General features: G+C 41.0%; 3 protein-coding genes and 1 long non-coding RNA gene across 5 annotated transcripts in view; 1 reads left to right on the top strand and 3 right to left on the bottom strand.

The window, feature by feature from the left end:
• Positions 1-25,165, top strand: part of mbd2 (methyl-CpG binding domain protein 2) — a 29,602-nt gene extending 4,437 nt beyond the window's left edge. The window contains exons 2-7 of one of the 2 annotated variants that reach the window (XM_039999976.1): positions 3,358-3,517; positions 6,208-6,348; positions 8,564-8,654; positions 8,742-8,919; positions 16,782-16,910; positions 24,460-24,572. In XM_039999976.1, the coding sequence (XP_039855910.1) occupies positions 3,358-3,517; positions 6,208-6,348; positions 8,564-8,654; positions 8,742-8,919; positions 16,782-16,899 (688 nt within the window). In that variant the 3' untranslated portion in view covers positions 16,900-16,910; positions 24,460-24,572. Of the gene's footprint in view, positions 1-3,357; positions 3,518-6,207; positions 6,349-8,563; positions 8,655-8,741; positions 8,920-16,781; positions 16,911-24,459 lie in introns of both variants that reach the window. The other variant, XM_039999977.1, reaches the window with a different exon arrangement.
• Positions 8,317-18,792, bottom strand: LOC120713995. The gene is made up of 4 exons (XR_005691341.1): positions 18,670-18,792; positions 14,769-14,771; positions 13,100-13,110; positions 8,317-8,326 (listed from the first exon to the last, which is right to left on the bottom strand). It is a non-coding gene; the product is annotated as an uncharacterized LOC120713995 (long non-coding RNA).
• Positions 25,166-33,650: 8,485 nt separating the features above from the next.
• On the bottom strand, positions 33,651-36,278 carry LOC120714560 (lysozyme C-like). The gene is made up of 4 exons (XM_040000826.1): positions 36,061-36,278; positions 34,390-34,548; positions 33,958-34,036; positions 33,651-33,862 (listed from the first exon to the last, which is right to left on the bottom strand). Exons 1-4 carry the CDS (start codon positions 36,188-36,190, stop codon positions 33,796-33,798), a joined length of 435 nt encoding a protein of 144 aa, XP_039856760.1. The 5' UTR covers positions 36,191-36,278; the 3' UTR covers positions 33,651-33,795.
• A 6,404-nt stretch (positions 36,279-42,682) lies between these two features.
• On the bottom strand, positions 42,683-45,845 carry LOC120714532 (lysozyme C-like). The gene is made up of 4 exons (XM_040000796.1): positions 45,677-45,845; positions 45,204-45,362; positions 42,934-43,012; positions 42,683-42,850 (listed from the first exon to the last, which is right to left on the bottom strand). The coding sequence occupies exons 1-4, from the start codon at positions 45,801-45,803 to the stop codon at positions 42,784-42,786; spliced, it is 432 nt and encodes a 143-aa protein (XP_039856730.1). The 5' UTR covers positions 45,804-45,845; the 3' UTR covers positions 42,683-42,783.
• Between the last annotated feature and the right edge of the window lie 26,244 nt (positions 45,846-72,089).

Below are 72,089 nucleotides of genomic sequence, written 5' to 3'. Positions count from 1 at the left end.
TATTGGGCTAATATTGATCCAATATCAATACCAGCATATGTATTGATGTTATGAATATTTGGTGGCAGTTTCTTTAAATTCTAGTGATATCCTTTGAGAATTTTTGGATCTTTAGAATGATTTTGAACATAGCTAAAGGTCATGTTAGCTGGAATCATATGGTCACAAAACACACAAATCAGCCATCATTTTGCAAATGCATGTGATTGACATATGAAGGAGGACATGTCCATGCACCCTAATCACAACATCTCCGTGTTGTAGTAAATTATGAAAAAAAATTGAGTGAGATGCAGGGTCACTTCTATTTCACTGTTTCTGCACTTTTCTTGCCCCCTGCGCTTCTTTTATCCAGTAATGTGCATTCAGGCAGGAAAACCTCAGCGTCTGTCTCTCTCTGCCTCAGAAATACTCCTGCCTCAGCTCTTCTCCAGATCAGATTAAAGTTGAGTTTGGAGCGCTGCTTGTTACGTTTTTCCTTTTTGCTCAGCATTCTGCGTCAGATCGCAGAGGAAGTTGCTCCTGGTGCAGCTCTGCGGCATCGTAGCCTTGCCACAGAGCCGGTGGCTGTTCTTTACTTCCTGTTGATCTGCACAGCTTGGGCCTGTCACTGTAGCAGCTCAGAGACGTCTGAGCTCCGTCACATCCTGAAGGCTCACTTTCAGTTTGGTTTGAAGTGACTCATCACTTCCAGTAAGAAAACCAGTCACAACAGGTCAGTTTACTGGAAGAGCAGCAACGCCCTGCTGAGGCCTCTACCGGTTTCACAAACTCATGTTTATCAGGACCCTTTTTTTACCCTCCACACCCACACGGAATAATTTCAGGCCATAAGGAAACACAGAGTCTTTCAGTTATAGACCGTATAATATTATCCTGACTAACACTAGAGACACTCGGTGAAATGCTGGAAGAAGAGTAAAACTAACTCTCGCTTCTGTTGCTGCTGCCTATGTAGACACTAAAGCTGGTACCATCTCGTACCCAGGGTACGAGATGGTACAGGTATAATCAGAAAAGGTTTATTCCTAGGCAGACGAGGAGACGCCTCCTGTCCCTGTCTCTTCCCTCCACTGGGTTCGTCACGTCCCAGCCCAGCTTACACTGTGCACTGGAGTCTGTCGCTCGATGCCACCACTTTTATCCCATGGCCAGCCAGTCCATAGTGGATTAAACAATGTTTCCCCAATGTTTCACTGGCTCCCAGTGAAATTCCAGATAAAAACAAACTTCTTCTGCTCACCGTCAAGGCCATAATCTTGCTCCTCACATTTCTAATCTGTTAAGCACTACCTCTTCTGCCCGCTCACTTCGATCCTCTTTTTCTATCCAGCTTGCTGTGCCTCCTTTCCGCCTCAGCACCATGGGAAGCAGAGCTTTTAGCTGCTCTGCTCCCAGGCTATGGAACTCTACCCCCAGATATAAGAAACATTGGTTCTCTCCTCCAGTTTAAATCTCAACTCAAAACCCATCAGTTCAAAGCTGCATATTCATACCAACCCACTGTTTGTTCATTTTATCCTGTGCTTTTGTTTTTACTGTTCTTTATTTTGTCATTGTCCTATTATGTGTTCTATTCTATAGTTAAGTGCCCTTGGGTGTCTTGACAGGGGCTTTATAAATAAAATGTATTATTATTATTGTTGTTATTAGAAAACCACTAAAACATGCAATACAAACATTAGAATAAAATCATGCAAATAAAAACTACACTCACAAATAAACACTAAAATCAAAACATTATTATAAATTAATTATAAAAGACAAATACAAATTTCCACTGTGTGACACCTAAATGAATGTGTCTGTGCTGTTACGCACTGGACCTCTACACCTTTGAATACCCTGAGGACACACTCACATGCGTATATGAGGTTTGCTGGCATTCATTGATGCACGGCTCTCTTAAAGTCCTCTATTAAAGCATGTAAGTCAGGTTGAGTTCAGGACTTTCCCTGGACCATTGCAGCACCTCTATTTCTTTCTTTTTAGTCATTCAGTTATAGATTAGCTGCTGTTCTTGGGATCATTGCCTGTTGCATGACCCAGTTTGGGGCCAAGCTGTAGCCGCAGGATAGATGGACACATTTGACTCTAGATTCCCTTTGTATAGAGAGGAGTTCATGGTCCACTCAGTGACTGTAAGGTGCCCAAATCCTCAGCACTCCGCCGCCGTCCTGACAGTTGGTCTGAGGTGTTTGTACTGATATGCTGTGTTTGCTTTTCTCCAAATATGGTGTTGTGCGCTATGGCCAACCAGCTCCCCTTTGGTCTCGTCTGGTGGTTTGTTCAGATGCAGCTTTGCAAAGCTTAACTGTGCTGCTGTGTTCTTTTAGAGAGAAGAGCCTTCTCCCCTGGCAACCCATCCCAAACAAGTCCTACTCGTTCTCTTTTTTTCTGATTGTGCTGTTATGAACTTTAACATTTAACATGCTGACTGAGGCCTGCAGAGTCTGAGATGTAGCTCTTGGGGTTTTTTTTTGCACTTTCAGTTTGACTTTCAGGTGAATTTGCTGGGATGTCCACTCAATACTGGCGACTGTCTTGAATGTTTTCCACTTGTGAATAAGCTTTCTCACGGTAGAATGAAGGACTTCAGATTGTTTGGAAATGGGATTATAACCAAAGGAACAGGGTTTTTCACTCAGCTACAAACAAAAAGTTCTGTTTAGTATCGCTTTGCATGATTTACAGCTCATAATAATCCATATTTATGTTACAGCCTCTCATCTCCAAAAGGCTGATTCTGTTCATCTGGACGTAGCGTTTTCAGTGGGAGAAACGTTTCGTCACTCATCCAAGTGACTTCTTCAGTCTCAGCTGACTGCAGGTTTCCCCAATCTTATAAACAGTACATTTGCATAATGACTGAAGAAGTCACTTGGATGAGTGACGAAATGTTTCTCCCACTGAAAACGCTACGTCCAGATGAACAGAATCAACTTTTGGAGATTTACTTACCTGGATAATTGAGCATGCATCAAGATGTTTACAGCCTCTCAGTTCATGTTCTGTCTGAATTTTTTTTATCCCTTTAATTCAGCTTTCCTTTCATTGACTCTACCTTACAAACAAACAAACAAACAAACAATAAATAAATACTCCGCAGGTGGGAGGGGCGTTTGTACTCACTTTCTGAGATGACTATATTACGTATATCCCCTCTATTTGACATAATACTGAGCGAATAGTGGAATAAGGAATAAGTCTTAGCTTCCAGCTCACAGGGATTACCTGTACACACACTGACCCCAGGCCATGTTAGGCACTCATCATTGGTAATGTAGTATAGGTTCTCTTTATGATGTTATAAGTATGACTTTTTAATGATAGCGTCCTTTCCATTTTATCCTCCAGTCCTTCAGGAAAGAAGTTCCGGAGTAAGCCCCAGCTGTCCCGTTACCTTGGAAATACAGTGGATCTGGCATGTTTTGACTTTCGCACGGGCAAGATGATGCCCGGAAAACTGCAGAAAAACAAACAGAGATTCCGACATGACCCGCTGAGCATGGCCAAGGTAACCCAGATGGATCACACCTGTGTGGGAGTGACTGTGTGTGTATTGTGCTTTAACAGATTATCAGATTAACAAAACTCTTCCGGCAACAGGTCGAAAGGTCACAGGGTCAGCTAACAAGAACTTTGTGCTTGTTTATCCATCGTGTGAATATACCTGAGTCACACAGACTTATTTGCATAGATAAAAACCCAGCAGCTGAACCTCATGTTATTGGAGAGTCAGAGAGAGTGAGAGCGGATTGAGATGATATTCTGTTTGATAGCAGGGTGATTTTGTGTCCTCTGTTTGAGGAAGTAACCTGGTCACATGTGCATAACAAACATCCGATTCCTGATTAAGCTCAGACCTGTTTCTCCACATGCTCAAATACATGATTTCTATGTATTGGGGGAGAATAGGGCCTGCATCCTTTCTGAAATATACACCGGTGGGGTACTTGGATGATGACTTAGACCTCATAGGCTTCATTTACGCTCCAAATTATCCATGTCGACTCAAAAGCTGACTGTGTGCACGTCCACATGGAAGTGTAATCCCAGCAGTCCTGTTATCAGGGACAGCCCCGTCTCCTGGTTTGCTCACTGTTGTCACTTTATTTTTCCCTTTTGCGTATTTTAAGTCTTTTTTACCTCCATCTCATGGATATTTAGACTCAGATCTTAACCCTGGGAGGGCTAAATTTAAAGTCAGGTAAGGATTTTTAGTTCTGGAAATGTAGAACAAGCCTAATGTTCATACTGAAAAAGCTGGTCATAACCCCTTTATTCATAAATTACTGTCTTTGAGCCTTCTCCTTATTTTGCCTGAGATTTGTTTGGGCATTGTGAAAGTGGGAGAAGTGGATGATTAGTTAAAATAGTTAGTCAGTAGTTAAGGATGAAGTAAGTGGGGTACAGTTAAACGGACGCTTCTTAAACCATGATGTAAAAATAAAAGAAGAAAATCAAGAGGAGGGAAACCCAAACAGAGTGAAATGACATCATAAATCAACCAACCAGCTGTCTCACATGCAGTTTGGACTCACAGATTTCCATCTGGATATGTCAAATGGGTGAAAATTCCAAATAAAAGGAGTTGTTAGATGTTATAAGAGGTTAAAACTTGGTTTATAGCCCCATAAATAACAACATAATGATAACAATGAAGACAACTGGGAGCACGTTGGTGGCTTTAGATGAAAGCACAAAACCTAGTAATGGCTTCTTCAAAAGTCCATAAACAGACAAACGTTACAAGCAAACACATAAATTATGAATCCTAATGAATTTATGGGCTACAGGGATTCTAGAGCTTTGAGGAAACATCGGACTCCCTCAGTGGATCTTTTTAAAGTTGATTTTCTTCTAATACTTTGAAAACACAAAAAGGAGATATGTATTCAAAGTCTACTTGTCTGCTTCCACTCTGGTGTCTTAATTAACACTCGTCCTAGTTCAGGATAATCTGAATGGTAGTTTGCGCTGGGCCCGGCCCGAGCTTGTCTCAACCTTCAGGGTGTTTTCGCCCAGAATTGACATGCTGCTTTTGATTTGTTTTGCTCTGGATGACTTCTCTTCTTCAAGACCAATCTGCATCGTCATTTTGGCTCTGACTGGTGTTGGTTGTTTGTCTCATTTATTTCTTGTCTCGTTGATCTTGTCAGTGTTATGATCTAAAATGTGCCATGGTCATCTGCGTTTTAAATTGTGGGCGTTAGATCTGCTCTCTTTGCCTTTTCTCTGCGGCACACAAATAGGGGAACCACTTAGGTGATCCTGACTACAGACCTGGTAAGCTCACATGTAAACTGTGGAGAAGTTAAGGAGAATTAGGGTGGGATTTTTTCCCACAGTTGTCCTTTCATACATGAAGCACAGCAGGAAATAGTCAGCTTTCTAACTGCTGGAAATGACTACTGCTGGAAATGACTGGGAGATGACGCCTACTCGCTGGCGGTGAATGTCTGGTTTTGGCTAGAAGATTTCAGAGCTGCAGTGCATGTATGAAACAGCTTCAGACTAGATAAATCCTCCAGATCGGCCTCTGTAGAGACTGTAGATTGAAGGTGTGAAATGTATTTTAAATGTGTCTGGGCAAAAACACATTGTGCTCAGTTAGAGTAAAAAGTGCTTTATAAGTATCAATCCATTCAACATTTACTGTGATCACTGACTGTAATCAAACATAGACTGTGTATGGTTGTTTAAGTGGATAAAGTGTGGACCAATCAGAGGTGGAGTAGGGTGAGCTAAAATGGGAAAAAATAGCGCCTGCAGAGAGAGGCGAGCCTTAGCAAAATTTACCCGCTAAACGGATAATCTACACATCCTCAGTGTTAATTTCAGCATGTATGTGTTTGTGTGTGTGCTGTATTGACACGGTTCGCAACCCTGTACTGCTGCTCTTCACACTTCATTACTTATGGGCACAGAGACACACAAACATGCACTTCCTGTTGTTGTCTCAGCTTAGAGTTAACCCTTTAAGCTTACATCAAACACTCACAGAAACAACCACAGGTTTAATATTTCTGTCTCATGTATAGGAAGGTAAATGTGACCTGTAAGGAAGAAAAGAACAGGAGAAAGCTAAAGTAAAAGAAGGATAAAAGGGAGGAAGGACAAGAAGGTGGGAAGGAAGGAACGTAGGAAGTCAGGGAGCAAAAGAAACCAAACACCAACATTCAGATTTGTGTCTGTCTTATGCAGGGAGGGAAACCAGACCTGAACACAGCTCTGCCCATCAGACAGACGGCCTCCATCTTTAAACAGCCCGTTACCAAGGTTACGAGTCACCCCGGAAACAAGGTGAAGACAGACCTGCAGCGAGCGATCGAGCAGCCCAAACAGGTGAGACACTGAAACACACACACACAAATACACATACAGGTAATTCAGGAGGGCGAGGTCAGGCTCTTACATAAGAGACGGCTGTGAGGAGGAGAAGAGTGTAATGACAGCTGGAACCACTAGAGGGTGCTGAAGCATCATGGGAAAAGCAGCACACGGAGGACTGAATGATGATTGGAGGGAGAGAAATATGTTGGGTAGAATGATACTGTTAATGAAAGGTGATAAAATATGCATTTAAGCCCCACAGTTCTTCTATTCTAAGACATTCATTTGGGTTCACAGACTAGATGAAAATGAGCTCTTTTTCTGCCACTGAACAGTAAGAGGTTAGCATCCATCAGACTGCCTGCAACATCTTTAGAGCTAGAGTCCAACTTACCCCTCAGTATCGAATTTTTTCCTTGTTGGAACTCTTCACTATAAAAGTTTTTAACAACAGTACTGTTGTCTTCTAACTCTGTCCAGTTAAAGCAGAGCAGCAGGAAAGGAACCTGGTTCCATTATCCTGTTAACATCCTCCAGGTCCCTGCTGACCCATCTACATCCAGCCCTGTTTAAAACCTTAAACAGAAACAAACCATGCGGCTAACATTAATGTGTGAGTGATGGTTTGAAAGAGGAGTGAAAGAAGCCATCTATGTCCACTGTGAACGACCATCTTTGAACAGAGGTGGTGGCTTACGACACCAACTGTCTGCCATCTATAATCCAGTTTTGAGATCCATTTCCAGATGCCTTAATGCCCACTCACATCCTGGACCATTTTGACCTCAGGAAATCACATGATAGGGTGGGGCCAGGTTTCACAGTGAGTTCACCCGAAACATCGGCTGAATGTGACCCACACCCGCTTTCACACCTTAAGAAATGTGATTAGATAGAGGATCAACAGGGGTTCATGACCCTCTAGGGGGACACTCCCATACGGCTTAAATCGGGGACTTTCCACAATTTGACCTTAGAACTAAAGAAGCTTCTCGGATGAGAGGTGAAACTTCTTCAAGTAACTTAAAGAAATTATCTATGTCCACTGTGAACGACCATCTTTGAACAGAGGTGGTGGCTTACGACACCAACTGTCTGCCATCTATAATCCAGTTTTGAGATCCATTTCCAGACGCCTTAATGCCCACTCACATCCTGGACCATTTTGACCTCAGGAAATCACATGATAGGGTGGGGCCAGGTTTCACAGTGAGTTCACCCGAAACATCGGCTGAATGTGACCCACACCCGCTTTCACACCTTAAGAAATGTGATTAGATAGAGGATCAACAGGGGTTCATGACCCTCTAGGGGGACACTCCCATACGGCTTAAATCGGGGACTTTCCACAATTTGACCTTAGAACTAAAGAAGCTTCTCGGATGAGAGGTGAAACTTCTTCAAGTAACTTAAAGAAATCCAGACACTTTTCTTTCCAAGCTCAATATACTTAGTCTCTGAATGAATGTGCAGCATTAATGCTTTTGGGCTGGCTTGAGTTTTTAGATGTGAATAAACAGATCTGGTAAGCAGGATGGTCTGTGGAGTTTAGGCTATATTTCTCAGATTTCTTTCCTTCTATGCACTTGTCATTGACTCAGGTGTGCAGATTTTCTTAAATTTGTTATTTGAATAAACTGATCTGGCCACTCAGATCTTTGCATTTGTGCTTGTAGCTCAAAATATGCAGCATTACTGAATATACAGTGATATGTAAATAGTAAATAATACTATTTTACCTCTGCCACACAGTTAGATTCTGCTCTGGGTCAGTCGGCTTACTGGAACGATCTCTCTGCCTCATCAGATATGATCCCCACTCTGCCAACAACAGCTCAAACGATCCCACTGACATCCAAAAATGTGCTGTCATGCAGCTTCGACTCCTGGATCAAACCAGGAAATTCTCTTGATAATTGAATGAATTCAGCGCCACTTTTTCACAACCTGCCCAGCGTGCGATGGCCTTTAGGGTTAGGTTGGAGTTCAGCTGCATGCTGAGTCAAATATACAGAATCTAGAAGATCTTTTAAAGATTTACCTTTGCTTAGTTCATCTAAGATTTCCATTTGAGCATTTCAAACAGGAATTTCTGATTCTAACCCTTACCCTGAACAATTTACTGAGGCCTGATGGACATTGAAAATGTCTTGAAAATGAACAAGCAAAACTAATCAAAAACCAGTGAGATGATCAGATAAACAGCTGTCTGTCTGTCTGTCTGCAGCTGTTTTGGGAGAAGAGGTTGAAAGGTCTGCGGTCATCAGACGTCACAGAGCAGGTCCTGCGTACCATGGACCTGCCCAAAGGATTGCAGAGTAGGTCTCCAACAACAGCTTGAATCCAGTCCTTCAGCCTGTCTTGACCTCTGACCCATCTCTTGATCTCGTTCTCTCATTGGACAGGTGTCGGTCCAGATGCGAGTGACGACACCCTGCTGTCGGCCATCGCCAGCGCTCTGCACATGAGCTCAGCTCCGATTACGGGACAGACGTCTGTAGCGGCTGAGAAGAATCCGGCAATCTGGCTCAACACGTCCCAGCCGCTCTGCAAGGCCTTCACCGTCACCGACGAGCACATCCGGTAAGACCCGCAGTCCTCAAACAGTCTTTGTCCCCCCTCAGCTCTCAGTCACTACAAGGCATTCGGCTGATTGTAACCAAAGAGGGAGAAGTGCATGCTTCTCCCTCTGACATGAGCACTTGAAGCCGTGCTAAAATGCTAATGTTTGTGCCAGCTCTCTGTGAACCCAGCTCCAAAGATTAATTTGGAACAGGGATTTTCATATTGAGAGGTGAAAGATACAATCAACACACACACACACACAGATACACACAGCTTAAGAAGGCAATTTTGGTACTTTAAAGCTTTGAGTGTCCTGTTGCTGCATTTTTAGTTGTAATTAGTGCTTCTTGTGAGTCACAACTAATCAGAGTACAAAGACATGATACACAGTGTGACTTACACTTTCCAAGGAGATCATTATCTTTGAAGTCCACTGCAAACAAACATACACAAACATGCTAAGAGCTCCGGGGCTTGTTTAAAAGTTTTCTTCAGTATCAAAGTAATGCGGTGGTAGCTGTCTGTGCTTCGGTGGGAATACTGCAAGCCAGACCTTTTAACAAATAGTAAATTTGGCATGCTTCTTGTATCGTCCGTTCATTTTCTTTTCTTATGTCGGCTTTCAGAAGAATATTCCAGACATGCTTCTCCAGCAGAGCTTTTCAGTTCCCATTTGGGGAGATGAGGTGCTCCCCGGCCAGATTAGTTATTTAAACCCTTTCCAGCAAGTTCAGGTTCTGTCCCTGGGGGGGCTCTACTCTCATCTGGGTATGCCCAGAAAACCTCCAAAGGCAGATATCTAGGAGGCATTGTGATCAGTTGCCTGAACCATCTGTGTTGGCTCTTTTCAACACCTAGGAGCAGTGTCTCTACTCCGAATGTTCAAGCTCCTTTCTCATATCTCTTGAGCAACCTGTTGAAAAGATGTTAAAGACATCTCATCGAGACAACTAAACAATGCTGAGATTTGTTTAAAATTGAAAGGAGAAAAGCTGAATTCGCAGTTAATTCAACAGATAAACTAACCTCGAAGCAGCAAATATCCATGGACCCTGTTTTCTGGGCTTAATCTGACGTGCCAGTCATTTGCTTTTAACCCTCTGAAGTGTAAATCCTCACATCCAAATCTGAACTCAACCTTAGATTTTGTTGGGAAAACTGACCTTTTTGGGAAAAAGTGAGGAGTTTTTGATGTGTGTCAGGGAGAATCATGATCTTTCCTGATTGGTATGAGTTGGGAGAACAATAGAAAAAAGACATACATGTTGGAGAAACAGAGGATTTATGCTTCAGTGGAAATTCTGTGCCACAGCTACGTTGTAACCGCAAAGTCCTCTGAAGCCCTGTGACCTAACCCACGGTCTAACCTGACGTACACTTCAGTAGAACAACTGCGGTGATTAACCTGTTCGGTACCAGCAATTGCTCCTGTGTATTTCTGCCTATTTTTTTGCTGCACTTTATGGATTCATCAGTGAGACAATAAAAATCATATCCTCAATGTATAAGCATAAATGTTTTCCATGATGACTTAGATCTGAGGGGGTTAAATCAAATCATCCATTTACATATAAAGTTGGTTTAAAAGCAAAAGGACATCTGAGCAGCTTGGTGAACTTCTCAGACAACCAGCAGATTTAAATCCAGACCTTCTTTTACTGCTGTACCAACGAGTTCCTCCACATGGTTCACAAAGCATCTCTTTAATTGACATCAAATGCAAAATGTCTCCACCTGTCTCCTTTTTATCACATTCAGGGTGAAACAGGGATCCTGGCAGTTAGCTTAACTTGTCAGCGGGTGGATCAAATGGGTGCGTCTAACATTCCTGCACAAGCAGATTACTTCTGATTGGATCACTTCCAAACTCGTGCCGCTTTTCTGCACAACTTAATTAGTTCTGAGTGGATCTCGTCATCTGTCCAGAATATTTTCACGTTGTTATTATTTCATACATCATAGTTTTTGTCCTCGTGAATTAGTTTTTATTTATCGTCTCGTGGTCATCAGTACAAAAAGGCCATTGACACAAATGCTGGTGTAAACATTAAGCACTGACTATCCTGAGGCTTGTGCAAGTCCGTGCACCATGACACAGTAACATAAATGATATAAACATGTTTTTTTTAAAAACATATTTAAAAAGTTGTCAGCTGATAGGGTAGTCTGTGCGCTTGAGTGATCAGACGGTTTCACAACCAAATAAAATGTCAGATGTTGTGTGAAAGCAAGGCAAAGAGACGTGTTTGCATATTTAACGCAGCGCTGAGGTGTAACTGGGACACCGCGTCTAACACGATTTTAGATTTGATGGCTGTGTACAGTTCAGACCTCAGATCAACAGAAAATAGCTGAGTGGGTAAACATGAATTGGAGAATGGCTGAGCCGAGTAAAGGTCTTCGTAATAGACTCAAAAGAAAGACTTTCACCTTTAACTCTTTCACTGCATTTAAATGTAAAGGTGATGTTTCTTTAGCTGGTTAACATCCAAGAAGACATTGGTGACCTGGTTCTGTTCATCTGGTCCAAAATAAGTGATCTTTATTATTGCGTTTAAGAATCAGGAGTCCTGCTTTTCTTGTTTTTGTCACTCAGTGACTCAGAGAAGTTGTATTCATCTTCACCTTCAGTGTGTTTGAGCAGGTTTTCCTCCTGAATGATGAAGCTGTTTTTAGTGGCGATTTATTCTGCACTTCTATTTACTAAAACTTGAAAAAAAAAACTGTTATCCTTGAACCTTTGTACTTGTGTGAATATTTGCAGAAATTTTAATTGCTGCAAGTGCTCTTAAAAATTCTCTAGTAACTTTTGTGCTGATTTATGTGATTCACTCTTTTTATTACTATGTTTCCCCTCTTACAAATGGAAAAGCTGTAATTTAAAAAAAGGTTTTTTTTCTTCTTTTTTCTATTTAGTGCAGTCAGATTTTTCGCTTCGCTCTCATTCGGCTCAGCATGACCTCAGCTTATTGTGGCTGCATAACTGACATTTATGACTCTTTAGACCGTCTTTTATCATTTATCAGTATTTCAAATGCTAATTGTGCCCTCAGTTGAATCACACACAGAAGTGACAAATCACACACAGCTCAGCAGAAAGCTCAGAATAAAATATTTCAAAATATGACAGTAGCTACAGATCCTTATTGTAGGATAAAGATGCAGACTATAAGCTTCTAAAGTTAACTCCATGTGAGTTCCAACCTAAGAGCCTATGAGCAACAGTCATGGACTCATGCTAGCCTTACTGAAACCTCGTTAATTCTTGGTTTTACCCCTAATGGATTGTCACTTTTTCTCACTGGAGCCTCAAAGTGGGCTTTCCTGCATCTGCAGCTAAATTTGTCTTAAGAGATGTTGTCATCACCAGTTTTAAACAGATTGCGTCCATTCAGCTTGTAAGCATCGTCCTTTGATGGACATAAGGCGTTGACGTTCTGTGGGTTTTGTAGATTTAGAAACTCCTCTTTACTTTTTGCACACTTTAAGGGATAGCGTAACAAAGAGAAAACGGGATTTGTTTGTAGTTACAGCTTTGTGTCTCTTCAGGCAAGCTCTGGAAACCTGAATTTGTCAGTTTTTTCCAATTTGTCCTGACATAACTATTCAAGCTCCAGTGGAACTGGAGCAACCTCAGATCTCACTCCGGTAGTTCTGAGGTTTGTCCGAGCCTCCCAAGGTCACCAGACTTGTTCTTCAGTTGTTCATGTGCTGTTTTGACTGTTTTCCTGGACCTGTCGACTGTGTTTGTGCTGTTATGTTTTGAAGCATTTTTAAGGGAATTAGTAGGTCTTATAAGTACGTGTTTCAGACTATCTAAGAAGTTTGTGTTCCAGTTTTGGTGAGTGAAATTCTAGTATTGTATGAGTCTATTACTAATACTGAACAAATAAACAGATGTCTGTGACTTTGTGTCTGCTAGTGTTAGCTAACAGCTAATCTCCTGTCCAAATATCCCAACTTTCAGCACATGTGGTGGAGATGTCCACAAACCAGTTTAAGCAGGTTTAAGCTCCAGTGTATTAATATTAGTGTACTTATAATTTTATTTAAGCCAGGACAACAAAGATTCCGATTTATTTATTTAGTCTCTATTGTTTTTTAATGATTTTAAATGCTCGTGGGCTTGACGTTGTTTATCTGGAACGTGAAGTGGATGTTTATCCCAGTTTACTTTTAATGCTCTTTGAGAAGATACAGGTGTGCTCTCTCTACAGTATAGGCCTGATCAATGTTTTTGGCAGATTCTCCAGGTGTTCAGTCAGTTATGGACACATCTGAAGAGTTATTAAAGTGAAAAGCAGCTGTTTCCACTTAATGTCTTATTAATTGTAGATTGCTTGAAAAGCATATCATTTTTCTAGAATATTTTCTGGATCCACTGTATCAGTACAGTAATGCTTGGTGAGTAGGCTAATACTGTATGAGCTAACCAGTGAGATTGAATACAATTATGTGATGCGTTTTCTCTGTTAGACAGTGATGGCGTTTGATGAGCATAGCTGCGTTTTGTGTGTTAGACATGGAAAAATGTAAATTCTCATTCCTTCTAGCCTCTGATAAAACGCAAAACGATTTCTGTCGCCTTCCAGGATGAGACAGATGAGGGTTGATGACTGATGCATGCTGGGTAGGGGGAGTAATCAGTTGTAGTGAGAGGGGAGGATGAGAAGGTGATGAGATAGGAGACAGACAAGGAGAGATGAGGAGAAATGAAGCATGAAGGGAGTCGAAGGGGTGTGGGGGGGGAGGCCACATTGGGAAATTAACATGAAACATATGATTCAATTTAATATCAAACTGCTAAATAAGTCTTGAGCCAAAAATGTTCACAGCCTGTTCTTATCTGCTCTGAATGACCTGCATATGAGAGGTTGAAGACATTAGCATTTTAGCTACAGGTCATGATTACCTCCATTATTACTATGATTCCCAGGAAGTATGTGGTTCTTCCTCTACGTGCCAAAAGCTACAGCCTGTTTAATGGCCACTTCAGGTTGACTCCAAAGATGTAGGTAGAAGCTTACAGCCTGATACGAAAAGTGGTTTGATCTCTACAGCTTTGTTTGTACTCCCACAACTATATACATGGTGGTGTTTAGAAATTCATTAGTCTGGATAAGTTAGCAACACAGGCGGCTGTAGCTGTCAGCTAGCTGTTTGCTAGGTGTCTGTCAACTCAGCTATTTTGAGGCGCTGAGCTGGATTTCTGAACGGTGTGATATCCCTGTGCTGGGTTTGTTGCTCATCATCATAATAATGTTGGTCCAAGATCAACAACAACAACTGACCAGTCATGTAGTTGTGATGTCACAGCTTTGTAATATGGGAGAAAAAAGTGTTTTTGTTTATATAAAACACTCTTCTGGATGTGTTTTCTTTCTAGTTAGCTTCTTGGCTAATGCTAACTGAGTGCTCAGTACATATTTATCCTACACAAAACCATAGATAGGACACCAGGATTTCTTGATTTATAAGGACATCAGGGCTCCTATTTCCTATTTGCTTTGAATGCCTGTGGGCTTGATATAGTCTAATTTATCTGAAAAGTGAAGCAGCTGATTCTCCAGTATCATCCTGTTGCTCCTGCTGTCTGTGTTGCCAGACCAGGGTCCCTATAAAGCACGAATGCAATTAATACATGCTGACAGCAGGAGGCACTGTGGGGACACACATCTGGCTGTGTGTATATATATGTATATATATATATATATATGTGTGTGTGTGTGTGTGTCCAGTGGAAAACACTGGGGAGAACAGCTGGCCAAAGCCATTACAGCAGAATCACTTGAATACCTCACGAGATCCTTCCCTCCCATCTTCTCTCCTCCCCCTTTTTCTTCCTATTTTCTTCTCACCTCTTTTACTCCCTTTCCCTTCGTTCTTTTCCATTCATTCATTCCTTCCTAATCTTATTTTGTTTTCATTTATTTTTTTCTGTGCTCCTTTCCTTTTCCCCTTGTAATCCTTTCTTATATTTCTTGATGTTTTTCTTCCATCCACTTCTCCTTTCTTTACTGTTTCATTCTTCCTTACTTTATCGGCTTCATCCTTCCCATGTTTCATCCCCCTCTTCCTTTGTTTTCCCACCTTCATCTTTCATCCCATTTCCATTTCCACCCCTCCTCCTCCTGTTTTCCTCCATCCCTCCTCCTCGTATTCCTTTCCTTATCTCTCCCCTCCATTAATTTCCCATTCTCTCCCTCTTACCTCCTCTTTCTCTCTTTCCTTCTCCCTCTCTCTCGCTCTCTCTCTCTCTCTCTCTCTCTCTCTCTCCAGTTGAATGTGCTTAAATTGCTCTCATTCCTTTCCTCTCCCTCCTCTTCCTCATCTTTCCACCACCTCTTCCTCCCGTGGCACATCAGGCCAACACAGCTCTGTTTTTGAAATCTCACGTTTTCATTTTGGTCAGCTTATTCATAGTTTTCTTCCGCTGTTTGACACAATTTCTATTTTTTTTTTATCTCCGTTTTTAATTAAGAGTCTTATTTATCCCACGAAAAGCATCTTTCGATTGACTTGACTGTGTTTTCTTTCTTGATCCAGATTCAGTCTCAGATGTACACATGAGGCTGAGTCTGTGTTCTGTAAAGGATGGTTCAGCACAGAGAGAAAAGCTTACACGTTTGCTTTAAAGTAACTTTGAATTTTAAACTCAGTCTGATTAATGGCTCAATCAAGAGTAGAATTCATCTGCAAAAGTATGTGGACAGCCAGAAATTCATCACCGTGACCATGTGCGACATAATGTCTTCATTTTGATTACATCAGAATGGGTTTTACAGTCTGGTGTTTACATGCACAAATACATTTAATTACAACAGTATTTTTTATATAAAAGTGATAAATATGTCCTCAGTTTGTCTTCTTCAGTGAAGATCATTGGACAATAACACAACAACCAGTGAGTATTCTGGATAAGTGTCCTGGATAATTCTTGTTTTTGAACCAGAATGATCAAAATGTAGAAAGTGGATAAAGCATTTTATTCAGTATGAATAATGCATAACCAAGCACATAAACTTAGAAGCACGTTGCATCTTTTAAATATCCGACAACTGGAACAGACTTACTTTCAGTTTTTCACTAGAAGTCCTACAGTTTTCTGCATAGACTTTGAGTGTAACTGCTTCGTGTTTAATGTGAGAACACCACACCAGGGACCACAATTTACAAAATGAACCTGGTGTCATGTTCAGTAAGACTTGACCTAGCGACTGAGACCATAAACTCAGCAGGAAAGTGCTTGCAGTACTCATAAATCAAGTGAACCTGTAGCCATTTTCTCACAGACTTCTACACAGCTGCAGCTCTGTGAGTCGCCCCCTGCTGGCTGATAAAAAGGATGCATATTTGAGGCAAAATAATTCGAGTTTCCATACCCAAAAGCTATGTGCATCTGTAATATCCAGTCATGACACAAAATACAAGGTTAAGATGAAACTATTGAAATAGCAAAAAAATGAAAAAACAAAACAAAAACAAAAACACTGTGATGGATGCGACCAATTCTTGTAGGCTGATACATGCATCCAATCAGCCAGTAGGACTGGACACACAAAATCAGAACTGTGTACTCTAATTTTATTCATTTTTAATGTAGGTGTCACTTTCTATGATTTATGTTTTCTGTTCATCATTGTTGTATTAAGATTTAGTGCTTGAGGTGCAGGACTAGTCTGCAGGCTTTGATACATTTGCTCTGATTAATAAAGTTGCTTAAGGTTTGTATTTTATAAAAATGGTCTTTATATGAAATTAAAACTGTCAGGAGAAACCAGCAGACTGTGGACTACGAGTAATAGTAAAGACATCTTAATAGAAAAAGACGTGTGTGTGTGTGTGTGTGTGTGTGTGTGTGTGTGTGTGCGTGCGTGCAGGGAGCAGGAAATGAAAGTGTACCAGGCCAGGAGGAGTCTGGAGGAAGCACTGATGGCTGACAGTTTGGCGCGGGCCGCCGAAAACACCCGAGAGCTGCTCGAGGGGAAGAAGGCCTGAAGACAAGACAGGTGAGATGTGGGGGAAATGAGTATGAACAGGTTAAAGACGTCGTCTCCAATGTGCACATGAGCTGCCGATAGGACTGGACAGATGACGTTAACCGGTAGTCATGGTAACTCAACGTGCTTTCCAGAATAGGAGAGCCGGAGGTGAAATATCTGTGAAAGACAGGAAATAAAGTTTCTGTGGAGTGATTTTTAAGCAGTGTCACAGGTCACTGCTGTGAGCAGCTTGTTACAGTGTGTAGTTAAGTTTTAATAACCTCTGGTGGCCACGTGAAGAAGTGCTAGAGACTTTTTAAAGTTATCTCACTCTGTGATGCAAGATAGGCAAATAAAAGTCACATGATCTGCCTGGCCCGAGGATCAAAAAGCAAACAAAGCAAACAACATGAATCAAACAGGAACAAGGAATAAATAGAATAATATATAACCTTTAAATGTCTTGAATGATGCAGAACCTTATGTGTGTGTGTGTGTGTGTGTGTGTGTGTGTGTGTGTGTGTGTGTGTGTGTGTGTGTGTGTTTGGTGAGACTTGTTGTGAATGCTGATGAGATTCTCAGCGTCTGATTGAAACTCAGCTATGTAGCAGCGCAGCAGTGTGTGTGTGTGTGTGATTGATGGGCCGTGGGGTTGTGTGCGTGTGTGTGTGTTTCGGTGGTTAATGTGTGTGTTGTATTACAGTTTGTTTGGTTATTGCCTATGTTTCACTCTGCGGAGCCCGTAAACAAATCCAGATTAAAAAACATTTACTTTCAGAAGTTCACACAGCCATCCATCATCTTGCCCATTTTCCGGCTGCTTATCCAGGTCAAGGTCGCCGTGGCAACGGGATGGCGCAGCAGACCAGAGGCTGTTTTCAGAATGAAAAGGTTTTTGCTGCAGAGTTTCAGACCTCGAAGGGGTTTTACCCACAAAGAAAACTCGAGGAGAACAGACCTGGCTGGTTAAACGTTGGTGTGATTTCTTGAGTCAGTCAGTAAAACTCAAGTGCAGTTTGTCCTGAGGGTGGTGCTAAAGAGCAAATGAGTTAAACTAGTTGATCATGTGGGGTGCAACCTCTGGAGCATAAAAATGAACCTGCAGTTCCTCTCATGTCCACTTGAGGCTGGCTACAGATGTGAGGTGTCAATGTTTACAGCCTGTTTGAGTCTCTGTGTCATATTTCTGCTCTGTACATCAAATGGACCGGTACTTATACAGTGCCTTTCTACTCAGTTTGAGCCCTCGGCATCAGTATCTTACTGATACCAAGGATGCTTCAACACAAGGACTGCATGAGCGGGAATCATTCCATCAACCTTCTGATTGGTCGATGGCCCCCTCTGCCACCTGAACCACTACTTAAAGTTTGGGATGTTTCCACTTTGATTAAATGTTGGTTGCTGGTGTTGGAGGCAGGTGTCACCTCAGTTAGTTTGGACTAATGAACATGTTTGAACTGTTGGTGCCTGCTGGCCTTGTAAAACATATTCAAAATACAGACAGTCTTGCTTTATGCTGTTTATCTCAAGATTATGCTTTGAGTATATCTGATCTCACATTTGACCTCTAAACACTTTCCTGGTGGGTTTATGGACTCAGTCATTCTGGGTCATAAACACATGAGGAGGATATGACCACAACTCATCCGTTATATTAGTTTATATTAGTTTTAAAGCACAAATGTGGCGACAGTGAAAACGCTCAACTCGTGGCTTCAGAGCCATACTTCAGAGGCCAGTGGGTGATGACAGGGCATCTACATTCATGTTTTAAACCATCCACGATCCCTGCAGACTGTTCTTAACTGGATTATTATTGCACTGGTGCAGTCCAACATCACACGTTTGTGCGAGGGAGCTGCAGGTTAAAGACTGGCTAAAGTCCAACCTGACACCATGTTTTCACCTGCACCTCTAGAAAAGTCCAGTACTGCAGTCCATGTGTCTAAACTGTAAATGTCACCTTACTAACCAAAGGTTCCTAGCATCTTCCATTAACGTAGCACTTGACCTTCTAACGGCTCCTCTGGCTCCAGAAAACAAACCAACATGGCGAAGGGCGTAAAGCTGGAGTGGAGTTCCCGTGGCCGTATGCATGTTTCCTGTACGGTCTGTGGGAGGATTCAGCAGCTGAAGCATCAGCATCATGGCGTTCTTCTGTCCGGCACTCGTGTTATATTGCTTTTGTAAGCGTGTCATGATATGTCTGTTGGGTTTTATCTGTTGTTAATAGAGGCTGCAGTTACGTATATGTGTGTGTGTCTTTGTGTGAGTGTGTGTGCTGATGCTTCCTCTAAAGGCTGACAGATAAGGAGGCTTTTTTTTAAAGCACATTTGTTTTCTGTGGAGGGAAAATTGTCCATTAATGCAGATTTATGCAGATTGGCTGGATGGAAGTCGTTTGGGCGAAAAGAGCCACTGAGAGTCGAGGAGTGATTACTAATGGGTTTTTATAGCTGGACCAGAGAGAGGGGGCAGTGGGCAGCTTCTCTCTCTCTCTTTGTGTGCATGTGTGTGTATATGTGTGTGTTTCTGCTTCGGAGCTGTTGAAACAACCCTTTTAAATCTTTGTCGAATTCTCACACTGTTTGCTTTGCTTCCTGCTGCTCTGACTCTTATTTGTAGCGTCCTGCTAATTTATTTATGTTGGTTTTCTGGCTGAGTTGGCTTCTGCCATTCTCTGTCTTTTATGCGACCCTTTATATTCTGCGCTTACTCAGAAACATGCTACACTAGGTGGCAATAACACATTACAATACTGCTGCCATGAACGATGGGGGCAAACACGTCTAACGGTGCTGTATTCTTTTCTTTGAATGCATCAGTTTTCATTACCAGAAGTGTTGATGTGAGTTATGTTAGTACTGGTACCACACAAAATCATTTATGTGCAGGAAAAACATTATTGTGTGGTTTAATCTATTGTAATGTGAATGATTTAGGTGGAGATGTATATTTTATATGAATAATTGAAATTGACAAAAAACCTTAAAAAGCCTTAAAAAGTAATTATAGTAAATACAGGTGGGAAGAGGCCCACTTTAGACCCTCTCCTGCATTCTGGCATCTCTGCTATGAAGAGAGAAAGAGGGTGTCTGCTGTTAGTCTGCATGAAATTTAAAGATGGTGACAAAATAAAGAAGCAGTTTTTGTGCAAACAGATGGGTTTAGGTTTAACTCACTCTTTATTCTACAATCCTTTTAAAGCTAATAAACCTTTGGTCAGTGGTCATAGCTTCTTGCTTCTATGCTTAAGCTCAATGATCAGCTGTTAGCCAAATTTGGCCAAATATTAACAGGTCAGTCTCATTGCATTAGGAGCTATTGTCCATAGCCTGAAAAGACTGAAAAGCGGCGCTGGTTTTTCATGCCTTGTGGGCTTTTTGTGTACTGCTTTTAAGAGTGTAAGCGTTTCTGTGTGAGGTGAAACATTTCTCATTGGCATTTCTGCACTTGTCGGGGTTTGAATTAGGCCTGGGTCCATTTTAGCTACATGCTGGCACATTTTTAGGCATTAGAAAATGTTACCTTTAAAATGTCATAGATTTGTTTTGGCTTTACAGTTTTTTTCTGTTAAAAACTTTTTCATTTGGGTGTTTAAAAAAAAGTAAACAGTGGCTGAAACACCTACCAATGATGCAGTCTGTCAACTGCCTTGATTTTGAGTTTTGATGTAGGACTGTAATCAAAGTTTTACATAACTGCAGAACCATGCATGTTCATCGGCTGTTATATTTATATTTAATTTTTTAAAAATGTATTTTAAGCTGAAGTGTAATTTGTCAAATTGTGTTATTAATGTGCGATTATCATCCTCATTTTGACCTTTCGATCCCATTTCTGAGCAAATATGAGCCAAAAAGAGCTTCCTTTTCAGCACCACCTTTCTCCACTCAGAGGTCTTCCACAGACATAAAGCTGATATCCATCTCCTCGTGTGACTGTGGGGAAGACACGAAGGAAGAGGATTTCTCTAAACATTGAACTGTTCCTTTAAAATGAGCAGACTGCCGTTTTTATCTGATCGAGACTAAAGATTCACTCTGCTGACTGAGGAAAGACTGTGACTGATACAAACACACACCAGCATCTCTCTCTCTCTCTCTCTCTCTCTCTCTCTCTCTCTCTCTCTCTCTCTCTCTCTCTGTGTGTGTGTGTGTGTGTGTGTGTGTGTGTGTGTGTGTGTGTGTGTGTGAATATTAGCTGTGTATCTTGTAATTTCCAGAGGAGCTGATTCAGACTCCTGCAGCATTTTTCAGCTGCTGGTAATTAGTGCATGTTGAGACACAGAGAATTATCTGCTTCAAAGTCATTCATGAGGCTGATAACTGCTGAGTGTGTGTGCCCGTGTGCTGTCAGTTAGCTGAATTGCCTCGATTAAGCAGCAGATTATCAGGATTTTCTAATTATTAGGGAGTAATTAAGAGTGAGCTGAGGATTATCAGACCGAAACATGGAAACAGTGAAGGAAGAAAACATTCACATGCATTAATACTGAAACAGTAAAACAAAGAAACACTAACACAGCACAACAAAGAGTTCATCATTAAGTCTGGATTTGGCAAACACTAGCAAATCTGAAGGATGCACAATAGCACAGGAAGGGTCTAAAAATAAATGTTTAACTGTGGGGTTGTAGGTTCAGTTACAGGTAAAGTGAACCAAAATCAGAATTAAGGAGGCAGTCTGAATGAGTTGCTAGGTGATTCAACGGATTTGTCATCATGTAATCAATGATTCAAAAGTAGAAACTGGGGATGAAAAAAAGACTAAAAAGATAAATGACAATAAAAAAACAACAACAAAATAATGCAGCTTTAATGCAGATGAGATTTTGTATATTCAGTACTACAGCAACATGGATAACAGTTTTAAGGAGGGATTCTAAATGGTATAATGACAGATTTAAAGCAAGCCAATTTCATCTTGGAATACCCATCGATTCAAAAACTATTTAGATGCTAGTGATTCAGAAAGAAAGATTAAAAAATGGAAGGAAGGGGAAGGTGAAATAACAAAATTATTAAAAATTTAAAGATGTTGGGATTCAGTATGGTTCAGTAAACGAATAGAAATAAAAATGCCTACTGGACTGCATAGGTTAATAGTACAGTTTGAATTTAAATTAGGCTAACGAAGGATAAAAAAGGATAGTTAAGAATAAAAAAAATGGTGTAATCAAAAAATTAAAAACATAAAATTAGAGATGGGATTGTTTAAAATTTAAAACCATTTAAAGGAGGAGGTTAGATGCAGTAAGAGACTACAGGTTACAGACTCAGTTACAGTTACAGGAGTCAAACTGAGGAGTTAAAACGAGTGCAGTAAGAGAGTACAGTTTGCAAATTCAGTACTACACGTATCAAAAAAGAGGTGAGGGGATTATAAATGTCATGACGAGACATTCAAAGTAAGCTAATGAAGGATTCGTCAACATATAAACTAGTGTTGAAAAGAAATACAAAGTAGGGATTCAAAACAGCACAATAAAAATACAAATACAGAGGTTGAGTACTTCAGATGGATTGACTCAAAGTGAGATGAAGGAAGGATTCTGAATGGCACAATTAACCTTTTTAAGTAGGCTCATCATAAAACAGCTGATTCAAAATCGTTAGAAACCAAAGATTGTAAATTGCACAGTGAAAAGAAAATACCAACTGGAGAAAGAAATTGGATTCAATACAATAGAAACATCTAAAATGGGAAGAAGGTGGGATTCCAAATGGCATATTATGAGTTCAAATAGAGAAAAATGTAATCATCTGTAATCAAATTAATCATTAGTAAGTTTAAATGGAATAGTGAGACCAGCATAGGGCTGAGAACTGAAAGAACGGGGTGATTCCGTATATAAACAAGGGAGGACTCAAACAGTCCTCAATGAATGACAAATTGCATGAAGGAGGGAATCAAATGGCACAATTAAATATTTAAAACAGAAGGTACAGAGGGCGACTACAATGGCAAATAAATAATTCAGGATGGTAATTAACAGGGATGACTAAAGTTAGAGCTCAAAGTGGCAAAGTGAAAGCATCAATAGAGGTTCAAAGCGGCAGGATGATTGATTCAAAAGAGATTCATGATGGAAAATGGAAATGAAATGAAGGAGGAAGGATTTGAAAATGCCACAATGATGGATTAACAATGGCTTAATTAGACATTTGAAAGCTCAAGCATGAGAATAAAAATGGATTTTGTTCTGTATTAGAAAAATGGGGATTCACAATGGCACATTGGGAAAATTGGAAACTTAGTGGTCAGCAGTGTGGTCAAACGTCTTTGTTAGGCTGAGGAAGACGGGGAGGCTGAGGAGGAGGAGCAGGAGTAGAACATATGATGTGTGTGATATCACCTTTTCTCTCCTGCTGAGCGAATGCTTCACTCTGATGTTTTATATATAATTAAAATGTTTTCTGTACAGGCAAAAGGGTCCTAGTTGTCCTAATTGTAGCTCCACCCTCCTCGTTATTGTACCAGGGAGGAGGAGGAGAAGGTGGGGTGGGGTTAATGGAGGAGTTAATGATTAACATGGAAGCTCAGTGCTTTAATTGGATATTTCAATGTGTACAGAGGCGAATGTTTATTATTCTGCAGGAGGAGCGAGAAACACGGCAGTTAGTTTGGGGGATTTTATTAAGATGAACTTAATGAGTCAATTTGGGGTTTATAGAGAAGGAAGTGGGAGGCAGAGTTTTATTCAGAGGTCTCCACAGAGCCTCACAATCTATTTGTTGGGAAGATATCAGTGCTTGCTTGCACTTCATTAATGCCTACACACAAGTGGCAGCTTTTTAAATATTTTTTAGGACAGTTTTTCTAAATAATCCCTACCAAACTCAAACATTAATTCCAAGATTTAAAATATCTTCACTTTTCCCAAGAGCATTGTCTTGTCATGCAAAAAGATGGACAAAGGAGGCCTGATTATCATAAAAACTAAAATAGGCTTATCTCATGTAACCACAAGTAAAAATGTAGGTTAAGAAACACACGATCCAAAGGTTTTAATCTCAGGATCAGTGAGTGTGCTGAGCAACACGTTCAACAAAGCTGGGTTTTCTTTGTGTTAGCTGAACAAACATTAAAGCCCCAGTCACAGAAAAGGGCTAGTACAATGGTGGTAACTTTTTTTTCATGTAATCCAGGCTTCTGGTCTCTGTTCACTCTCACATAAACATTTAATGAGGCACATCGGTCAGTCCACTGATTGAGCGTTGCTCACTACAGGTTATAAAATGTGTGATTTAAAAGAAAGATATTAGACATATAACATGACATATAGACTAATGATCTAATCATCTCTATTTCAGGCAGAAAAGCACCTAACAGAAAGGGCCTGGCCCACTTAAGGTCAAGCATGCTGTAGGGCTGGGGTAGAGTTAATTTGAACCCAAATGCTTCTTGAATTTATGAAGTGCTAATTTTTTTTTGGTTTTTACAGTTTAATTTAAGGAAATAGGAACTGAACTCGAAGGTTGTTTTACAGAACAGCCCATCTTTTAAAGATCTTTCAAACTCAGACGTGAAGTGTCATAGTAACTCCTCTTCTTTCTTTGTGTCTCTCTAGAGTTCCTCTGTTTACCAGCCTCAGGGTTATCACCGCCTTCATCTTAATCCAGACAACAAACCAAAAACCAGACCTCCCACAGCCCAAACGTCACCCGTTCTGATCCATTGTTTCCGTGGATGATTGCTTCAACCTTCCTGTTGTGGAGCCTTTTTTTGCACTTGACATTTCTAAACATCTGGAAACAATTTTTTTTTCCAGAGTCACAGTAGCAACAGTGGGAGCAACAACCACAGCAATAATGACACAATACCAGCAACAATGCCTCTGACATCGGAGGCTACAGTAGCAATAAGTGGAGCCTGAACCAGCTTGAAGCAACCAAAGCCTTTAATCCTCTCTCTGTGCAAACTTTACAACAAGCATTTCTTTTATTGCAGTTTTTCTTTTTAATATAAAGTAGATAAAAAAATAATAATAAAAAAAAACAGAATGTACTTAAGAGCAAGTCCTTCATAAAGACCCAAAGTCAGGTTGCAAACTGCTGGACGGCTTTTGCTAACTCTACTAACTTTCATTTTTTGCTCTTTTATGATTTTGGTTCCTTTGTGGTGTCATATGTCAGCTTCAGGGGTTTTAATGAAATAATGAGAATTTACAATTATATGAAATAGAACAATTACTTATTTAAAGACAAATTTTATACCTTCTGAGAACATATGTGTACATTTTCTGGACTGGACTGGAATAAATAATTATATTCAGAGTCATGTTTGTCTTTTTGTTTTTCTCTGAGCATGGAGGCTGTTTCCCCAAACTGAGGCTAAATAGGTCAGATATCTGGAATTGAAGGGAGCTGAAGAAGGTTTACAGTTAATAACACTGTGCAGACCTCCCCCTTCTTGATATGTAGTGGTATTTTCGCCTAGCATCTAAACATTTGTTTTGCCTGAATGGTCACACACCTGGTCTCACATGAAAATCTCCTTCTCTGAAAGGATCTGCAAAGAAGGATGGGATAAACCTCTGTAAATCCCGCTGTGCAAAGCCAGCAGAGACGTTCCCAAGAAGACTGAAAGCTGTAATTGCTGCCAAAGGGATTTATATCAACTACTGAATTAACAATGTGGAATCTGATTTTTGAATCATCTGAAGTTTTATTTCACTTTAGCTGTATGCGGTTTTCAGTGTATACCGACGGCGTAAACCTATACAAGTAGATTTTAGTGCCATCCCTCTAATTTCACAGTAAGGAGTTAGCAGATCTGGGGCCTTTATCTCTTGGTGCTTATTGCTGTGGCAGGTAAATCAAGGTACAGCCGCCAGGAGGCTCCTGGAAATAAATTATGAGGAAAAACCTGGGATGAGAAGTCATTGTTGGAGCTCAAAGAAAAGTTAAGTAATCAGCGGGTAGTTTGTTCTGTCAGACATTTGGCACAAACTGCTCCCAGTCCAGATGTTGGAGTCTGTGTGTGATTGTATTGGTGTTCGTGGTGTTTGTGTGTTAAAGACAGAGTGAGACAAACCAGCCTGCCAGTTCTGCCCTCATTTGCATCTGCTAATGGCTCCATGATGCCGGTTTCTGATCACTGCAACCACACATTTAAAATCCTGCTTCGGTGCCAGATGCTCCTCTCTCCCTCTGCCTCGTTCAGGGATTCCTGCTTCCATCCTGTAACAGCAGCTCCGTCCGTGCTCCGCATGAGAAAACAGCAGCTGAGGTTTGACTGGAGGCAGGAAGCAGCACCAGTAATGATGATTTCAGGTGATAAATCTGGATTTATGCTCAAACTTTACAACCGTGAGCATGCCACTTTAAAACCATGAGCATTACTGTGCTGCTGCTGTGAAAGCTTCCTGCATGTGTAGGAAGCTAGCTGCAGACTTTTGCTTCTATTCAGGCACAAGAACACTTCAGTCAGAGATGCTTACAGCACAGTGAGAGGTTGTGAAAAGTCTCTGTCTTTGAGGGGGCTCCTGAAGAATATGAGAGCATGAAAACTTCATATCATAAATAGAAAAAGCTTAACACATCCAAAGAGGATGTGTTAAGCTTTTTCTATGTTTTATGTTTGAGAGGGAAATGCTGTGTGCTGTAAATGTCCAGTCTCATGTTCATACCTACAGCACATCCTAGTAGTATAAATATCTGTTCCATAAAGGTACTCTGGTCTCTGGTGAGAGCCTCAAAATGATTCAAACCATCACTGACCTTTCCAGATATCAAATATGAAATTTTTAACTCTTTAAAAGTGGAAAATCTTCACTTTGAATACATGGAATCAATGTAGAGCAAATATTTTTAATGTGGATTTAAAGGAGGTGAAAGTCAGAATACCTCTGATATTCACTGGAAATGTTTGTACTCTATAGTAAATGCTGCTGCTGCATGTCTGGGAACCATAACCCTTTTACCTTATAACCTGAGAGGCTGGAGGAGGGTTCACACAATGAAAAAGAAACGTTTTGGATTTTAGCCATTTGGAAATTTATAGACGCGAGTCCAGACTTCTAACTTTTTCCTCTGAAAAAACTCAAAGTTGGTGCAGAGACCAGAGAACTAATGTGATGTTGCACTCACCTTTGTCTTTGTCAGGACTCCGTTAAAACTGTTAAAACACTGAAGTATCTCCAAATGGTTAGAGTCTCCAGTTTGCTGTGCTTTCAAACTTAAACTTTCTTTGTTTGTACTTTACCCGCCTCAACAGCCAACACCAGATACATTTCCTGACACAACCATCAAGGAATTTGATCTCCTTCCAAGCTCAAACAAGGGACCTCTTGCTTGTTGGTCACATATGGCAAACATGTAAACCACTACAACCCCACGCCCTTCAAGAAACAAACAAATAAAGAAATGCCCATGCGGGCAAACAATAGATCAGTGTGGGTAAACTGTGGGGCTGTGTGGGCAGGGCAAACCCCCACATATCCCATATCACTTAACCATAATTTGGGCCCACAGGACTAAGCTTACTGTGGGGCCTGTATGGGCTAATCCATGGGGTGTGAATGAGTGGTCCTAAAGTGCCCCAAAGGGCAAAACTGCTACAGGCCCTGTGTGGACACACTCAACTGGGGCACTTGTTGGATAAACGTGGGTTTGCCCCATCTACAGAGCCCCACAGTTCACACGCAGCTACCTACTGTGGGCCTGTGTCGGCACGTTTGGGGTTGGGTGCAATATATGCCAGGCGGCGGCTACTTAATGATGAACTCTTTGCCCTTGGTGAGAGGTGGCGGGTGGGTATCCTAGTATTCCCTCGGCTTGCTGCCTGTTGGGGGTTTTCCTGGTGGACGAGAGTTTTGTTCCCTGCGCCTTTGGGTTGGGGAACGGGTCCTGACTGTCGTCTGCGCTTATGCATCAAGTGGTGGCTCAGAGTACCCAGTCTTCTTGGAGTCCCTGGGTGGAGTGCTTGAGAGTGCTCCACCTGGACACTCTGTTATCCTACTGGGAGACTTCTATGCTTATGTGGGCAACGACAGTGAGACCTGGAGGGGCGTGATTGGGAGGAACGTCCTCCAGGATCTGAAGTCCACAGTGTTTTGTTGTTGGACTTCTGTGCAAACCACAGTTTGTCCATAACAAATACCATGTTTGAACATAAGAGAATCCATAAGTGCACGTGGCACTAGGACATTCCTGGCCGCAGGTCAGTGATCAATTTTCTAATCGTATCGCCAGACCTGCGGCCATATCTTCTGGACACTTGTGTAAAGAGAGCGACTGAGCTGTCAGGATCAGGTAGCGGGGGAAGATGCAGGACAGACTTGGAAAGTGACTGTGCACTGGGAACGCCTGGCAGAGGCCCTGGTTCACGAGATCTTCAATGCAGACCTTCGGCAGAGCTTTAACACCATTCCGAGGGAGACTGGGGCCATTGAGTCTGAATGGACCATGTTCAGCACCTCCATTGCCAAAGCCATTGCACTGAGCTGCAGCCGCAAGGTGGTTGGTGCCTGTTGTGGTGATAACCCCTGAACCAAATGGTGGACACCAAAGTTGAAGGGAGCTACCAGGTTGAAGAAGGAGCCCTATCGGGCTTGGTTAGCCTGTGGGACTTCGGAGGCAGCTGATAGGTACTGACAGACCAAGCGGAACACGGCTCAGGCAGTGGCTGACGGAAAAACCCTGGTGTTGGAGGAGTTCGGAGTTTGGAGTTACCTTTGTCATCGATTCTGTTGGTAATTTTTATGGACAGAATTTCTAGGCGTAGCCAGGTGGCAGAAGGCTGTCACTTTTCTTGTCTCAGAATCTCATCTCATCTTTTTGTGGAAGTTGTGGTTCTGTTGGCTTCATCAGGTAATGGCCTCCAGCTTGCACTGGAGCAGTTTATAGCCGAGTGTGAAGCGATAGGAATGAGAATTAGCACTTCCAAATCTGAGGCCATGGTCCTCAGCCGGAAAAAGGGTGGAGTGCACACTTCAGGTCAGGAACGAATTCCTGCCCCAAGTGGAGAAGTTCAACTATCTCAGGGTCTTGTTTATGAGTGATGGGAGAAGGGAGCGGGAAATCAACAGATTGATGCTGCGGCTGCAGTGATGCGGACGCTATACCGGTCCATCGCGTTGAAGAGAGAGCTGAGTGTATAAGCAAAGCTCTCAATTTATTGGTCATTCTGCATCCCTACCCTCACCTGTGGTCATGAGCTGTGGGTAGTGACTGAAAGAACGAGATTGTGGATACAAGTGGTGGAAATGGGCTTCTTTCAAATAGCGAGGAGTTTGGCCAGAAAAGAGCTGCTGCTCCTCCACACTGAAAGGAGCCAGTTGAGGTGGTTCAGGCATCTGATAACAATGCCTCTGGGTGAGGTGTTCCAGGCATGTCCCGGTGGGAGGAGACCCCGGAGCAGATCCAGGACATGCTGGAGAGATTATATCTCTCGGCCGGCCTGGGAACACCTTGTTGTTCTCCCGGACAAGCTGGAGGAAGTTGCCGGGGAGAGAGAGGTCTGGGCTTCCCTGGTTAGGCTGCTGCTCCCGCAACCCAGCCCCGGATAAGTGGAAGAAAATACATGGATGGATGTATGGAAAAAAAAACATTCTGCACAGTTTGTGGATAAAAGTACTCTATTGTGTCCTGTTTTTAAAATGTCACCCTCCTCCTCTTGCATGTTAACAGTCAGAAGTGTAAGATAAACAGGAGAGAAGTTGCAGCTTTCATGTTGCATATTTCATGAATCTGAACATAAAACTGAATCTATGAGCGTGCAGTGGGTTCATCAGCATTTTCAGTCTTTAACCAGCTGTTTCCTCTGGAATTAAAGCAACAAAAAGATAAAATTAATAACAAGCAGAAGAAAAAGGCTCCAGCGCCGAGGAGAGCTGCAGAGCATAATTATCAGGGTATTTGTCACCACGAGCGACCCCTTTCACATACACAAATTAATTGTTTGTGTTTTTAATGTATGAATATTCATGAGAGCGGCTTTAAGGATATAGGGTTAGGGGTTAGAGAATCCATTATATCAATACAAACACAAGCTTGTGTGTGCGTGTTTGTGCAGTCGTCGTTTGTTCTGGTTATTTCTGGATGTCACATCTGATTGTTTCCATCACAACACACACAGCCTAAGTGTACTTTATGGGAAAGAAAATGAGCAGCAGCAGAGTGCATTAAAAAAATTTCAAAAGTCTTTTGGCCTATTATGGTTTTTAATTATCCATCCATTCCAATTCAGTTCAATTCAGTTTTGTTTGCATAGTGCCCAATCACAACACTATAGTCTTCTCAAGGTGCCTAAATCTCCTTCCACTACAGAGCTTTGACATAAACAACATGATAAATTCAGTGTCATGTGTATTTGTTAGCCAAGCATTTCTGAAATGAGTGAAGCCAATGTGTTTTCAATACATGCTAACTGGCTGTCACATGTTTAAAATACTCTGGGTTTATTCTTCAGCACTGTGAAACTGCTATTTTCTTGTTAGGGATTCATCTTTTCAATGACTTTTACTGCAACTTTAAAAAAACTTGAAAAGCAGATTGATTGAAATGGCAAGACTGCATCCAGTGGCGGTCTCCTAGCCTGTTTGGCGCCCTGGGTGAACAGTCCCTCTGATCCCTTTACCCCTGGTCCTAAAGTGTATATTTATTTTCTTACTCTTCTTATATTTATTGTTTGTTTACTTGCACTGCTGTAACTGGAGCCTCGTCGTCTCGTCTCTCTATATAGGGCTTTGGAGTTGACGTCACGCCGTAGTGCATTGTGGGATGGGATGTGCCATGTCAGAAGGCAACAAATCAAAACAAACACACTGTGTTGGAAGCGTTACTGCCAAAACCATGCTTAAAGTCAGCGCAAAAGACAAAGGGCTGTATCGTGACCGATTGCGCCCAGACGCCAAGAGACGGTACTTGGAAAAAATAGCGTGCATCGGTAATGTGGACCCGTATGAAATAAGGCAGTGGAGTAGAAACCCAGACAGCCTACCACCGTTGTCCTATCCCTGTATCTTCGCGTACCTTGTCTGTGGAGTCAGCACATAGGGGAAATCATTTTTGTAATTATAAATCCCTGGAGGGGCACATCTGATTCACAAACTGTTGGGTACAAGATTTGGCCGTTTTTACGCCTCCACGTTGTGAGTACGTTGACCATATGACCAAGATACAGCCAGAGGTTGCACATAACATTGACTTCTCCTCAGCAGCTGCCCCAAAATTTGCTCTAGATGAACGATTCATGATTGATGCCAGCTGTGTGTTGCCATGTAAATAGTTTGCATTTCATGTGTATGTACATGTGAACAGATCTTGAATTTAAAAAAAATAAACATACTTTTCTTTCTGTTTCATTGAAACCACTTTACAGAAAGTACAATTATTTACAATGAACTGTACATGCAACACAGCAGTTTTATGAATATTCAACAAGAGCAAGTTTCATTTGGCCCTGGTTTGACAACCACACTGTGCACATATTCACCAAAACACAGCACACCTTAACAATCTTATCAATCAGTGCTGTCTTCACCCTCACATGATATGAGTAATTGGATTGGCATTGTAGTGTGTAGCATTTTGAACTTGTTATGCAAACTACCTATTACTCGCTCAACATGAATTCTCAGGTGGGCAATTGATCTCGTTTGGGGATGGCAGAGAACTTGATATCCGCTCATCTGACCGCTGCAATCCAAGCCTGACGTCTACGTTTAGTATTATCGGATACATGAGATCCCTCCCGTTGCCTCCAGGAGGGGAAACAATGAAAAGAGAGCCCATTTTCCAGCTTCTTGCCTTCCCTATCGTGTGATCTACCGTTGCAACCGACAACACAGTGTGTACGAACCATAGCTGATGCTTCCGTGTGCTTTGTCTGGCCTACTGTCATGGCGAGAGGGGGCGTGGCCCCCCTCCCGTGACATCACGCTCCAAAGCCCTATACTGGACTGTATGTAGCAAAGATGAGAATAAAGTTTACTTTGACTTCAGCAGCAAGCAGGCGCACTGAGGGCTCTCGCGCTCACTTTTCACGTATAAAATTTCGAAAAAACAGCGGTGCAAATTATAAGTCTGTATCATAATGTCTGGTGTTTTCGTGTTTGTTGTTTTGTTTTTATTTTGTTTTATTTTGCGAGTTGGTTATTAGACGCTGCTCCAGCCAGCCGGAGAATCCCCCGCCGCCCCGCCCTCTCCTCCCTGTGCCGCAAGCAGCAGGCGCACCTCGCAAACTAGGGCACCCTTACTCCCAGCAAATGGGCGATAGAAAACTGATCGGTGCCTATGCCATCCCTAGTATGCGCTGGCATGACGTCGGGGCAGCATGAGTACGAGCAATTTTTTTTCCCTGCCGATGCCCGTGATGCCGCCCCCCACCACGATGCCGCCCCGGGCAACCGCCCGTGTCGCCCGTATCAAAAATCGCTACTGACTGCATCTGCAGACTGTAGACGGAAAAGAAGAAAGTATTACACTATAGGTTTGTGAAATCTGATTTTGAACCATCATATTGAGCAAGGTCCAAATAATCAAATCCACTAATTGTTTCCTATATGGAAAAGAAATAGAAAAAACTTATCAGATGCATCAGATGTGGCCTACTTCATATAGTGAATCATATAAGGCTTATATGATTTACTCATGAAAGTGCCCACTTTCATATATTGTTTTAGTAAGTATCCAAAACATACAAGTTTCATTTGTATGATTTTTCTAGGGATCTTATATCTGTTTTCACTCTTGTAGTTTCACACAAGACAGATACAAACTTTACAAGATTTATATATATCTTTTCCATATGGGAAACATCTTTAAATTTACTTTAAAAACTGTTGTTGTTTATTAAAGATTTTAGCTGATAGGTGCTGCTTAAGCACATGCTCTGCTACAGTCCGCCAACCCATCCAGGGTGCAACTGCTTCTCACCCAACAGTGTGTGAAATAGTCTCAACAGTTAATCTAACGATTTATGTTTCTGGACACAAATTTCACAGAATTTCCCAACATGCTTTGTGGCCTTGAACAAGACTCTTGTGAGCACCTCTGTCAAAGCAAAAGTTTTTGCACATTGCTGGTCTGTAGCATCCCCAGTACTAGACATCCCACTAAATTCATCCCAAGGTCAGACAGTGCAAAAAGCCCATTCTCTCTAAAAAGAACATGGCAGCACTACTTAGGCTTGCCAAGCTGCATGTGAACCATCTATGAGACTTTTGGAACAATGCTCTTTCGACAGATTAGATGTGGAGATGTTTGGCCATATTGCATAATACCACATTTGATGAAAACCAAACACAGCACATCGGCGCAAACACTTAATACAAAGCGTGAATTAAGGTGATACAAGAGTAACGATTTGGGGTTGTTTTGCAGCCACAGTACAAGGGCAACTTACAGCCATTGAATTAACCAGGAACTCTTCTGACCCAGTCTATAACAGAATGACTGAAAAAGAAAAGAATTGACATGTTACACTGCCCAGGATAAAGTCTGACCTGATTCAAAGGCGGGACCTTAAGTGCATAAACGAATACCCACAAACTAAATAAACTGAAGCAATGTTGTGAAGAAGAGAGGGCCAAAATTTCTCCACAACAATGCGAGAGACTGAGACTCAGAGAATGATTAATGATTCAAGCTACTGAAGCTACTGTACTTAAGTTTTCATAAGGCTAATTTTCCAGTCTGTGTTACTAGCCTAGAAATAAGACAACCTAATTGTAAAGAGTTAGGAGAACAATAAAATGTAAAAAACAAAACAAAACATAGTTCTAATCTTCTAATGGTAAGCCACACAAACTGAAAGTCAAGATTTAAACTGAATTTATTGGTTTTAGTAACTAAGTATATTTTACTTCTTTAAAATCAAATATGGAAACAGTTTGAATGTTTTAGAAGATAATGGGGACATTTTATTATGCCGATGACACCCTCCTGTTTCTATGTGTTGATTAAAGACCGCATCCATCCAAATAGGGTGTGAGATCACGACCTTGACAGTGATTACGCCATCCATACCTGAAACCAGACACACAGTTAATCCTTTCACAAATGACTGTCTATCCAGAAAAAGCAGGACCATCAGTTTTTAGAATCACATCATTCATTCTTACCAGGCTGCGATACCTTGGGGGTCTGTAACAACACGTTTGGCGCAGTTGATTGCCACGGTGACATCATCACTTAAAAGGTCTGTGATTAAAAAAAGTAAATACATGATGGCAATTAAGATGTGGTGATTGAGGTAAAACAAGTACAACACAGGAGAAAGGGTATTAATCCATCCACTTTGACACACGTTTTATTGTATAAGCTTGGAAAACAGTAAAGTACAAAGAAAAACTTTAATTTTATCTCTAGTGGGCTGGACCAGTATAACCTTTGCATAATAACTGATAGAAGATGTGATTTTCTCAGTAATAATGCTTTTTATGCAGATCTTTAGGTTCTTTGCTTGGATGAAGTTCTAACAACCCCTCATGCCATGAACCAATCTTAAACCTTGGTATCATTCAGATTACAACAAGACCTGGCTCATCACTGACCCTTGCAATTGATTTGGCATCCATTCCTGAAAGACATGATTTTGTCATTGCACCACCAGCGATTATTAATCTGAAAGATGCCAAAATCAGTGGATCCATCGTTGTTGTGGTGCGTCTTCATGGTGTCGTAGCCTGACTCCCATTTGGTCAGGCAAACCCCTGCAGACAAAACAGGAGACATGGACTCCTGAAATCTAAACGTCAGGTATTAAAACCAACACTTTCTCATTTATCCACTTTTCTCATCAGAATCACATTTTTAGCATATTTGAAGACCAAACTAATAGTGTTCGACTGTGTTTTTTTCTAACTAGGTACACTTTCAGTGCAATGGCAGTGTTTTTTGGGATTATTATCATGCTGAAAACTGAAGCCTTAATAATGGATTGGATTAATATAGCACTTTTCAAGGCACCCAAAGCACTTTACAATGCCATTATTCATTCGCTCTCACATTCACACACTGGTGGAGGCAAGCTACGGTTGGAGCTACAGCTGCCCTGGGGCAGACTGACAGAAGTGAGGCTGCCATTTCGCGCCATCGGCCCCTCTGGCCAACAGGGTAAAGTGTCTTGCCCAAGGACACAACGACCAGGACAGAGAGCCCGGGGATCGAACCGGCAACCTTCCGGTTACAGATACGCTTCCCAACCCACTGAGCCACAGTCGCCCCTTACAAATCAGAGTTCTTCCAGATGGTATTTAATGGCATATTAAACTCTGAGGACAGTGGTGTTGGAGAGTTTGTCAACATGGATGGAATCATGAATGCAGAAAAGTACCATCAAACATGACAAAGCCTCTGTTTTACGGATGCCCGTTCCAAACCTGCTCCATTTCCAGGGGCAGCTCAATCGTTCACGTCTAACCCAACGAATATACTTTTAAACTGTCACTGGTCTAACCTTGCTGCACAAGGAAATAGCTTCTGATTGGATCACTTCCAAGCTTGTCCCGCACTTCTATGCAACTTAATTTGTTCTGCTTAATATCTCCAAGATTTAACATCTCCAAGATTTTTTTTAATCTCATTTTCATTCGTTGACAAAAGTGTCAGTACATTTCATCACAGTTTTTGTCCTCCTTCGATTGTTTATATTTAGTTATTGTTTTATTTATTTTTTTAGGAAAAAAGTTTGTTGAGGAAAACTGTGATGGAAATTAATGGTCAGCTACATTAACACTGATCCATAAGACCTGTTTTCACTTCTTTTCAGGCCAGTTATAATTTGGCATATATTTGCCTTTTCCCCTGCTTTTCTTTCTTGGCAGCAACCCTTCCACTGAGACCAATTCTGATAGGTCGTCAGCAAATGTTAGATGATACAACTAAGTTCAATTTTATGCCTGTCTAATTGGGTCATTTCTGACATTTTTGTAAATTCGACCAAAGAAATGGGAACAAATGATGTGTTTTTGCAACAGACTGAACGTAACGTAAAGTAACAAGGTGTGACAAGTATGGTAAAAATGGCCTGTATTTGTATAGCCCTTTACTAGTCCCTAAGGACCCCAAAACGCTTTACACATCCAGTCATCCACCCATTCGCACACACATAGTGTGTGTGTGTATCATAACAAGCTGATCGTAAAGTGCCTAACATGGGATTCACATGTGAAGTCATTTAGCTCTTGTGTGTGAGACCAGGCAGTCTGACAGGTCATACTCACAGTCAGCCAGACTGACATCGCGGTAGCCGTCCATTCCACTATCCTTCAACTTGTGGGCCCATTCACAGCGCTGGAAGCGTTTAGCGTTCGCTACAGCCACCAAGAGCAAAAAGAAAAGACTTTTCATCATGGTGTCTCTGCTGGTCTGAATTTGTCCAGAGCTGTTGCTGAGTTTTCTGAGATGTAACTGTCTAGGTTCAGATAAGAGGACCTGAGCATGAGTCACGCAAAAGCAAATAGCAAGCAATGGTGGGTTCATGGTTACAAATTCCAGACAGACAAACAAAGCAGATCAATCAGAGTGAGACAAACTGATGTTTGAGGAAGGTTTTTTTTTTTTTAAAGCAGTTCTAATTAATGGCAGAAACAAAGCATACAAAGCTTTATTATTGATTTTACACCACAGGACCATATGAATCATACCATGAATATAATATTGCACTAAAAAAAGACTAAAATATAAAATGCTTTTAAAATTGAACACAATAATGGATACAACTTGAAGTTGCCACATTTCAGTCCAAATGTAAGTCAAATTTTATTCTAATTTCCAGATATTTCTCAAAAAATAACAAGCATTTATGTAGTTACCCAGTTATAGCTCAAACAGTGAAAAATAATGTAAAGAATTAAAAAAGAAATCATTAAGTCATCACTGGAAGCCCGTTTAAGCCACTAGAAAAAAAAAGTATCCATAACTTGAAATTTCAACTTATTAACTCGAAATTTTGAGAAAAGTAACTCGAAATTTCGAGTTAGCTCTGCCAATCAGTAATCTATGTGAATGACATCATTTTCTTGTTAGGAAGGATATGGCGCAGAGGAACACTCACTGAAAACCGCATCGCAACAAATTGGAGATTTCGAGAGTACGTTTGCTGATAGTAACACCATGTGATTCAGCTAATAACACAAGGATTTCAGCATTTGTGAAGCCATGTTGAAATTATTCAGCAATTTGTGCGTTCATGACTGGCTGTAATACCGGTAGCTTAGCTGTAGCATTTGTAGCTGAGGGCTTCAGCTTCGGGGTAACAAGGAAATGACGTCGTCATTCACGTAGATTACTGATTGGCAGCGCTAACTCGAAATTTCAAAATTCTTTTTTTTTTTTAAGTGGTGGAAACAGGCTTTCATACTGGTGATAACCCAAAGTGTTTGGAGAAAAGGAAAATTAACTTTTTGAAAAAAAATTCAGTTGAAGGATTATTTTCTTGGAACTCTGACTCTAAAGACTTGGATAATTTAATACAACAAAAATTACATACACAGGGTGGTTAGCACTGTCACCTCATAACAAGAAGGTTCTTGTCAAGGATTGCTGTGTGGCAGGCAGGAGATTGGACCTAAAATGCAGGACTCACAACACACGGGAATAAACTCAAAATACAGCTTTATTTACTGACTCAAGGAAATTATACAAAACTAAACTAGACTGGGAAAATATAAATTAAACATCACAGAGCAGCACACAAGGGAACACACAGCATGAGGGAGAACACAACACTGACAAAGAGAAACACAGGGCTTAAATACACTGAGGGATAACAAGGGCAATGAGACACAAAAGGAGAGCACAGCTGGGAGTAATTAGGCAGGATGAGACAAGGGAAGCAAACTAGAAACACTGACATGAGACACAGACCTTCAAAGTAAAACAGGAAACACCGACTGAACTCTAGACATGTAAACTTAACAGAGACTCGGGAGACAGAATATAGAGACCTGAAATGTGGGACAGAAAGACACAGAGTTAACAACAAGAAGCCAAATAAAAAAACTTAAGAACTAGAACTCAGGAAGTACTACAGAAGGGAGCTAGAAATACTAGGACAGAAACCAAAACAAAAACAGTCATAAACCATGATAAAATCAAATGTAAAAGTACAAAACTCAAAACACTAGGTCACCGACCCATGACCGAGACAGTTCTAGGTTCAGATCCACTCTGTGGCTATTCTTTGTGCAGTTTGCATACTCTCTCTGTGTCTGTGTGGCTTCTCTCTTACCCACAGAGGTGAATGGTCTCTCTGTATTAGCACTGCAACAGATTGGAGAACTGTCCAGGGTGTACTCTGCCCTTTGGGAGGTGGGATAGACCCCAGCCCCACTGTCACCCTGAACTGGATAAATGTCAAAGATGGATGGATGAAAAATGACATATTTTAATTGATGATGAATTAATGATGACATCGAGGGTTATATTATAGAAACGATAAATCACACAAACTGAAAATCAAGATTTTAATTCAGTTTATTAGTTTGAGTATCTCAGTGTGTTTCACTCCAGTTAGCTCAAAAACACAGAAACAGCCCAAATGCTTCAGAGGAAGACAGGGGCATTTTATTATGTTGATGACACCCTCCTGTTTCTATGTGCTGGTTAAAGACCACATCCAGCCAAATACTTTGTGAGATCATGACCCTCAAAGTTATCACGTCATCCAACCTGGAACCAGACACAAGGATCATCAGTCTGGTGAAGCAGCACCATCACATCACATCAGATGATCATATGATCCATTCTTACCAGGCTCTGATGCCTAGAAGATCCCTAACAACTTGCTTGGCACAGTTTATTGCCATGTTGACATCTCTCAAAAGCACTTTGTCCAAACAAAGAAAAAAATGAAGGGAATTATGGCGGGGGCGTGGTCTGTGGCCTGCTGCAGAGGAAGGGTGACACAGTGCGTTGAGTTGTGTTTGATGTTGACAGTGAGGAGCAGAGACACAGAAGGAAGCAACAAGCCACCAGGGGAGTGTCTGTGTCCCAGGCTGAACAAGCAAAACCTCAGTGTGTTTGTGTGGGGCAAATAAAAGGGCTGCTGCCCAAATCGAACATCATGTGTGGTGTATGCTTTGGGGAAGAGTTAAGTGTGACAGGAATTTCAAAAGTACAGATGAGAGAACAACAAGTATAAAAATAAGGGAAGATGCTGTAAATGAATCCATATAAACTGCTAATGGTGAGCTGAACTTAATTTGATAACTGTCCATTTACAGGTTGAGCTATATTCCTACCCTTACCTGGACACTGGGGAAATAACAGAGGTCAACATCTGATTTTTATGCAGAAACCAAGATATTTGAGATAAGATAAAATGAATCAAGAACACTAACACACATATTTATGTCCCCAGTACAGGACATGAAGTTTTGGTAAACAGTAGTCATTCAGTAATTAATAATTAGAATGAAGTTACATAGCTTAAGCTAGTACAACAGGAAACATGAGCTCAGTTAACTGTGGTGATAACCCTCTGTTCTCTCTGTTATGAGAAGTCTTGGCAATCAGAGGCAAACTAATAATGATCACATGACCTGCATTTTTTATTATCAAAAAATCCCAACTCTAACTCCAGTTACATATTTCTCCAAAAACATAGGGTTAGAAATGGTGTCATCACTGTTGCCGCACAGCAAGAAGGTCCTGAGTTCAATTTCCAGGCCGGGGTCTTTCTGTGTGGGTTCCCTCCGGGTACTCCGGCTTCCTCCCACTGTCCAAAGACATGCAGTTTGTGGGGATAGGTTAATCGATAGGTGTGAATGCGGGAGTGAATGTGAGCGCGAATGGTTGTCTGTCTCTGTGTGTTAGCCCTACGACAGACTGGCGACCTGTCCAGGGTGTACCCCGCCTCTCGCCCTATGACAGCTGGGATAGGCTCCAGCACCCCCCGCGACCCTGAAAAGGATAAGCAGAAGTGAATGAATGAATGGATAGATAGAATTGGTGTCATCACCAGTGATGGCTTCACAGAGTTCACAGGGTTAACACTGCTCAACTAGCCAAGATTAGACGGCTAAGACACTCTGTATGGCAGAAAAATGAAATTCATTTTACTTCATCGGCCAGATAAATCCTATTGTATTCACCAGTGGATTGGATCAGTATAAGTTAAGACCTATCAGTAAAAATGCTTTTAATACTGATTACACTTCAGGCTTTATTTTTGGGTGAAATTTTAACAACCTCTGTTAATGACACAATCCTGTCTTAACCAGGTCATCGGCAAAACTTTCAGGATGAAAAATTTCACCTCGTCCTCATTTTAGGTTTGACAGCGTTTTAGTAGGTAAAGGTGAATGCTTGGACATGAATTGAGCTGCGGTTTGGGGAAGGCCTCGAAGGGGTACTAAATAGGAGTGAAGAAGTTAAAGAATTGAGAACAAGGAGGGAGGGAGGGCGGGGCACGTAAAGAGAATGAACAGCTTGCAGAAGTGGGGGAACCTATATAGATGACAACCGGAAGGAGCATGTTTGGAGGCGTGGTGTCATGGTCCTGGGTCTGTGACCCAGTGTTTTTGGTTGTGTACTTTTACTTTTAATAGTTTTATGTATTATGACTGTTGTTTTGGGTTTCCCAGGGTTTAGTTGTGTTCCCTCTGTTTGGTGTCATCCCTGCTTGTGTATCCCCTTTAGTGTAGTAAGGTCTCTGTGTTTAGTCCGCGTCTCTGAGTCTGTGTCATTATGTGTATGCGTTTCCTGTTTTACTTTGAAGGTCTCTGTCTGATGTCAGTGCGTTCTGTTTACGTTTCCCCTGCCTCGTCAGCTGTGATGTCTCCCAGGTGTGTTTCCCTCCTGTTTCCCATCCCCTGATTGCTGGTGTGTGTATTTATAGTGTGTGTTCCCTCGTCCTTGTTGCTGGTTCGTCTGAATCTCTCTGTCCGTCATCCTGTGCATCTCCCTGCATCTCCCTGCATCTCCCTGCATCTCCCTGCATCTCCCTGCATCTCCCTGCATCTCTGTTTCTGGTTAGTTTTTCCCAGTTTAGGTTTTCTTAGTTTCATGTTCACCCTTGCCATTTCTGTTTGTATCTACATTTGTTTAATAAACTCACTTACACCAGAGCTGCCGCCTCTTGGGTCCTAAATAATTCACACACGGCTTGCCCTGGCAACACGTGACACGTGGTCCTGCTCCTGAAATTCCGATACATAATCTCCAATTGTTCTATCAACAAGGTCTAGAAGCCTGAAATCCTTCTTTGCAATTTACACATGCAGCCAAGCTAGACTTGGCTGCATGTGTAAATGAGCTTGCCAGCTCCTTTAGATTGCCAGGTTAGACCATCTATCAGGCTCTGGCTGTCAGACCATAGTTTTGACACCCCTATTCACAGGAATTACCCACCAATCAGTGCCCAGCATCATTAATGCAATTATCCATCCTGCTGTCACTCACAAGTATGTCACCATATTTATCTATATATAAGCAGCATACTGCAGGTAGAAGTGGCAGATGTTGTACTAAAACATACAATTATAAATTAAAAGTAAATTCTCTTGTACATAGGTTACATTCTGTTTGGGTCTCCAAAACCTGCTGAGAGCATCACAGTTAGGGAGAAAAGGGTCAAAACTACCAGTATATCAGAAGTTGCTCTGAATAGAGAATCATAGAGTATAACAGCTTTAGCCCTTTGAGATCTTAGTCGTCATTGGTATCGACACCAACACTACTGTGTGCTTTAACTTCCTAAGACCCGAACTCTTCCACGGCATACATTTTTAATTTCTCTTTGATATTTGAGCATACTGGGGCATATGAATGTAAAAACAAAGAATTACCAGATTTATTTATTTTTTTACCTTATTTTTGTTTTTAAGAAAAATAAGAGCCACATGTGATGATATTCGTTTAAAATTTTGATAGAACAGTAGCAGTATAATGTCCTCGTAAGTGGATATCAGGCTCTTGTAGAGCAAAATTGAGTATTTTGGTCTAAATAACCCAAAATGTGATGTTCACATATGTGGACGCCAGGTCCTAGGAGGTTAAATATTAGAATATTATTACATTTTTCAAGCTCTCCCAAGCCTGGAAGTCAGAGAACAAAGAAAGTAACAGACACCCATCAAACCTCTTCACTTGTTAGTGTCATGAACAGGTCTCCAGTTGTAGCTAAAACATGGACAGAAATCATTAAGTCATCACTGGTGATAATCCTACCCACTTGAGAAAGCAGAATTGTAATATCTAAACCATTTTTATTTATTCCAGTTATAATAATAATTATGTTATTTTCTTTTTCTCTGATTGTAAGGACTTGGAAGAACAATCTAATACAATATTATTGTCATGGTACTGGGTCTGCGGCCTAGTGTTGTGTGTATTTTAGTTTTATTTCGTTGATTATTGTATTTTTCTCCATGTTTCCTGTTTTATTTTGAAGGAATCTTGTGTTCTTTGTTCATTGTATTTAGTTTCACTTCCCCTTCCTGTCATTAGGTTCATGTCAGCCAGCTGTTTCCCCATGTGTTCCCACTTCCCCTGATCACCTCCTGTGTGGATTTATGTCCTCTGTTTTCTGTATGTCATTGTCAGGTCGTCTGTTATCCCCACCATAGTATGTCGTAGTGTTTTATAGTGTTTTGATAGTGTGTCATAGTTTTTTCATAGTTTTCATGCTTATCAACTGCCACCAGCCGAATAAAGGCTCGCTTTTTGTTTCACCTGCAACTTCTCTCTCAGTGTCTGCTCTTCGGTCCGTTCAACAAAACACATCGGCATATCCCGCCGTGATTATTATATATTTCAATTGAATACTTTAGGGTTGGGGTCATGACTGATGATAACTTTCAGGGTTAAATCCTAAAAAAGGTAGATGAAAAGAATGAAGGCTGTGATTTTAATTCAGTTTATTAATTTGAGAAATTACAGAAACAGAAGAAGACGGGGACATCTTATTATGTGGACGAGACCCTCCTGTTGCCGTGGGCTGATTAAACACCACATCCACTCACATAGGAGCTGAGGTCACGACCCTCACAGTTATATTGCCAGCCATACCTGAAACCAGACAAAAGTATGATTAACCAAGTAAGAGGTCAATCAGTCAGAAACTGTTTGTCAGTTATGTGATTCGTTCTTACCAGGCACTGATGCCTTGAGGATCCCTCACGACACGTTTGGCACAGGTGATTGCTGCACTGACATTATCGCTCAAAAACGCTGTGACCAAAAATGGGAAAAAAGGACAGCAACGTAAAAATCCAAAGCGTAAAACATCAAAATTGTAGCTGGCATTGCTGAAACTGAGAAAAAAGTGAGTCAAATGACAATATTAAAAATTTAGTCAACTTAGGACATAATGAGACAGGATTTTAGGTGGTTTGAAGCAGTTTCTTGCAGTATTGTGAATGCTGCACTGGTCTGCCATTAAGGAGAGTACCCCAAACTTAGAAATGTCCATGTACAGTTTCATTTACATTCTCAACCTAAATAACTAATAATCTGTGTCAAGAATTTAAGAATTAACCAATGTTGAACTAGTTTGAATGCAAAACTGTTCTGAAAAGTGTACACTCTTCTCATTTTAATTTAATTGCGATGTTATTGCTCTTGTAAAAACAATGTTGAAGAAATCAGGGCAAAAGCCTGTAGCCCTCAGCTGTTCCAACAGCAGTAGTAAACTTCAAATCTAAAATAAAAATTAACACAAAGCAAAAGTGGTCTTAAGACCAGTATTTGCAGACCAATAGAGTATTAACATAAACATTTTTTATCTCCTGTGCAGCAGTTTATAACCACCTGTATCTGCTGCTATAAGGATAGAGACAGATACAAGTGACAGAAAGGACCAATCATGGACAGTACCAGTGTTGCACTTAACATGCTGCTTTTTACTAAGAGTAATTTCCCATGCACAGAGGTAAGTATTTGAGAAGTAAGAGCGTTTTTTTGGAGGGATAGAGGGTATACAAAAGTGTCTACTTCTGTAGCCAGCATACACAGAGCATCCCATTGGAGTTTTGGTTCTGTTTGGGTCTTGACTGCCTCCTGATCTTTAAAGCATCACATTTAAGGAGAATATGTTTAAAACTACCAGATATGCAACTTATAAAGTATTAGCTTTATGCTTTAACCCTCTGAGGTCTATGTAGGGGTGGGTTTATTTTAGTTCGAATAATGCAATATTGATTCATTAAATCCTGAATCGATTATTAAATATAAATGTATTTTGCCAGAAATGTCAGAATCTCAGGTTGAAGCTCAGCAAACTGTTTAAACAGCTGCCAAACGGCTAAAACAGGCAATGAGAACAGGTAAAACGATTGCGCACAAAGATGTAAACACAAAGTGTGGATCGTTCACCCGATGGCACGTATGCAGACACCCCATTGGGTGCTGAAAGCTGACATCTCACAGATTCTGCAGCTTCAGGTTTCGTCACTCTCTGACCAAAATTCACTGAACCAACAGCAAAAGAAGATCAAAACTACGCTTCATGTTTGAAAAACATTGTCATTAATTCCTTCTTACTTTGGCTGTTTTGCTTCCACCATGATAAAAATCTCTCTCTCTCAGTGTACTCAGAAACCATTTACCATCAAAAAGCTCTACTTTCTGCATGAGTCGCTTATTACTAACTGGTCTGATGTTCAATACAGAACAAATTTAAACTTTTACAAACTATGTCAAATTGCAAAATGCTTAGCTGTGTCTCTAATAAAACCTCTGTAACTTTGTTCTGCTTCATTTCAGCATCATCAGGTAATGTTCATATGTTTATTCATGGTTTTCTTCAGTTTTTGATCAGTTGCAGAATATTTTTAAGGTTTATCTGCTATAAAAAGCCAGGCCAGGAAAATCTTCTTCATGTTTTTCTGTGTTTTATGCTCAGATATCATCTGGTGTGATGCTTACACCTCTAATGAAGTCTAACAAGTGTCAGCTTTGTTTTTATACATAGATATACAATATGGATATGTACTGATAAATGATCATAATTATAATATTTCTGACTGAGTCAAAACTGAATCGAATTGGGGATTGAATCGAATCAGGACCTTGCGAATTGGAATTTAATCAGTTATAGAAATCAGTGATGACCAGCCCTAGGTCTAAGTCATCATTGATGGTGTCCCCAACCCTAAACCCTTTCAACTTTAACTCATGCAGACAAGCAGAAAATGTAATATTTGTTTTATTAAATTTCCCAAGTTCTCCTAATCCTTGGCAGTCAGGAAACACCCATCAGGCACTATTCTGTTTCCCCCAAAAATAATTTATTTAGCTTTTCTTTAAAGTTTAAGGTAAGTGTTAGGACCTATGATGACTAACACCTCACAAGGTTAAAGATTGCCATCACTCAGACAGCAAGAGGACCTAAGCTAAAAACCTATTGAGGCTCATGACTGACCACTGCAGTTCATGTTGCATCCGTTATGCGAGTTGATGATGTAGTCATTGCACCACCAGTAGCTGTTAATTTGAAAGATGCCAAAGTCGGTGGATCCGTCATTGTTGGTGTTTTTGGCCATGGTGTTATAGTTTGACTCCCATCGGGTGAGGCAAACCCCTGCAGACAGAAAAAAAGAGCTGGAGGTATAGACAACTTGAAAGCTAAGTGTCAGGTAAACTAAAATTCACCTGTTTTTCATATATTAACGCTTGGTCAGAATCACATTCTTGACAGATTTTAAAAACTAAGGTTACACAAGTTGGAAGATAGATCGGTAAGTTGGACTCTCTGCGCACCAATATTATTAAAAAGCAAGTAGGTGAAAATTCCACATATGAGTAACCATGACCTTACCCTTAACATGGCATTGGTAACAATGTACAAGTTAAGAATTATCTTGCATTTTCCTAAGCTGACATGCTGGTACTCACAGTCGGCAAGGCTGATTCCATAGTAGCCGTCCATGCCGTTAGCCTTGAGCGTGCGGGCCCATTCACAGCGCTCGAAGATTTTGGCGTTGGCCACAGCCAAGAAGAGCAAAACCAACAGACTCCTCATGATGGTATTTTTCCTTGTCCGAATGTGTCCACAACTGCTGCTGCTTCCCTTTTTATAGCCAAAAATACTTAGTTGCAAATGGTGTTGATTTCCAGGCTCAGATAAGAGGTCCCCAAAGGACAGCACAAGGGAAGGGTTGCATCAAAGTAGAAAAGCAAGCAATGGTGGGTATATGGTTAAAAAATAGAGCTTGACAAACAAAGCATATCGATCCAGCTGAGAAGGATCCCAAAGCTCTGAAAAGTGTATTTGAAAAAAAAGGTCTAACTAGATAAGAGGACCCAAATACCCACAAGGGAACGGTTAGGTGAAAGTGGAAAAGCAAGCAATGGTGGATTTATTCTTAAAAAATACAGCTGGACAAACAAAGCATATTGGTCAAGTTGAGATAGATTCCAGAGTTGTGGAAAGTTTTTCTGTTTGTTTTTGCAACACATGAGACCACATTTTCCTCAAACAAACATCATGTTTGATTCAATAAGCCTAAAGTAGCTTTAAACATTCAACCAGTGATTTTAAATTCATCTATCAGCTCCTTAAAATGACCACAAAAACAGAAAATTATCAAAATCTCTCTTCAATCTTTGAAATAATAAACAGTGAAAGTAGAGATTTTAACTGAGTTTAACATTATTAATTTCAATGTGTTTCCTTAAAAGGAGAAACAGTTGTAATGTTTCCATCTGCTGCAGAGAAAGATGGGGACATTTTGTCGATGATCAGGGCCGTGCAGAGATGTTTGAAGGGGCACATAGGCTGAATAACAATAATCCACATTCATCAAGAATAATAATATGGAATCACATTACACTATATCATTATCATCAGGTGGGGACAATGCAAAGCAAACGTAGACTATGTTTTACCTGATTGGGTACAATGTTGCTGTTGTGGGGTTGTTGCTGCTCCTGCTGCTGATAGTGCTGGAGGGCAGGGCTGTGTTGATCTGAGACTGCAGGCATTCAAAAGTCCATAGGAGAAATGGTAGCTTATTAACCCTTTAAGACCAACCATAGAACCAAGTCCGCCAGAGCTTATATTATATTTTTACATGCTGTGGAGCCATTTTTGGGAGCATTTCAAGTTGCTATACATCAATACAACAATTATAGCCCAGATTTTAATAATATGTATGCATTAAGTGCATAGTAATTACATAAATTGCAAAAAAGTGCAATAAACTACAAAAAAATTGAAAATCGTTTTTGCTTTTTTAACATATATTTCTAGTTAGAGAAATTTAAGAGGCTTATCCCTCAAAACTGTAAATACAAAAAAGTTGCACAAAATAGTTTCCCACCACAGGAAATTAATTTTGAGTGTCTTCATAGTTTTATTTTTGAACTCTTGCACCTAATCCATAAAAAAGTAATGATAGAAAAATGTCATAGAACCAAAACATTGTGTTTATTATTGTTTTTGTACTTGAATAACTCTGCAATCCAACAACTGGTACATGTGTTATTGCTACCTGTGCTCTTTTTATTCCAGCTGGTGAGGGATCCACTGCCTTTAGCAGCCTCACATAGCTCCTTTTGTCCACCTCATTATTAGTCCATTTTAAAATACCCGGTGCTTTTCCTCAACATTTTGCCGCAACATTTCGAAGAGCCGGAAAGCAAATAAATGGCAGACAGAAATGAGGTAGGTTGAATCGTCTTGCACACGCAGTACATATGTTGTTATTACCTGTTCTCACACAGCTCCTTTTGTCACTGTTTTCGCCTCATGTCCTTACAGAGGCATGTCGGGAAAATGTTATAACATGAGTAGTAATTAAAAATATATATATATAAAAATAAAACATGCACACCCACACACACACACACACACATACAGTGACATTTTATGCCTTTTCCAGAATACTGTACATACTATGGCCACAAGTTTGCAGCATGGTGTTGATCCAGAATCCTTTCCTTATTGTGTAGTCCTAGTCCTATAATTGTAAAGTAATGAGAATAAAAATAAAGTAATAAATATAAAATAATGTATTTATGATGATTTATTTTGTATGACTATCCACTCTGTGCAGGCAGAAAGCTTATTAAATGTTTAAACTGTCGAGATACAATAATTTTACTGCTGTGGTAAAATCATCATTTTGTCATATTTGAAATAGAAATCTATAATAATCTGCTTTTTAATGTATTTTCTTTAAAACACAGGGTATGTTTTATATCATAATTATAATAATACATAATTATGTGGATATGCATATTAGATAGTTTTTAGTGAAACATAAGCTCTCCAGAAAGGCAGGAAAAGCCCTGTAACTTAATTTAAAATGAAATATCTTCCCTAAAACAGTGAGCAAAGCTACATACTCATCACACCATTACCCAGTTAGCTAGCAGCTAATGACCAGCACTACTTGTGCAGTTAATAAAAGGACAGGTAATGTTTGTTGCGCTGTGGCACACACAGCACGCTCATTTGTTTCAATTCGTCAGTTGCCACAAGATAACTGATCAACGTGTACGTAATAACTGAATGTCAACTGCTACTGCGAAGGCGGACTCAAAAGTCTTGTCCAAAATACGAAAACGGAAAGATTACATTAAGTTACAAAGAGCAGAGGGTGGGAACACTCACCATTGCTGTGTCATAAAAAATCAAATGATCAGTTTTGATGTTTGAAGAGCGTAGATCGATTGTTTGTTTATATCACTCAACACAAGCAGAACTGCATGCAGTAATGCACACAGCAATAGTTCTGCTGCGATTTACAAGTACAAAATATTTATGACCACAATTTGAGCCCATATCATGGTGCCAGCATTTTTTATGGAATATGTTGATCAAACCCCAGAAAAGGAAACTTGGGGCTGGTACTCAAGCCCCTACTGCCCCCCCCCAGCACGTGCCTGTAGATGATAGCGTCCTGTTTGTATGTGTTGCTCAAACATCATATTCAGACAAATAGGATCTGAGATCCTGGCTCTGTCAGCGATTGTGCCAGGCAACCCTAAAACCAGACCAAAAATTCAGTCCAATGAAAACCTCAGTTTGTTTAACTGAATAAATCGAGTTTCATCACTGACTGTTGCGGTCGATGTTGCATCCATTTGCTGAATGAATGCTGTGGTCATTTCACCACTAGCGGCTAATTATATGAAAGATGCTGAAGTCAGTGGATCCATCAGAGTTACAGTTGTTGCCTTTGTGTTATAGTTTGACTGGTCAGGCTAATCCTTGCAGACTGAAAAGAAGAGATGGATGTGCAGATCCCCGAAAGCTAAATTTTAAGTGTCAACCCACACATCCTCAACCAGTGTTGGGGAGTAACGGAATACATGTAGCGCCGTTACGTATTTAAAATACAAAATATGAGTAACTGTATTCCGTTACAGTTACAGTTTAAAAAGGTGGTATTTAGAATACAGTTACTTTGTTGGAATAAATGGATTACACGGCAGTATTTTCCTGTTTCATATTGTCGCGGGTCAGGCCTGTTTGGGTTCTGATTGACAGCTATGTTCTGTTGTTCCAGGCGGTTGCCATGGTTACAAGATGACGCACTCTCTCTGCGACTGTGCTTCCTGGGTGAGAGAGTGCCTTTTTGTTGTTGTTGTTGTGCTGAACTAATAGGCAGAGTGTTACAGGCATCGCCCTAAAGAATGTAACCTCATGGGCAGTGTAGTCCGTGTTGCAGGGAGAATGCACCGCCATACCTGTTATGTGTCTGTGAGCGCGAGGAGGGAGAAAAAGGAGAGTGGAAAAGTACGAGCTGTCATCGAGCAGAAATGGGAGCTGGAAGCTTGTAAATATAATAATAACCACTGCAGCCAAGAAGAGTGCCTGACGAGCCCAGTAATAGCTTGTAAGTAAGCTATTAAGCTATTAAGACTCGACTGTTCGTGTTTTCCTCCGAAACAATAATTTACGTTGGAGCAGCCTTTAATTTTCCCAAAATTCCAGAATCTCAGGTGAAACGTCACAAAATTTTGACAACCACCAAACATTTTAAACAGTAAATGAGAGCAGGTACACGGCTTCTGCACAAAGACGTAAACACAAAGCACGGACCCGCGGATCAGAATCAGTGAGATGTGGCTTTCTCACCCGACCGCACGGACACGGTCGGGGCTGAAAGCTGACAGCTCGCTGATTCTGATGTTTCGGCGGGTCCGCACTTTATGTTTACGCCCTTTTTGCGCTGATTCTAAAGCTGTTAGTTTTATCTCTCTCCAAACAATATTGACCGAACCAGCAGCAAAAGAAGATCCAAACTAAGCTTCACATAAACATTGTCATGGACTCCCTCTTACTTTTGCTGTTTTGCTTCCACCACAATAAAATCACACTTCATGCACAGCTCTCTCTCTCTCTCTCTCTCTTTCTCAGTGTACTTCAAGAACAGTTTCCTGTCTATCCCCGAAATCTGTTTTCTGCATTATTCGCTTGCTTGTTACGCACAAGCCTATGGTGTTTACAGCGCTGTCGGCCGATGTTTTTTTTTTTTCCCTTTTACTTACTTCTGAAAAGAAAACCTAATTTCTGCCGTTCAATGAACAAATTTAAACTTTTTAAAATTATACAAAATGCAAAACGCTTAGCCGTGTCTCTAATAAAACCGCTGTAACTTCAGAGGTAATGTTCATTACCTCAAGTTGATTAATGGTTTTCTTTCGTTTTTGATCTACTGCAGAATATTTTTATAAAATCCCAGGCCAGGAAAATCACCTTCATGTTTTTCTGTGTTTTATCTTCAGCTACTTTGACACAAAGGCCTCTGCTGTGATGCTCACACCTTTGATAAAGTCTTGCGTGTGTCAGCTTCCTTTTTATAGATAGAAAAATGTGTAAATGTACTGATCTGAATTATAATATTTCTGACTGTCTGAGGCAAAATTTCCCAGATTCAAATCGAATTGAATCGAATCGAATCGTGGATCAAATCGATTCAGGACCTTGTGAATCGGAATCGATTCTAGAAATCAGTGACGATACCCAGCCCTATCAAAAACTATTCATTGTTCCAAAATAAAGGGTCAGGGTCACCATCTCAGATCACACAGATGCCAAAAGCAAGAACCAGCCACCCCAACTCACGCACTCGGTCTCTCTCTCACACACACACTCCTAGCGTTGTATAGCATACAGGAAAAAAAGAGCAATTTGTGCATTTATGTACGTGACACAGTTACTATGAAAGTTCAGTATGTGGATGGCTCTGGATTTGACCTTTACTGTGTATTCTCTGCACGCCATACAGGTCAGCTGTAACACAGACTGCAAGTTTACAGAGTGGAGTAATGTGTAACGAAGCAACCTTCCTCTGTATGACTCCTGCCTCTACCTGAGCTCTGATATATATCTATAACTCTGATTTTAACTCTGTGAAAAGCAGTAGAATAGAATTTTACCTGAGAATAAAAAAAAGGAAAGAGCTGGCATCAAAGTTAATGGTTAAGAGAGGAGAAAGCTGTGAGAAGCATGTAAGGATTGATGAAGCATTTAATCTAAATAAGCAAACTTGGATTGCAAAAGTGAGACATTTCTCTTTAGGGTCTTATCAGAAACTTAGAAATAGTTGCTGTTGTATTTTCTTTCAAGCTGACTTCATGACAACCAGCACCACAGATGACATGAACTGTGATCTTACTGGTGCCAAAGAACCACTCCGCGATGGACCAATGGTTGTATTTTACCCACCTAAACAAGCATAGTTTCGCAAACAAAAAAGATTTTTGCTTTTAAACCAGCTCTCTTACATGGTTGGCCTTATAATCTCCAATTACTTGTGCCAAATACCCATATAAATGGGTAGATATGAACCATACATTAGCCATATCATTCCACTGGTAGAAAGGACTCTACCATATGGGTCACTGGTGACTTAGACATTAGGCGTCATGTCATCTTGCTTGTTCTTAAATTAAAAGGCTGGTACTCACAGTCAGCCAGGCTGACACCACGATAGCCGTCCATCCTGCTTGCCTTCAGCTTATGGGCCCAGCCACAGCGCTCGAAGATTTAACGCTTGCCACAGTCATTAAAAGCAAGAAAACAAACACACTCCTCATGATGATGTCTGTGCTGGTCTAAAATTGTCACAGTTGCTGCTGAATCTCCTTCTTATTGTTGAAAAAGCTCAGCTGAAAATGCTGTGACTCTCCAGGTTCAGATATGAAGATCCAAATGTGCAACAAATAATGGGTTACATAAAACAAAAGGCTGGGTTCATGGTTACACAATCCAGAGAGTCTGAAGTTCAACAATAACTGGATATAGAGAATGTTTGCCTTCAAAATAATAGTTATGTTTTTTAAAATGGGTTGGGTGCAGCAGTAAGAAAACTTTGACTTTGAAGGTGATTAGTTTTAGTTTCCATTGTCACAATTTTTCAAGGTTTACTGCTGCCCAGCTAATAGTTAACAAGTATTTGCAGACATCTTCCATATAAACTATGGACAACCATGCCAATCGGTTAGCAATCAGAGCAATTGCAAAGATTTTTGTGGTTTGGCACCCCTTTGCAATTGATTTAACCTGGTGACACAGCAAACCTCCAGCACTAGCCAAATGGTTGGGAAAGACATTTTTCTCCTGGCAGTCGATAACCTGCCAGTGGCTTGTGAAGGCCCATGCCACTGAGGCCTAAGTTGAAGTACAACACACGTGACATATGAGCCATGACAGGCCCATACATACAGTCTCACTTTTAGGATCTGGGCCAGCAGGAACACTAACTATGAGCAAGTACTGCACCTAAACATGAGAACCTTTAATATGTCTAATTCGTCATCACAATTGCACTTGCATCAATTTCTCTTTATTGTGTATTTTTCATGAGTGGCGTTGCTCTTTCTCTCAAGTGTCTAATGACCCTGTGTTACTGAAAGAACAGCAGCTGCCTGTCTCTCTGCTAGCTCTATTCTGATGCATTTTATCATACAGAGCTGTAATCACAGTCATAATGGAGTTCCTGAACTCCATTTATCGCACCAACTTTCTCAATTCTCTCGCTGCACTTAGTGTTTTCAGGCTGTTCTTCATCAAAACACCCTCGCTCGCTCCCCTCTCTCAATGTCTCATCTCAAACCTGAAACACGGGTAAAGAGTGCAATTAATCAACAGGCCAAGTGACAGCAGTTGGATCAATTAATCTGCACATGGAGAGAGACGAGAATGGATCTATCAGTAAGAGAGAAAGAGAGGGAGCGAGCTAGAGAGAGGCCCAGGAGCAGCTGAAAAAGGTGTAAACAACAATGTTAGAGGGATCTTAACACAGCTGTGAAGTTCTACAATTTTTCCCAGCACTGCACTGAAGAAAACACTTCTCCTGTTAAGCTGTTGATGTATTACATTTCTTTCTAATTTAATTAATCTCATCATATTTTTGCCTGTACACACAACACCAAGTATAGTCAGTTAAAAACACAGTATGCATGCATAATTTAGAGGTAATCATCCCAAATACCCCAATGTGGAAGAAGGTAAGGGGAAAAAGTTAGATTGCTGTTCACTGCAATAATGATCTCTCTTAAGATCCAGCAAGTCTCCGATGACCTGACTAAAGTTTTGAATCCAGTTCTTTTTATAGTTTTTGGCTGTAATCCCAAAATTAATATATAAGACTTAATTTGGACTGATAAGGGAAGGAAAAGGAATGGATGGATGGATGGATAAAAATAAAGAGACTCAAGTACTTATTATTTAACTGGGTCATCAGTTTGCTGTTAATTTTCTGTACTCTGCTTTTTGTGGTTCAATTAGAGTATTACGATGATATGATGCCGTCCATCCTGTTTCACAAGGTCAAAGAGATGAAGCTTTTTTTAATGTGAAATATATTGAAAAGCACTCTGTCATTAGGTCCTCAATATCCCTGGATCAATTGGAGCACTCACTCACTCAATAGCACATCCAGACAATCCTCATCAACTCTTAAGGTCACATGTAATGAGGTTGCTGTTGAAAGGTGTATAAGCTGTATATTTTTAGCCTTGCTAGCAGATTGCTCTATGAATGGGGGTGTAAGCCTGTTGACAGTTCAGTCTGCCACTTTGATCTAATTAAAATGATCAACCAGTGGTGGCAAAACATCTGGTCTTGTTTTATAATTTCCAAAAGTGTCCGATAAAATCTTGAGAACAGCTTGTTTTAACAGTCCAGTTACTACCTACCCCTTTCTTATGACTTTAACAAGACTGTTCCATTTAATTAACACCGGGGGCACACCAGACAATGGTTATTTCCATGTACTGCTTAGCACTCTAGCTTGGAAGTAAAAATCCATCCATTTTGTTTATCAAGGTCCAGATTCAAAGTCAAAACACCTCACCTTGGAGGCACCCAGGAAGTATACTAGTCAGATGTCTAAAGCACCTCAACTGGCTCCTTTTGTTGTGCGATTCTTCTTGAAACCCGTCCTGAATGGAAACGTGGATGGCATTCAAAGACAGTTTGATCTCCAGTTAACTTTTTGTGTGGATTTGGGCACATTAACTAAAAGAAATGTAAAAAAAAAACAGATGTCCTATGGTAATTTCTGAGCTTGGTTAAAGACAGCGATAAATCACGCTGAGATATCGCGTTACAGAGAATAATGGAGCTGATTTACCTTCATCCATTATCTTCCTGAATTAGGACATTTCCAGCAATCACTTCAGGCTGGACTGCGATTGGTTACTGAGCCAACAGTCCTGTTAATCACAGATGAAGCAAACACTGAAAGTTTCTAAAACAAATACTGGCTACGACTAAAACCTGTCCATGTGTTTGTATTTAATCCTCATCCAGAGAGAGATTCAGTGTGTGGGAGTCCCTGCTGAACATCTGAGCCATTCTTTAAACTGATCGTTTGTCTTGGTTTCATAAGACTTGAGAGCAATCAGACTCGCAAACTATTTGAAAATATTCTCACACCTTAATGCTTCTAACTGATTGAAGCATCGCCCGTACTGTGTTACGACATTTCTAAAGGCACCCACACACAAATGTAGTCAGAAGTCTCCAGTTGCGTTGCCTAATGTAACCAATTAGAAGTGTGTAGGGGTCCATAGACTGGCTCCTTGTTTTTTTTTCTCCTAACTTTGGCCATAAATAGGGTGGGTCTTTTCTTTTAGTTCCTGACGTCTCTGCACATGCTCACTCTGCTTTAAACTGAGGGCAGACTTAATTATCCAGAATAGATGGAAACACCTGTGTTTCCATCTATTCTGGATAGATGGAAACCCCAGAGGTGTGCCAAATATTGGCACACCTCTGGGGTGCCAAATATTGGTGGTTTATGAAATACAGTTACCATGGATTCAAGTTAACATCAAAGTCATGCTACTCTTTTTTTTATAGTAAGAGAAGCAAAGCAGTAACAGCTCTTAAATTTTAAGTATCGAATTATAGTGAAAATGTATAGAAAATAGAAGAATGAGGCACCAGGTGGCAGTTACAGATATACTGGATTATAATGCAGTGGGGGTTCTGGGCATTCTGTATTACTTTCAAATAATTATCCTCAGCTTTATTTAATATTCCCTGGGGAGTCACTTTTAGGCATGATTTACTCTGCACATTTTGCCTGGTTTCATGATGACTCACAACAAGGGCAGGCAAGATCATAATAAGATTTGTTAGAAAATTACAAAAAACCAATGCACTTAAATTTCAAAAGCAAAACCTACTTGGTTTTTGTAGTTTTGACCTCTTTCTCCTTTATCTTCCTGCTCTTGCATGATTATCAAGCAGACTGTGTGAACACATGGACATGGCCATAATTATATGAGAAATTTGAGGTGAGCTAATGTTAATGCTACAAAACTAGTTTGATTAGCATCTGTATTTCATAGGGTTGCTAATTTCATGTCAGGTTTGCTGTCAGGAGCAATCGCAGGACTTCAAGGCCTGGGAACGCATAATGATTTGGTCCGGACCAGTTTGAGATGGGAGACATGAAAGAGAAAACAGACAGGCGAGACAGAAAGAACGACAAAACACACAGATACAAGGCTGCCTACAAAGGAAACAATGATGGCAAGACACAGACATGAGACTAGGAATAACAAAAAAACAGAAACTAGAAATAACCTCAGATGCACCAGGGAAAATCTAAACAATACTGAGCTAGCACTTTCTTTCAATTCTTAAATGCAGCAGAAAAAATCATGAGTCCACAACAAACTCCAAACGTTGGACCATGACATACTGACTAACAACAAACAGGCTTAAAACTAAACGTACCTACTGGTTAAACTAAACTCCTAACATTTGATGGTTGATTAGTGCAACCGAAACCAAAAGATAATAAATATCATTACTTGTTTATTTATTGTTGTTTTGTAATCAGACGAGCACCCGCTGCTGACCATTTCAAGGAGTTACAGGTTCACTTTTCAGACCACCCCAAAAATGAATGATGAATTTAATCAAGGATATGCAGTAAATGTCTTTAAACTGATTTCTATAAATCCACTGGGCAGTAGAGGAGACATTAGGTCTAAAACGTGGATGCTGGTATTAACATGGGGCCTGTACAGTGGCTTAATATCAATATCAGACAACTTTGGATTCTTATTTTAACACTCGGTCTTGAAGAAAAGTAAAAGCATGATGAACTCACAATATAGCAGTAAATCTGCTAAAGCTGGATTTGAGTGTAGGTCCACATTTAGCTTCAGGTCATGCGTTGTGACTTTTCTACAGAAAGGTAAGCGTCACCCTGAGCAAGAGAGCAATGAAGGTCCTTGCATAAAAAATAACAAACTAATAAAATATATTTATGAGAATCCACAAAAGATTAGACCCTCTGTGATTAAATGAGTTTTGGTGAAAAAATAGTTTAAAAAAATGAAAGTGAAAAAACGAGAGTCTAACTAAAGAGAAAGCAGAAGTAGAAACACAGCGAGGTAGGACATCAGCAACAAGCAGGATTTATAACAGTGAAATATCTTCTGAATCGATAAATGAGTCAATTATTTATTAAAGACTGACACAGAAAGTGTGAGGGGACACCTCTGAACTCTAACCTGGACACGTGATTCATTTTCAGATGCGTGAGGAAATTCAGACTTCAGTTCAGATCCAACAGTTTAAATAATGACTCTGGCTTTTTGGCACACACACATACACACACACACGCGCATGCACACAGACGGTGACCTCTGTCTCTGTGTCACTGATTGGTTGGAGTAGAACGGATGGAGAGGGAGGTGGAAAGACAAGAGAGCGAGCGAGGCCAGACAGGAATGATGTCAGGGATGATGAGTTTTGGTCCACTAGGCTGAGCTGAAAAAAGTGAAGTGCAATTCAACTCCCACAGCTTCTCTGTGGGTATTAGAGGTGTTGGGGGCAGCGGCTGTCACCTGAAACTGTCATAATGCAGAGAAAATGCAAAACCTGTCAGTGCAAATCATTTGATTTTAGGGGATTTAGACTGGGTTTAGGATTAATTTAGAGGTTAGAGTCAGGTTTGTGTCAGTTTGGTCACTAAGATAAGTCATGTAAAGACCCCTGAAGTGATTAAGTGATAAGATCTTTTGAATCTTCACTCCCTTCTTTTTCACTCCCGACACATTATGTCACTACTAAATACCAAAATGCTTTAGTTACTGGCTCCTGTGGTTTGTTTTGTTCTGCTTGTTGCTAATGGTCTCCTCTTTTCTGCCTTCCTTCTCCTTACCCCATCTGGTTGGGTTGGTTGGACTAGAGGAGTAACTGTGGATTTGAAACAGGTTTGGGATGAGATAGAGATGGAAACAATCAGATACAAAAAATGGCCTGCATTTGTATAGCGCTTTTCTAGTCCCTAAGGACCCCAAAGCGCTTCACACTACATTCAGTCATTCACCCATTCACACACACATTCACACACTGGCAATGGCAAGCTACACAAGACGACTCTTACTGGTAACGACACAGAGACAGAGGAACAGAGGCAGAAACACAGAAACGAGACAAAAGGAAGCAGTGACAGGGAAACACAGTGGAGACTAGAACAAAATAAAAACACAATAAAGCAAAACCACTGTCACTAAACGTGGAAGTCATCACTACAGTAACAATAAAAGACTCAATAAAACACGACATTTCCAAAAGTACGTTCATCTGCATTTCCGCACAAATGAATTCGAGTGACATAACATTTTCAACCCACAGACTTGACTATGATGTCAGCACACCCTTTGCCGCTGTAACAGTTTCAATTCCTCTGGGAAGGAGTGTGTTTATAGGAATATGTGACCATTCTTCCAGAAGCATGTTTGTGAGGTCAGACACTGATGTTGGACGAGCAGGTCTGTCTCGCAGTCTCCCCTCTGATTCATCGTTTGTAGAAGCAGTCTGATTGATTTTATACAGTTGTGGCCATGGAGCTGAATTCAGTGATTTGGATAGTTGAGTGAATACTTTTGGCATTATAGTATACTAAACAAAAAAACAACACAAAACCAAGACATCATGACAAAAAGAGAATGAGCGTGGGCCTCCAGGCTGATAAATGGGCACCTCTACTCTTCTGACCTCTTAAGGTGGTCTTTGTAGGGTCTCTATAACAGGACTGATAACATTTGTCAGCTGATATTGCTGTGTCCAATACATCAATGAACTCAAGCAAAAGACAGCTTATGCATAATGGCAAGACAACACCATGCCTTGTGATGTGCATGGGTCTGCTTTTTGTTTTTGTGATGTAAACTGGCGAGGCTAAGATGGTTTGGACATGTGCAGAGGAGGGAGAGTGGATATATTAGACAGAGGATGTTGTAGATGAAGCTGCCAGGCTGGAGATTCATGGATGTAGTGAAGGAGGATATGCAGAGGGTTGGTGTGACAGAAAGGATGGGGTGATGTAGGTGTAGGAGATCTGCTGTGCCCGAGACAGACTTTTGAAACTTCTTCAAGTTCACGTGAGAGAAACCTGAAACCAAAATCTATAGGTAAACATTTTTTTGTGTTCGTTATACTGTGAACAGCAGAGATTCAGAAACACTGCATTCCTTGGTGTACACATCATTAACAAGCTCGCCTGATCCACCAACTCAAGCTCTGTTGCGAAGGAGTCACAATCGTGGCTCCACTTCCTGTAAAGACTAAAGAAAGCTAGACCTCTGTCACTAATCCTCACCACCTTCTCCAGTGGAACTCTGGAAGTGGAAGCCTTCTGAGCACCTACGCCTCTCTTTGCCTGTGCACAGACATGCTTCCACCATGCAGTACCACACCCTTCCTGCACACAGATTGTTTGCAATGCCGCTATGGAATACTGTGAAGTATTTCATAGCGGCATAAATGGGCATGATGCATTGCAATGCCAACTGCACTCTGAGATTCTGCAAAAACTTCTTCAACCAAGCTATCAGGCAAACTCACAGCCTCTTCCCAGCACCTGATACCTGATATGAGTGAGGCCTGAAATCCTGGTGGAACTACAGTGGAGACAGAGACAGTGGAGTTTTAGAGGTGGAGCTAAGTGGAGGAAATCTAAACTCTCATCATGGGGAATGTGAGGTGTTTGGACAATAAGATATGAGCTCTGTGAGCTTATTAAATCCCAGAGAGTGAGTGCAATTTGATGTCTCTAACGGAGACTGGACTGCAGCACGACTGTACTAGGCTTCGGACTTTTTGGGTGGATTGCACTGTGACTGAAAGGTGGTGTAATCCCAGACATGTTAATATGAAGCAATGTTTCTGTGGCTTGAATATTGAGTTGATCTGGAATGCATCCATGCGGATTCGTAAGGGGAACTCTGCGCATGCTGTTGCTGCTTGTATCCAGTTCGATTGATAAACACCCCGTTTGGCTTTCTCCATCTGGCTGTAGTGACTGGCTACAGATTATTAATGGCTGTTGACCACCCTCTGCTTCACTCACTTACTTTCTCTAACATTTGTTTCAGCACATCCCCATAATGACACTCACACCACAATATCTGCAGTGATGTTTAAGTTTTATTATTATTATTTTATCATTTTTATTTTACTTTCAATAATTAAAAAAATACATTTAATTTTATTTTTTGTTCATTTTTTGTTAGTTTTACCTTACAGAAATATTTAAATTTATTTTTTTGAGCAATTTGACTTTATTTAGGCTATTTTTGTATTTTGGTTGATTTGACACATTAATTTCCAAATGTTTGGGACTAAAGTACATCTTAGCATATCTTATTTTATGTCTGTATTTGTGAAAGCTTCTGGGCTCCAGATCTCTGAATGTGTATGTGTGTAGAAGTGCTGCTTGTTTGTTCCAGATAATTCAGCCTTAACTTCATTAATCCGTGAAGTGTCAGGCTGCTCTTTGGCAAACTTCGGCCTGGGCTGGCAGTTGCTTCCCCTGTGGTGTCCTGCCATGAACATCATGATCAGCGTTTGACATGCTTGCCAACACTTAGGTTTGCCTTGGTGCTGAGAGCCAAGAGTGAAAAAAAATCCCTCCTTATATTACCATCAACACTACAGAGGTTCCAGAAAAGCACGGCTGTGATCCTGGTGACTTGCACATTTAAAAACAGAAACTCTTCACTTTATCTCAAGCTAAATTTGCAGTTGCAGACAACAAACAGCTCCATGTTTAAAGACACTCAATCGTGTTTGTGCTTAAGGATGAATCATCTGCAGGGGCAAAGGAGAACAAAAGCCAGGAGGTCGATGAGAAAAAGTGATGAAGGACGAAAAAAGAGGGAGTGAGAAGGTTTGGACAAGACAGGAAAAGCAATATAATAATAAAGAGAATTAGAAGGAGAAGGAAGTGGAGGAGGAAGAACAATGAGCAAGAACAGAAAGAAGGAGTGATTAAAAACAAGTGTGAGGGGTGAGAGAGGAGGAGGGGAGGGAGGAAGACGAGGGGAGGGCAGGTTGTTAATTTCAGGGTTGGTATCTCTGAGGCAGCAGAACCTCCAGGGTCAGCAGGCCACCAACAGGACTTTCATACTGAAATAGACAGCCTGACCCTGGGACACATACAGAAGGAGGAGGAAGTGGAGGTTAGTGGGGGCTTAAGCTGTTGTCTTCAGCCAGTCAGACTGACTGCTTTGGCATGAATTTAATATCATATTTGCATTCATAAAATGTGAAGTATTCCATAGCGGCATAAATGTGCATGATGCATTGTGACAGAAAACACCAGGAACTTAATACCAAATCACAGCTTAATAATGTAAAAATATATATATGAATAAAAATAATCAGATATAATCTGTCCTCCCATCTCAGTGAGCAAAGTTCCAGGATTTTATTAGTCAGTTACTAAGCAGTTATTAGCATACACATCTGTATGTTTGCATCCATCAGATTTATGGATGCAGCTCGCTAACTACCCTCGTGTCTTATCAGAATATGGTTTCACTCCAAAAAACAACACAATGGTGGGCAAAATGCCAGTGACGATGATTCAGAACCATCCTCCTCTTCCTTCAGCTGCTCCATGTCACTCCGTCCTTAGCATCCTCTTCCGTCACACTGACCCTCTGCATGCCCTCCTTCACCACATCGATGAATCCTCATTTCCCAATCTGTCATTGGGAAATATAGTTCTTTGAGCTGGTGTTTCCTGTGTCCTCTGTCACCCCTGCACCACCTACAGTTGATTTACACCTAAAGCTGGGTCCTCTTTCCTCTTTCTAAATCACACTTAGCACTTTAAAAAATGTGGCATAAGAGATGTGCATTAATGTCATGTAAGATGACTTAAAGGAACTCGGTTAACCTGCGTTTGGTTCAGTGAAACAGATGATTAAAGCTTTCCGAGAAGAAATGCAGCTCCTAAAGACAGCAGACGGCGGATGAATGTTGGAGGAATTTTTCTAACAAACACCGCAACCTTTAAAACAAGCCTGAAAATAACGAGAAAACATCAAAACCAAGAAACAAACTGAATACATAAAGAAGACACACAGGAGAGTGTAGTGCTGCTGCGTAATGACATGACCAGCTGAGTACACAAATAATTATCATATGATCAGTGTCACTGCGATCAAACAGTGACGAGTTCACTTTTGGTTTCTGATAGCCGCTCTCTGGGAGAAGGCAGTGCACAGACAGTAGATAAAAGGCTGTCTGCAGACGTCTGGAAATGTTAGCAATTATATAGGAACTTTTCTTGTGATTACAGCATCTTTCAAAACACTCTGATGGAAAGCATTTGTAGGAAAATTGTGTGTAGCCTTGTGTTCTTGTGTCATTTTTTTGGTAAACATTTCAAAAACTGTCAACATCAGAATATACACGTAGGACCTGAATGTGTTTAATATGAATGTCGTAGGCAGTGTTGGGACTAACGAGTTATTAAGTAACGCGTTACAGTAACTACGTTATTATTGTGGTAACGAGCACGGTAACTAGTTATTATGCCAAAACCAGGAACGCGTTATTCGTTACTTCGTGTGGTGGCTGTCGCGGAGCTTCCACAGATTCAATAACATTAGCAAGTGGTGGAGGCCAGCAGGTGGATGAAGGAAAAGGGAGGCAAGAGGAGAGACCCGAAGCGGCCGCTGGTCCGAGAGTGTCAGGTGAACTGAACTTCAGGTAAGAAGTTGTGACCTGCAGTCTATCTGGGTCAGATATGAACCAAGTTTAGGTGGAGTTTATTTTCATTATGCTGACTTTTTCGTACTGCGTGCTAGTGTAACCAATATGTCTACTCACCAAAGAATGAGTGAAGCAATATGGATAACAGCAGAGGACCATTTATTTAGGGTCTGATGGCAATTTACCATCGGTGTCCAGCACTTTAAAGGATTGATGGACTGGAGCACATCTGTCCTTAACATACCCTCTTAAACATCAGCTGGATGTTTAAGAGTGTGTTATGAATAAATCTTATTTTTTCGGTACCGGTACAAGTTTTATTTTGTTGTATTTATCCGCGAAAAAAACAACAACCACGGAGCCGGCTCGCGTCGTTCACGTCAAAGAGCCGGCTCTAAGAGCCATTTCGTTCGCGACCGACACATCACTACACCCAAGTTTGTTCTCTGGCACAGCTACAAGCCACGTGAGCTCATAGCCCCTCCCGCTAGGATGTACTACCACAGTCGACTGTCGTAAAACAGCCGCAAACCAATAGCAATAAAAAAACCTCAAAATCATTGAAAAACATTTTATAACTGAACACCCAATATAGATATATAGATATATACTAAATATCACACAATATCAGATAAACAAATTAACACTGGGTTACACTAGCTAGCATGACGGAGTTTCTATACAGCTGGGTGGGTGCTATGTTACTGATGTTGAACTTTATTTTGTTCATAAGGTTAATTATTAGAGTTTCCAACCGCCCCGTAAAAAACGGAATCGTCTGGTATTCAGAGGAAAATATTACGCGTTTCTTATTGAGGTGAAAAGGAACAGTTTGTCCCGGACTTCAGCTACAATGAAAAAGACACAAAGCTGGAGTTATTCTGTGTTTACGCTGCACAGCTGCCTCTTCTTCTCTCATCCTCTCACCCTCCCTCTCCTGTTTCTACTTCAATCATGAAAGTGATCAATGATCAGCTGATTGGCTTTTCTCTCTTGTTTATTTATCGCCCACTTTGCGCCAGAAAGAGGAAACCAGCAGATGTCGCGCTAAACAACAGCAGCACTTTTAAGCTTGATCAGCTGTTGTCAGAATTTATTTAATATTAATTTCTACTATCAGCTGATGTTGGCTGGAGCCACAGCTGTAAACCTGCTGGTCATGATATCGGTTTGAATATGTGGTGAGAGGGAAACATGAAGATGAAACCAGGAGATGTCCTTACTGAATCATCAGAGCTGTGATGGAGAAACAGGTTTACCTTTTAGTTAACATGAATGAGTTGAAGAGAAGTTATGAACTGTTTCTGAGAGAAAAATAACACCAGCATCGTTTTCTAAGTAGCTGACAGCTGGTAACTGTGCAGGGGCGGGTCTAGCAAAGTGTTGCCAGGGGTCCATGTAGGGAATTAAAAGGGAAAGGGGGGCACAAGGAAATACTTTCTTATTCTCATTTAAAATGTCTCACTTTTAAAAAAATAATTATCTGAGTCTTACAACAAACAATTGATAGATTGATACATATATACCATCAGAACAGTGTACATCACTGTCACAACAGTGTTTATTTTCATTCAAAGGCTTTATGATTTTTCCTATAATGGTGGGCCGGTCTCTAGTCAAAATGCCCGGGACGATTTTTTGGTCCCAGTCCAGCCCTGTATGCAGCTCATCTGCAGTCTGGTGTTACCTACATCTTCCTATTCAGAAGGCAGAATTTCCGAGTTCTGAGTACAATCGAAAGCACCACGACTGCAGTTTTTGTGTTGGATGTAAAAAGCAGGCTAGGATAGAATCAGGCGTGGGATTTCTCTCGTGGAAATGTGCACATTATTTTTTCCTTTCTGTTGGTAGGTGACACAGTACACTGTGGCAAGTAAGCAAGCTAGAAGACTGGCAATCTTGCTGGGTATCCAGTTACGGAAGCAACACATTAACAAGAGAATTCTGAGTAAAACCAAAGTTACTTTCCCTAGTAACTAGTTACTCTGAAAGTAACGAGTAACTTGAAGTAACTGAGTTACTTTTGATAGAAGTAACTAGTAATGTAACTAAGTTACTAATTTAAAGTAACTTACCCAACACTGGTCGTAGGTGAGATCAAAGAGCAACCTCAAGAGCTGAAAACCAAAAATCTGCAGATCCTCTGACGCCCACTTGAGGCAGTGAATCAGTCCCCAGACTTCCATGTTGAAAAGTCCAACTTTACAGCAAAATAAACAAGTTTAGAGCCTGATACAAAAACTGGTGTTGGTCTTCATAACAGCTGTATGGGGGATGTTTTTTTATATTCACCCATTTGGATTTTGTCAGTGCACAAAGTCTGGTGTGTAGCCTCTGTGACTGACACGGCTGTAGCTGTCTGCTAGGCTTCACCTCAACTAATTGGAGTCCCTGAACTGGACCTCTGGATGGCGTTTGTGCCGTTGGTGCCTTCTGGAGTATTTTTAATGAATTTATCTGACAAATACTCTGGCTTGCTGTGTGCTACAGCATGTTCAAGGAGTTTCTGCTCTGCTAGGATTTTATTAGTCAGCTGCATGGAGAGCACAGGCTGCCCTGCAGCACTCTAACATCGTCCATCACTGCAAACTCTACCACAAAACTGCAGCTACCCAGTTTAGCTTGCATGCATTGTTCAGTATTAGGATAAAATTTGGATAAAACTTTACAAAAAAAAAATAAACATGAAATAACTAGATAATTTTTACCACTGTGCTGCTCTTTTGTGGAGATTTAACAGATCTACCAAGAATTTAGACAACACACGTCAGCTTTAAATGAGCACTGCTTACCTTTAAAAATTATTTCATTCATTTCATTCAGGCCTCTCCTTCTTACTGCTTTCTCACTTCTAAGAGTGAATCTGTAACACATTTTTATCACTATGTTATTTATTTATTATGAGAAATACAACAGCTGTGCCTTTAGCTTTCAGTATGACTCTAATCCAAACTGCAGAGGAACATATTGTGTGCTTTCTGATATTTGTTTAGCTGTCTAAAATGTTAACCGATAACTCTTCCTTAGCTGAACTGTGCAGCAGATAAGTTAACATTACAAGTAAGTCTCTCAGAAGTGGATACAACTACCAGAGGTGGTGCATAAGATTTATTTTTTAACTCATTCTGTTGCAAATTTTGGCACTTGTATCCACTTTTTGAAAGATTTTTTTTCAGTTATCTGCTGCACTGTTATTGATGTCTGAATGCATGATTGCACAATCGGGATGTGAATGATAAAACACGAGACCTTCTAATGCAGGGTCTCTCTGGTGAATTAACCAAAAGTATTTCCTTATATGTCCCACGATAATCTTATATCTTATAATCTTATATCAGGTGAGCTTCCTGTTGGATTTAGTCTACATTTTACACTTTTATTGATTCTTAATACATTGTTGTTGTTTAATGTTATAATAAAAGTGCCGAGTGGTGCCAGTGTAACATTGGGGACTCCACATATTGTTTATTTCTTTAAACTATTATAATTTCAGTTGAAATATTTGCACCTGGTGACCGTAGTATAACCCTGTCACAGGCCTGTGTTTTTGTCTTGAGTAGAATTGATGGCATAATCAAAGGAAACCCCTGAAAGTGGAATTTACAGTTCCAGAAACCAAATCCTCCCAGTGGGAATGTCAGAGCTCAAAGTGTCTGATATTGCTGCAGGTGGTTTAATGTCGGGTTTGATTGCAAACCCAGTGCGCTGCTATAGAGACGCCAAAGGGGACCCTGTGGGTGAGACAGCAGAGTCTGATGCTTCGGGAATGAAAATGTGGTGAAAAGACACAAATCTACTTAAGTAACGGGGTTATCACTCAATTATTCATACCTAATCAGTTTCTTAACAGTAGTGGTGAGCTGAGGCAGGTAGTCCTGCTCAGTGTGTGGTTTCTAGGAACAGAGTCACCTTCACATTAATCATCTTTATAAAAAAATAAATCGATTTCAGAGGTCTTATTTCTATAAACTGATATACAGCAACCTGTGTGGCTTCCCCATCTCATACTTTCCATGGACCATTTTTCCTTTCCTATTTTTCTCTCTGTGGCACAAAAATTGCTCATTCTTACAAACCTCTGATTGGGTCCGTTGTGTTTTCACAGCCATCAAAGAGCACAACTCTGGGCCCTTCTGGTTTGGGTCACTGAACAGGCAATTTCAGGGTGTGGAAGAAGGCAATAAGGATATCTGAACTTAATACCCTGTCCTTAAGGCTGACCCCAGCACCCTGCGGAACAAACTCTTTTAGCTTCCTGCATCCACCAGCTCACTCTTATTGCCAAAAAGTTTATTTTTATGAAGTCAAGAGAAGCTCTCATGAACATTTCCTACCATCTGAGCACAGCCATGGATGCTTTAACCTTCTGAGCTCAGGTCATCATATGCAATCACTGTAGCCCTAAATTCTGGAGGTAGAGAAAAGGACATTTTTGGAAATGATGATGGTTGAATATCTTCACCTGTGTCTCATTACCTTCTTGCATCCAATTTCCTGATTTACCCATTGGTGTATAAATAGCACTGTTTCCCCCTCGGTCTTTATCTCAATATCTATTATTGTTCATCTGTGTTCTCTGCTGGTGTGTTGGCTATTATGAATTTAATTTGTCACTTCATTTCATGCACTTTGAATTTCTGGGACCTATTTCAGGAAGCAGGTTTAGCTAACAGTTCAGATTTTGTTAAGCCAGAGATGAAGGAAACATAGATTTTCTGTTCCAGAAATAGAGTTAAGTAATCTATATAAAGCTTTAGACAACAACACACTATTACTAATCAGTCATTTGTTGTGTTGCGTTGTAGTCGGTCACACTGATGGAAAATATTTGTCACAGCTGGATCTTGGAGATGATGGGATGATGAGGCTGAAATAACTTAAAGACTTGTGTCTCTCATACATTTGGATCAATTTAAAAGTCACTTTTTTAAAAGCAGCTGCTGCGAGTCTTCCTTATTCAAAACAATTCACTCTTCCAGATAAAATTAAGCTAAATATATATAAGTTAGCTCTATAAATCCTGAGTCCTTTCTTTTAATACATTTTCCATTACTGATAAAACTTCACATTTATTAAAGACTCAGAAGACTGCTGTGTATTTCAGCTGAATGTGAAACAGCTGAAATACAAATTCTTGAGCTCTTCTCTGAGCCGTTGCTATTTCTTGTGTTCCTTCTTCCTGATGTTGCTGTCATTCGGAACCGCTACATCGATCACTACGGCCGTCTTCTTCTGTTTGTCTACCACCAATATGTCCGGTTGGTTAGCCACCACCATTTTGTCCGTCTGTATCTGGAAGTCCCACAGGATCTTAGCTTGGTCATTCTCCACCACCCTTGGGGGCATCTCCCATTTTGACCTTGGGACTTCCAGGCCATACTTGGCACAGATGTTTCTGTATAATATGCCGGCCACTTGGTTATGGTGTTCCATGCATGCCCTGCCAGCTAGCATCTTACACCCTGCTGTTATGTGCAGGATTGTCTCTGGGGCATCTTTACACAGCCTGCACCTGAGGTCTTACTCCAGACTCCAGCCTCTATGGATCTTGTGCTCAGAGCTTGTTCCTGTGCTGCCATGATTAGTGCCTCTGTGCTGTCTTTCAGTCCAACTTTGTCCAGCCACTGGTAGGATTTCTGGATATCAGCCACCTCCTCTATCTGCCGGTGGTACATACCGTGCAGGGGCCTGTCCTTCCATGATGGTTCCTCCTCTTTCTTGGGTTTCTGCTGCCTGAGGTATTTACTGAGCACGCTGTCAGTTGGGGCCATCTTCCTGATGCATTTGTGGATGTCTGTTGTCTCATCCTTGACTGTGGTGCTGACACTCACCAGTCCTTCCTTCTACTTAGCATACAGCCTCAGGGTGCTGTATGGATGAAACCCTTCATGCATGGTCAGGAGCTTCCTGGTCTTGATATCAGTGGCTTTTATCTCCCCTTTGGCCAGTTTATTATCCCGGGCAGGGCGTAGGTGTTGATAGCCCGGATCTTGTTCTTACCGTTCAGCTGACTCCTCAGGACTTACCTGACTCTCTGCAGGTACTTAGTGGTTGCAGCTTTCCTAGCGGCTTCTTTGTGGTTTCCATTTGCCTGTGGGATCCCCAGGTACTTGTAGCTGTCCTCTATGTCTGCAATGTTGCTTTCTGGTAGTTCAATCCCCTCAGTTCTGACATTCTGCCCTCTCTTTGTTATCATCTGACTACACTTCTCCAGTCCGAACGACATTCTGATGTCATTGCTGTATATCCTGGTGGTGTGGGGATTTGACACACTTGATGGTGACTTGTGCTATGGGCTTGAAGTTTGCCTCTAGTGTTGTACGCCACATCCCCATTGAGTTCCTGATGAAGGCTCTTAGGGTCCTGTTGATCTTGTACAGTTCTAGGCATTCCAGGATCCAGGTGTAGGGCATAAGTCATAAGTCATAGGCCTTCTTGTAATCAATCCAGGCAGTGCACAGGCTGGTCAGCCTAGTCTTGCAGTCTCGGGCGACTGCTCGGTCTACCAGTAGCTGGTGTTTTGCGCCTCTGGTATTCTTCCCAATCCCTTTCTGTGCCCCACTCATGACCCATGTGTGGGTTCATCTTAGCTGCTATAATGCCTGACAGGAGCTTCCATGTGGTACTGAGGCAGGTTATTGGCCGGTAGTTGGATGGGACTGGTCCCTTCTTGGGATCCTTGAGGATCAGGACTGTCCAGCCTTCGGTTAGCCATTCTGGGTGTCTCTCATCAACTAGCAGCTGGTTCATTTGTGCTGCCAGGTACTCATGGAGTGCAGTCAGCTTCTTCAGCCAGTAGGCATGAACCATGTCGGGGCCTAGAGCTGTCCAACTCTTCATACTGGAGACCCTTTCTTGGATGTCTGCCACTGTGATGGTTACTGGAGCCTGTTCAGGGAGGTTGTTGTGGTCTGCACTTAGATCCACTAGCCACTGAGCATTGCCGTTATGGGTTGTGTCCTTCTCCCATATGCTCTTCTAGTATTCCATGTGTGTGTATATATATATATATATATATATATATATATATATATATATATATATATATATATTTACACACATATAAAGTGGTTGCTATGCATTATATTGATTTGTGGTTTTGGCTTCCATTGATGATGACTTTCTTTTGCTACTCACACATGTTATCAAGAGGAACATACTCAGAGTTGATTAAACTTACCGTATTTTCACGACCATAAGACGCACTGTGCTAAAAGGCGCAGTCTCAGTTATGTGTGCCATTACTGTATTTAACACACACATAAGGCGCACTGGATCATAGGGCGCATACAAGTACCGTATGCGTATTTAAAAATAAAGCAGGAGCAAAACAAAGTTTGGTACTCACATTTTTATCATCAATCAAACCCATCGAAGTCCTCATCCTCTGTGTCTGAATTGAACAGCTGCGCTAAATCTCCATCAAACATGCCAGGTTCACTGTTTTCACCGTCAGAGTCACTTTCCGTGCCGTGCGGCTCCTCGGAAATGATGCCGGCTTTTGCGAAAGCTCGAACAACAGTGCCAGCAGACATGTTAGCCCAAGCATCTACAATCCATTGGCAAATTGTGGCGTAACTCGCCCGGCGCTGCCTTCCACTCTTGGTGAAACTGGTCTCCATCGGTCATCCATCGCTCCCAGGCCGCTCGCAGCCTTACTTTGAACGGGTGGTTCACACCGATGTCCAGCGGTTGGAGTTCCTTTGTCAGGCCTCCCGGAATGACAGCAAGCTCACAGTTCATTTGTTTCACTAGTTTTTTCACATCGGCTGTGAGATGGGCACGCATAGAGTCACAGATTAAGAGCGATGGTGATGCGTGGAAAAAACCACCTGGTCTCCTTACATACACCTCCCTCAGCCAGTCTTTCATCATTTCCTCATCCATCCAGCCCTTTTCATTTGCCTTAATGATGATTCCTGCTGGAAACTTCTCTTTAGGCAAAGTCTTTCTCTTAAAAATCACCATAGGCGGCAGTTTCTGTCCATTAGCATGGCAGCCAAGCACAACAGTAAAAGAAGACTTTTCATACCCCGTTGTGCGTATCGCTACCATGCTGGTCCCCTGCTTCTCCACAGTGTGACTCACCGGGATGTCAAAAGTGAGCGGGACCTCGTCCATGTTAGTGATGTGGCTGGGCTGGATGTTTTTGTCACCGATGTGTTTGCTGCAGTAGGAGCGGAAGATGGCCAGCTTTTCCTTATAATCCGCTGGAAGTTGCTGCGCTACCGTAGTCCCGGTCCTGATGGAAAAATGGCACCGTTTCATAAAAAGTGAAAGTGAAACTGCTTTTAGCCGAATGGTGACGTCGAAACGCTTCTCCCGCTCGTTCTTTGCTCGATGATCCACCGCTCGAGTCTTTCCTCCAACTCGACCACACTTCACCCTTTAGCGTTCTCATGGTGTTCTCTACTACGTCCTCATTACAACACACAGGGCGCACTGCGCTATAGGGCGCGCCGTACTTTTTGAAGAAAATCTAAGACTTTTAGGTGCGCCTTATGGTCGTGAAAATACGGTACTCTGATCACCTGTTCCAGAACTGAAAACTCAGAGCTGCCAAACCAAAGTCAATGAACTCAGAGTTAATTAAACATCTTTTAAACATCACCTTCCCTTTTATGTGAACGTGCACAGAGCCAGAAGCAGAAAGCCCAGCTTAACAGAGAAAGCTGATACCACTGTCGTGATCACCTCAAACCCATGTTTTAGGCTTTTATTATGGGTCACATTGGTTTATTACTCCTACTTATTGGTTAACTGTTTAAAAAACAAAACAAAACAGTGATTTAGCATGGACTGGAGATATATCATTCCTGAACCTGCACTGGACTGACAGTTTTTGAATGAATGAGACTATCGTGAAACTCTGTGTGTAGTAGAAGTTTATCTTTTTGATGACTTTTTAGGGCCGAGTTGATTGTTCTGACTTTGAATCTACATATCCACTCATTTTATCCCATTATGTGACCACTGAATTTGATCACAAGGATAAGCCCCTTAGGCACAAACTGTCGTCTCAGAAATCCAACAAGCAGTTGCCATTAACCATCGCAACCTGTTGAAGTAGCATGTTTCACAATTTCTGTTTTAAACTAACAGAAATTATTAGTTTGTTTTTTAATTGTTAATTTTGCTTCTTAATTATTGTTTTATTAGTATTCAGAAATGGCTAACATTTAGCAGAAACAAGCAGAATGCTATTATGTCATCGACCACATCAGCTTCACTGTAAGTAAAACCAGAGGTCATAGCTGTTGGCTGTTTTACTCCATTCACAGCTATTCATTAAAGACTATCTCATGAGCACTCGCTAGATAAACTGCAGTCATTTTCATTGCGATGGCATCATTTGGCTCTCTGTAGAGCTGCTCCGATCTTTCCTGGGCCAGCAGAGCTGATTGGATGATGGATTCTGCAACATTCAAACACTGATGTGGTGCTGGTGCCTGAGAAATGGGACGGATGTCACTGATGGAGCGTGAGCATGCGAATGATAATGAAATTGTGCACACACAGGCTTCGCTCGCGCGCGCGCGCGCGTGTGTGTGTGTGTGCGTGCGCACGCGCTACCACTCTCTAGGGTTTTGGATGAGGTAATAAAGGTTGTTATGGCAACGGGTTCAATGGGTGAAGTTTTTGCTTGAGGTCTTTTAGTAATATCTAGATCATCCTGAATGTCAGTGCTATTTTCTTTCAAAAATCACTTTCAGTGAGTTGATAAAAATGTTTTTTCAAAGAGCTCTGTGGATTCCTTACATTGGGAAAAGATAGAAAAGACTTCCCACTCACTCTGATTTTAAACACTTATGGTTT

This window comes from Simochromis diagramma, unplaced genomic scaffold, assembly GCF_900408965.1.
Source record: "Simochromis diagramma unplaced genomic scaffold, fSimDia1.1 OVJJ01000596.1, whole genome shotgun sequence".
NCBI classification, from domain to species: Eukaryota; Metazoa; Chordata; class Actinopteri; order Cichliformes; family Cichlidae; genus Simochromis; species Simochromis diagramma.
Note: the sequence above shows the minus strand (reverse complement) of the source record. Positions and strands in the feature narration are given on the sequence as shown.

Excerpts from the sequence above, each read along its gene's own strand:
- LOC120714560 (XM_040000826.1), bottom strand. The coding sequence starts at position 36,190 with ATGATGAAAAGTCTTTTCTTTTTGCTCTTGGTGGCTGTAGCGAACGCT. Across the intron at positions 34,037-34,389 it reads ATGCCAAATCAATTGCAAGG|ACCTTTTAAGTGATGATGTC; the intron begins GTCAGTGATGAG and ends TTTTAATCACAG. Across the intron at positions 33,863-33,957 it reads CCCCAAGGTATCGCAGCCTG|GTATGGATGGCGTAATCACT; the intron begins GTAAGAATGAAT and ends GTCTGGTTTCAG.
- LOC120714532 (XM_040000796.1), bottom strand. The coding sequence starts at position 45,803 with ATGAGGAGTCTGTTGGTTTTGCTCTTCTTGGCTGTGGCCAACGCCAAA. Across the intron at positions 45,363-45,676 it reads TGGAATCAGCCTTGCCGACT|GGGTTTGCCTCACCCGATGG; the intron begins GTGAGTACCAGC and ends TTCTGTCTGCAG. Across the intron at positions 42,851-42,933 it reads CCTCAAGGCATCAGTGCCTG|GTATGGCTGGCAATATAACT; the intron begins GTAAGAACGAAT and ends GTCTGGTTTCAG.